The following is a 72,089-nucleotide window of genomic DNA, read 5'->3' as shown; positions in this document are numbered from 1 at the left end:
TTTGTGGTCCTCAAACAAGAAATTGGTGGTATCTCGCTCTAGCACTGAATCAGAATATAAAGTTTTAGCTCATGTGGCAGTCGAGATCTCATGAATACAAGCTTTACTAAATGAGTTCAAGTTCCCAATACAGAGTACTCCAATAAGTTGGTGTAATAATATGGGAGCAAGTGCGTCAATCGAGTCTATTATGACAGCGATCTCTTTACCAATTTCTATGAAAGGCGCTGAATCATTAAGAGTTTTTCAAACAGTCGCTTACCCACAAGCAAATGAGAAAAGTTGTCTACCAAACTCTTATAGATACACTTAAGAAGCTCCCGGACCAAGCTAAAGAGAACTGGCCTAAAGAACTACCTGAAGTAATGTGGTCTAACCGCACAACTGAAACACAGCATTTGGCCATACTCCTTTTTTGGCCTATGGGTATGAAGTCATGTGATACCCGTAAAGCTCACACCGCCGTCACACCGGAGACTCAACTGTGATCAACAAGCCAATTAATCACTAATTGTTGGCTAAGTCTCTGGACGAGATTGAAGAAATTAGAGAGAAATCTCACTACAAGAAATGTAACTTTTACCAATGTATTTGGCTAAATGTGCTGGCAAAATTCATCGGCATTAAGTGGCTCAAACAACGCCAATAATTTTTAGTGGACACTTTTGCCAGAGCACTATTGTACCGGTAAAAGTTACCTATACCGGCACAATTCACGAATCACGTCGGCAAAAGTGTTGGAATTATGGCGCAAATCATTTCCAATGGTTCATGAACCTTTTGTTGACGCAATTATGCACTAGCAAAAGGTCTGAAACAATTTAAAGAGAATTTTTTCGCATAAAAAATATGTAGGGAGAGATATTTGCTAGTGCATATTTGTGTTGAAAACATGTTAAATTTTTTAGAATGGAAATTATACTTTTATTATTAGCGTAAAGTTACAAGTGATAATAAATTGTAACTATTCTCCAATTTACAATACATAAGTTACAAAGTGTAAGTTAAATACATATGCGTGTTATACAATTTATTTACTCTATACTTAAATGTATATTATTTATATAATAATATATATATTATCACATTTTAATTACACATATTATATTATCAAATGATATAATAATTGTTTGTAAATTTATTTAATTATTTTTTTAAAAGTATATGTTCTATTTATATAAATGTATATTAACTATATATAGGGTCGGCGAAATGGGTCAGACACGATGACACGACTCGAAACCTGCACGAGAGTTGGCGGGTTTGGGTTTGCCTTAAATGGGTTCAGATCGTGTTCGGGTTGACTCGTCTAACTCGTTTAATAAACGGGTCGTGTTCGGGTTGACACGGCTAACACGAAATTAACCCGTTAATGACTTATTTAAAGTTATTTTAGTTCTTTAACGTGTCATAAATGGGTTACAAATGTCTTTAATACTTCATAAACGTGTTATTGATTGACATGTTTAAACAAAATATACTTATAAGGGTAATGCGGGTTGTGTTCGGGTTTCATTTTTTTTGATACGATTATTAAACGGGTCGTGTTCGGGTCGAGCATGTACCTGTTATACATGGGTCTCGACACAACACGAACACGACCCGCGAACACGAATTACCACCCCTAACTATATATTTAAATTTTGTTTTCTAGAAAAAGGAAAACAAGATTGCAAAATCAAATAGAACGCGGATGTAACCAGTTGGCATCATTTTTCAACAATAATATACATTTCACCAAACTATGTTGAAAATCGATTGTGGAAGTTCAAATTGAAAATATATAAATATAAATATATAAAATTAAATATCAAACTCTATGCACCGACTAATTATGTTTTGAAACTTTCTCTTTTCCACGTATGGTTTATTCATTATTATAACTTAGACCATCTTTCCCATGCTCATGATTATTAATTGATTAGCAATTTTCGTCATTTCTTAGATACTTTATTACTTAGTACGTAACTAAAAAATAGTTTTTATATATGTAATATAATTATGATGATATGACACTTGTAATAGATAGAAATATACATATTAATTTTACTAATGGTACCACTTGTATTAATATGGTATACTCTAACGCTTGACTTGACAACATTATTATAACTTAAAAATATTATTTAGAATACATAAGATCATATATAATAGAAATTAGTTATTATTACAAGTTGAATTTTCAGTACGTATATGAAAAAAAAAAAAAGAAGTGAAGACAACATGAAAAGAAAATAAATAAATGAAAAATATAAAGTAATAGTGGGGAAGCTTCATTCTCTTTGTAGCTCATGTCCATGTTGGCATGTTTGAATGATTAATAGAGTTTAGTAGCAGATGGTAGGCACGTGAAGAGAACATATAGTATTGTTATTAATATTGACTTTTTTTTTTATGGAGAATTTAATGTTATTGACTTATTATTATTTAGTAAAGGAATATGTGACCCTCTTTGACATTTGGTAGATCTAAGCATAAAACACGGAACATGTTTAGTTATATACTAAGATATATACACACTACTTTTCTTCATCATCATTCAAGCATATGTACACATGGAAATTTTTACCTATAAATTTTGTTTTTAATCTATTTTTAGCGTGTATGATTATATATTTTATGAAACTAAAAACAAAGTTAGAGAATAAGGGTTTGACATTGTATCTTTATATATTAAAAGTGTCTATCTAACGGTATTTCTTGGTTTAACAGAATATACTTAAAAATAAAAGAATATTCTGTTAAATTTAACGATTAGGTTTGATCTCCCGTTAACAAATAAACCCAATAATTAAACCAAAAAATTAAATAATCTTTTAAATATTAATAATCTATTTTTAAATTAAAAAAATTATCTTAGCCACATATCTCTCTAACAAACCTATATAGGGAGAATATTAATTGCTTTATTAATTTCTTTTCTATTCTAATGTGAATAAATTTTTGGCAATAGAGAGTCATCAAATTAGTCTAAGTGTTTACACTCCATAATCTATATATCTATCTATAATATAGGTCATTACTTTTTTTTTAACCTATTAATTATACATGTATAATTATTAATTTTAATTGATGATAAAATTTAATTTTTCTATTTTTCTATCATATAAGGATAACTATTTTTTTTTATTGTTATTATTTTTTTCACTATGATGTTTGTAGATATTTTTTTTTACTAAATAATTATTAAATATTAAATAGATTAATTAAAAATATGTAAATCATATACCATTTAAATTTAAATTTGATTAGATTTAATTTTGTATCTACTTTCTCATTATTTGTAATTGTTCTAAATCTGATCGTGCAAACTCATATATTAAACACAATACTCCACCTTGAAACCGTTCTCTGTTTTTTTTTTCTTTCTTATTGGTTGGTATTAATTCGCCCCGATGATTCAAGTGTCATGGTTTAGCAGAAATACCATTTCTATCTTTAATTTTTTCAAATATAAAGATATTTACAATACATAAAGATATTTCAAATATAAATATTTAATTTTTTCAAGAAAAAAATTTGTAATCTTTAAAAATAAAATATATTTAAAATCTTAAAAAGACTAAAATCTTAAATGAAATTAGCAATACGTGGCTCGACACGTACATTCACCTAGTATCTTTAAATATGTCCATTTAATTATTTTTTATTGGTTTGAAAATATTAAAATATTCCGTTAAAAATTTAACCGTGTTATAGCATAGGATTAGTTTTATAAATATTAATATTATTTTAAAATGTAAAAATAATAAAAAAAAATCCTTATAATTATAGTTTTTTTTGTAAGAAATTATAATTATAGTTAGAAACACGCTAATTTGTAATTTTCTTTTCAATAATTTATATATTAAAATTAAAGATCAAACACTTTGTTCTATCATTAGAAAAAAAAAAAACAAATTCTTGTTCCAAGCATACCTTAAAACATACTGTTTAAATCTTACAACACATAAAAAAATTAAAATTAAAATTTCTTCTCTGTTGCAATAAGAAAGACAACATGTAATTTAATTAATTTCTGTTTGCAAGCACAAAAACAAGTTGTAACATTTTACATTTTTTTTTTTTGAATGTTTTAAAATTATGCTTTTATACAATGGTGGAGCAGAAAAATGAATTTGATAATTAAAACGGTGTAATTCTTGAGTAATAATACATATTCTTGGGTAATAATACATATTTTTTGTATATGTATAAACAATCTATATATTTATATAAAATATATATTTAAAAAAAAATCCACAAATAAACACAAAAGTGAGATTTATTGTATATGAGTTTGTATATATTTTAGATAATAAGAATGAATGTCTTAATTTTGAAAAAAAAAAAAAAGACTTGTACATATATATTAATAAAAAAACTTTCTATAATAACTGTATAAATATTATAAATATAATAATGAAAAAATTTGAAATTTTTATATTATCTGTATATTACATTATACATTGTAATACTTCACTACTTTTTTTTTTTTTTTTTTTGACAAAGTGATTAGAATCACTCATGAATTTACAACGCAGACGTCCGCCACCGGCGCTGGAACCTCCTCGAACCAGGATAGCTCATCGTCTAACCGTAGAGCTGTTAGGCTATTTTTAGCCTATGTTTTGGATCCAATTTATGTACGTTTTTAGCTGTGTTGGGACGGAATTACGCTTGTTTTCTATGTTTTCAGGTTCTTTGGAATAAAAGAGGTCTCGGGTGCAGAAATTCGTTAAAAGACGTGCTGAGTCGAAGAAAACACAATTTTTGAGTAATTGTGCATATCTGGCCGCGGCTAAACACAACTTGGCCGCGGCTAGATCTCGAAGTTTTACAAGGCTTCAGTCGCCGCGGCGATGAAGAGGCTCGCCGCGGCCATTTAAGAGTTACAGAGAGCACCCTTATTTTCAATTATCTCGCCGCGGCGAGAGGAAGCTTGGCCGCGGCGAGATCCCGTACGGACCAGGGGCATTTTCGTCCATCGAACCCTAAATTTCAATTATAAATAGAAAACTGCGATTGGAAGTCTGGGAGAGCGATCAGAAACCCTAAAATACAGCTGAGAGCGGCAGGAAGAGCATAGAGATTCAAGTGAAGATCCAGAATTCATCCTCCAACAGTTCTTTTCTTTATTCCTCTTTAATTTATTTATGTTGAATAGTGCTATAGGAATGGTTATGGATTTATTTCTGAACTAAATTTCCCATTTAGGGAGGATGATGATTGTTGTTTAATGTTTTGCCTAGTTAATGTTTAATTACCATTCCTCAATTCTTGTGTGTGAAATTATCTTAATTTGTTCTTAATTTCATGTTTAAGATTGATCACCTTGTGCATGCTTTATGATCTCAATTCAAAATCTGAAAAGTGAGAATTGAGAATGCTAAAATTAAGATAATCGATGTTCTATGTGAAACGAAAGTATTTGCATGACTTATGTGACAAGTAGATTATTACTTAATGCTGATTTCATGTTAGTTTAATTAAGGAATTAATTAGATAACATGTGATTTAGAATCTAGAAGATCTGAAAGGAGCTAGGTTATTTCATAATCTGTCATTCACTTCAAGAATAGGATAGTAATTAATCATTAACGATTTGGGTAAACAACAACAGGATTCTCCTCCCTATTGTATCATCTTGCTCAACTTTAAATTGTGTTATTTAGTTTTCTGAATTTCTTTCATATTTTACTGTTTTTAAATCATATTTGCTTTCGATTTGCCGAATAGAATCATAAGTATAATTTAGTGGTACTTAATCCAATTCCCTGTGGGATCGACCTCACCTGTGTGAGATTTACTACTTGATTGCGTATACTTGCGTAGTGTTTAAAATTATAGCAAGTAGTTTTTGGCGCCGTTGCCGGGAAATTGTTAAAGATTAATATTACATAAAATTATACTAACTTCTAATTTGGTATATTTTTCTCTTGCTGATTTTTCTAACCTTTTTCTTGCAATATTTTCTTGATTTATTTCAGGAATCCTAAGTGCATGCGCCGTCAAGGACAAACAGTCATATTACCAGTTGATCCTGAAATTGAGAAAACTTGCAGGAGGAATCGAAAGAACAAGAGGCAAGAAAGAGTTTCAGCAACTGCTGAAACATCAGAGATCATGGCTGCGAATGTGAACAATAATGCTGGAAACAATGGGGGTAATAACGGTAATAATGGAGGTGCCGTGGAAGATCAAGCTAATGGCCGTAGCTTGAGAGATTACATTCTCCCTACTCTGACGGGAGTGCAGTCATGTATCAGGCCACCGGCAGTGGATGCAAACAATTTCGAGATTAAGCCTGCCATCCTTCAAATGGTGCAGTCTTCGCCCGCTTGGTGGTCTCCCTTCTGAAGATCCTAATTTGCATCTCTCTAACTTCATGGAACTTTGTGAAACTTTTAAGGTTAATGGAGTTAGCGATGATGCCATTCGACTGAGGTTGTTTCCATTCTCGCTCAGAGAACGAGCCAAGAGTTGGTTGAATTCTTTGCCACCTAATTCTATTGCTACATGGAATGATCTGGCAACAAAATTCTTGTCAAAGTTCTTTCCTCCAGCTAAGTCTGCAAAGCTGAGAGGAGAAATCAATAATTTCTGCCAACAAGATAATGAATCTCTCCATGAGGCTTGGGAGAGGTTTAAAGATCTGATCAGGAGGTGTCCTCATCATGGTATAGAGAAGTGGATGCTGGTTCACAACTTTTATAACGGGCTGGTTGGTAATACTAGAACTTTAATAGATGCAGCAGCGGGCGGAGCTTTTATGAGAAAGAGTGCTAATGAAGCGTATGATCTATTGGAGGAGATGGCTCTAAACAATCAGCAGTGGCCAACTGAAAGGAGTCAATCTAAGAAGGTAGCTGGTGTGTTAGAAGTTGATGCCATCACAAAGTTAACAGCTCAGGTTGAGGCATTGACTAAAATCATTGCAGGGCAAGCTAAACAAGCCCAAATTGTTTGTGAGTTATGTGGAGGAAGTCATCACTTTTCGGAGTGTCAAGCAGATGTGGATGATTTGCCAATGGATGAAGCTAAAGCCATTGGGAATTTTTCACAGAACAACAACAACAACAATTATGGGTTCAACCAGGGTAACAACCGAAGAAATAGTGGGTTCTATCAACAAAGAAATCAGAACCAACAGTTTAATCAGCAACAAGCCTCTGGTGGAAGTTCTAGTTTGCAGACAGATTTACTGCTCCAATTTATGACTGAAACTAGATCTTCAATTAAAGACCTGCAGACTCAGATGGGCCAGCTAGCAACTCAGGTAGCAACCCGCCCTCAAGGGAATTTGCCTAGCACAACTGAAGTCAATCCCAAAGAAAATTGCAAGGCAATTACCCTGAGGAGCGGTAAGAAGTATGATGGGCCCGAGTTACCACAACCAATTGAGGTAGACGAAGAAATAAATGCTCAACCAGTGCAAACACCAACACCAACAGCAGAGAAGGCTACTGACAGCCCAGCAGCACCACCACAGTCTCCACCAATTAGTATTGATCATCATGTAAAAATACCCTATCCTCAGAGGCTCAGAAAGTCAAGCTTAGACAAGCAGTTCACCAAGTTTCTAGAAGTCTTCAAAAGACTTCACATTAACATTCCTTTTGCTGAAGCTCTAGAGCAGATGCCAAGTTATGTGAAGTTTATGAAGGAAATTTTGTCAAAGAAGAGGAAGATGGAAGACTATGAGACAGTGGCTCTAACTGAAGAGTGTAGCGCTATTCTACAGAAGAAACTCCCTCCAAAACTCAGAGATCCAGGGAGCTTCACTATTCCTTGTACTATTGGTAAAATTGAAGGAATAAATGCACTATGTGATTTGGGAGCCAGTATAAACTTAATGCCTTTGTCAGTGTTTAAAAGATTGCAGCTAGGTGAAGCAAAGCCAACTACTGTAACTCTTCAATTGGCAGATCGATCGCTAGCTCACCCTAGAGGAGTCATTGAGGATGTGTTAGTAAAGGTGGACAAGTTCATCTTTCCAGCTGATTTCATTGTTCTGGATATGGAAGAAGATAGTAATGTTCCTATCATCCTGGGGAGACCTTTCTTGGCAACAGGGAAAGCACTAATTGATGTTCAGAAAGGAGAGTTAAAGCTAAGGGTACAAGGAGATGAAGTTGTATTTAATGTGCTCAAAGCAATGACCTATCCTACGGCTAGTGACAACTGTTTTGCAATTGATGTGGTGGACCAGTTGGTGGAGACAAAGACACATGCTGAAGATCCTCTTAATCTGACTTTGGTACAAGAAGAGGTGGTGGAACAAGACGGTAAGGAAGCTTATGAGTATGCTTTGTGGCTCGATTCTTATGGACCACTGAATAGAAAATATTATGAAGAGTTAGGAGTCATACCAACAAGGCCTACCCCATCTACTGAAAAGCCTCCTCAACTAGAGTTAAAAGTCCTACCAGAGCATCTCAGGTATGAATATTTGGGAGAAAATAAGACACTTCCTGTTATTGTGGCTTCTTCCCTATCTTCTGTAGAGACAGATAAGCTATTACGGGTTCTAAGGAAGCATACAAAAGCCATTGGATGGACTTTAGCAGATATTAAAGGGATCAGCCCTTCAACTGTAATGCATAGAATCTTAATGGAGGAAGGAGTGAAGCCAACCATTGATGCACAACGTAGATTAAATCCACCAATGAAGGAGGTTGTCAGAAAAGAAGTCTTGAAGTGGTTAGATGCCGGGGTAGCGTATCCTATTTCAGACAGTAAATGGGTGAGCCCAGTCCAAGTTGTTCCAAAGAAAGGAGGGATGACGGTAGTAAAGAATGAGAAGAATGAACTCATCCCAACCAGAACCGTCACGGGATGGAGAATTTGCATTGACTACCGAAAACTCAACAAGGCCACAAGAAAAGATCACTTTCCACTCCCATTCATTGATCAGATGTTAGACAAGTTGGCAGGACAAGAGTACTATTGTTTCCTTGATGGGTACTCAGGGTATCACCAAATAGCTATAGCACCGGAGGATCAAGAGAAAACAACATTCACATGTCCATATGGTACTTTTGCTTTTCGACGAATGCCATTTGGGCTGTGCAATGCTCCAAAGAACATTTCGTAGGTGTATGATGGCTATATTTTCAGATTTAATAGAAAAGTGCATCGAGGTGTTCATGGATGATTTTTCAGTGTTTGGCTCATCGTTTGACCAATGTCTGAGCAACTTGGAATTGGTTTTAGCAAGATGTGAAGACTCTAATTTGGTGCTGAACTGGGAAAAGTGCCATTTCATGGTTACAGAAGGAATAGTGCTGGGACATAAAATCTCAAAAGAAGGTATTGAGGTTGACAGAGCCAAAGTATCTACAATTGAGAACTTGCCTCCTCCAGTTTCAGTGAAGGGAGTTCGAAGCTTCTTGGGTCATGCTGGGTTTTATAGAAGATTTATCAAAGATTTCTCCAAGGTGGCCAAACCGCTATCCAATCTTCTTGCTAGTGGAGTACCTTTTGAATTTGGGAAAGATTGTCTTGAAGCATTCCAAATTCTCAAGGAGAAGTTAATCTCAGCACCGATCGTGACTACACCAAACTGGGAATTACCTTTTGAAATCATGTGCGATGCAAGTGATTATGCTATTGGAGCAGTTTTGGGACAACGGGTTGACAAGGTATTCAGAACCATTTACTATGCAAGCAAAACCTTGAATGATGCCCAACTAAACTACGCTACTACAGAAAAAGAAATGCTGGCTATAGTGTTTGCATGTGACAAATTTCGACCCTACTTGATTGGCAATAAAGTGATAGTGTATACAGATCATTCAGCAATCAAATACTTGATGACTAAGAAGGATGCCAAACCACGACTGATTCGATGGGTTCTTCTTTTGCAAGAATTTGATCTAGACATAAAAGACAAGAAGGGTACTGAGAACTTGGTGGCAGATCACTTGTCAAGACTAGAACTGGAAGAAAGTCAGAATATGAAAGAGGTACAAATAAATGAACAATTTCCCGATGAACAACTCTTTAGTGTGAGGGAAAGTCTTATGGTACCATGGTATGCTGATTATGTTAACTACTTAGCTGCTAATATCACTCCTCCTGAGCTATCTCGCCAACAATTAAAGAAATTCTTTTCCGAGGTAAAACATTACTATTGGTAAGAGCCAATCCTCTACAAGCACTGTGCAGATCAGATAATAAGAAGGTGTGTGCCTGAAGAGGAGATGTACTCTATTCTTAATCACTGTCATGCTTTACCATGTGGGGGACACTTCAGTGGAACTAGAACAGCTGCCAAAGTGTTGCAAAGCGGGTTCTTTTGGCCAACGCTTTTCAAAGATGCTAGTACTTTTGTGAAGGCATGTGATCGTTGTCAGCGTACAGGAAACATCTCAAGGAGAAACGAAATGCCTTTGACAGGAATCTTGGAAGTAGAGTTGTTTGATGTATGGGGGATAGACTTTATGGGTCCTTTTCCTTCATCGTTTAGCAATCTATACATTTTACTAGCTGTGGATTACGTATCAAAATGGGTAGAAGCTGCAGCAACACCAGCTAATGATGGAAAAACAGTTCTTCGGTTCCTTCAGAAGAATATATTCACACGGTTTGGTACTCCCCGAGCGATCATAAGCGATGAAGGGAGTCATTTCTGCAACAAACAGTTCGAAGCACTCCTTTCAAAGTATGGTGTTCGTCATCGAACTGCCCTCCCCTATCATCCGCAAAGTAATGGCCAAGCTGAGATTTCTAACCGGGAAATAAAGATGATTCTGGAGAAAACGGTGCAGAGATCAAGGAAAGATTGGTCAAGAAAGTTGGATGACGCATTGTGGGCTTACAGAACAGCGTTCAAAACGCCAATAGGGATGTCACCATATCGGTTGGTGTTTGGAAAGGCGTGTCATTTACCGGTGGAGTTAGAACACAAAGCTTATTGGGCAATGAGAACTCTAAACATGGACTTAAAAGCTGCTGGGCAGAAAAGACTACTACAGTTGGATGAGTTGGAAGAATTTCGAAATGAAGCTTATGAAAACGCCAAGATTTACAAGGAAAGAACTAAGAGATGGCATGACCGAAATCTAGTCAGAAAGGAGTTTCAACCTGGTCAACAAGTTCTACTCTTCAACTCAAGACTAAAGTTGTTTCCTGGTAAATTAAAGTCAAGGTGGTCAGGGCCATTTACGGTGATCAAAGTGTTTCCCTACGGAGCAGTGGAACTAAAAGGTGAAAGTCCTAATACTTTCAAAGTGAATGGACAGCGATTAAAGCTCTACTTGGGAGGTCAATTTGATCAAACCAAGTCCGCCGTGATTCTGGCGCCACTTTGAAGATCTCGATCAACGTCTAGCTGAGCGACGATAAAGTTAGCGCTAATTGGGAGGCAACCCAAGTGTTCTTTTGATTTAGTTGAACTCTTTTTAAGTTTACTGTTATTTTTCTTGTTGTTCATTCTTTTTCGTTACTGAAAAAAAAAAAAAAAAATTTGTCAGTGGCCGCGGCCATGGGATGTATGGCCGCGGCTAGAATGGCCTTACAGAAAGGGTGTTAATTTCACGATTTCTAGCCGCGGCGAGGGTATACACCGCCGAGGCCAGATTGGCCTTACAGAGAGCATGTTAAATTCACGAAATCTCGCCGCGGCGAGGATACATGTGGCCGCGGCGAGAATGGTCAGAATTGGTTTAAAAACCCCAAATCCCTAACATTTCAAAACTCACAACCCACATTCAACCCCTACCTTCTCCAGCCGAAAACCATCCTCCTCAACCTAATTTCTTCATCTAACCCCATTCAAACCAATTTTCCTCAAATTTATCCATAAACTTTCATCCTAAATCATCATAATCCCTTATTTCTCTCATCTAACACTCTTTTCCTCTAAAAATCCACTCCAAAATCCCTATATTTCACCCAAATTTCAGAAAATCACTATTCACCTTCTTCTTCCCTAAAGCTTCAAGGTTCTCATCAATGGAGGTTGCCTAAAGAGTGATTTTCATTGAGGTAACAAATTTTAATTTCTCTACACAAGTTTGATTGGATTATTTGTGGATTGCTAGAGAGTATTAGACTTTGTGTTGAAATTTTTTGGAATTGTTGCTCATACATTGTTGAATATTATTGTGGTGAGTGCAATTGAGTGTGATTGTGAAAGGGTTAAATCCCGGGAAGTCGATTTTTAAGGGGAGGTGCTGTCGAAATTTTAAAAAATCTTGAGAGTTAGAAAAAAATTTGGGTGCTATGGGTCCAAAGAGGTCAAGAGTTAATGAGGAGGGAGCTTCATCATCCAACCCACCTAGGGGACGCTCTAATCTTGATAGAGTTAGGTTTACCAACATGGATGCTCAAGAGCGGTTTTTGAAATTGAAAGATAGGGCATTCATTGAAGATAGAGGGATAGACATTGTGAACCTAAGCCAAACTGCCAACATTCCCCCTGCTTTTGCATCTATTAGGGATCAAATCCTACATAGGCAGTGGACTAAGTTCGTAGATGTTTTAAAATTATGCTTTTATACAATGGTGGAGCAGAAAAATGAATTTGATAATTAAAACGGTGTAATTCTTGGGTAATAATACATATTCTTGGGTAATAATACATATTTTTTGTATATGTATAAGCAATCTATATATTTATATAAAATATATATTTAAAAAAAAAATCCACAAATAAACACAAAAGTGAGATTTATTGTATATGAGTTTGTATATATTTTAGATAATAAGAATGAATGTCTTAATTTTGAAAAAAAAAAAAAAGACTTGTACATATATATTAATAAAAAAACTTTCTATAATAACTGTATAAATATTATAAATATAATAATGAAAAAATTTGAAATTTTTATATTATCTGTATATTACATTATACATTGTAATACTTCACTACTTTTTTTTTTCTTTTTTTTTTTTGACAAAGTGATTAGAATCACTCATGAATTTACAACGCAGACGTCCGCCACCGGCGCTGGAACCTCCTCGAACCAGGATAGCTCATCGTCTAACCGTAGAGCTGTTAGGCTATTTTTAGCCTATGTTTTGGATCCAATTTATGTGCGTTTTTAGCTGTGTTGGGACGGAATTACGCTTGTTTTCTATGTTTTCAGGTTCTTTGGAATAAAAGAGGTCTCGGGTGCAGAAATTCGTTAAAAGACGTGCTGAGCCGAAGAAAACACAATTTTTGAGTAATTGTGCATATCTGGCCGCGGCTAAACACAACTTGGCCGCGGCTAGATCTCGAAGTTTTACAAGGCTTCAGTCGCCGCGGCGATGAAGAGGCTCGCCGCGGCCATTTAAGAGTTACAGAGAGCACCCTTATTTTCAATTATCTCGCCGCGGCGAGAGGAAGCTTGGCCGCGGCGAGATCCCGTACGGACCAGGGGCATTTTCGTCCATCGAACCCTAAATTTCAATTATAAATAGAAAACTGCGATTGGAAGTCTGGGAGAGCGATCAGAAACCCTAAAATACAGCTGAGAGCGGCAGGAAGAGCATAGAGATTCAAGTGAAGATCCAGAATTCATCCTCCAACAGTTCTTTTCTTTATTCCTCTTTAATTTATTTATGTTGAATATTGCTATAGGAATGGTTATGGATTTATTTCTGAACTAAATTTCCCATTTAGGGAGGATGATGATTGTTGTTTAATGTTTTGCCTAGTTAATGTTTAATTACCATTCCTCAATTCTTGTGTGTGAAATTATCTTAATTTGTTCTTAATTTCATGTTTAAGATTGATCACCTTGTGCATGCTTTATGATCTCAATTCAAAATCTGAAAAGTGAGAATTGAGAATGCTAAAATTAAGATAATCGATGTTCTATGTGAAACGAAAGTATTTGCATGACTTATGTGACAAGTAGATTATTACTTAATGCTGATTTCATGTTAGTTTAATTAAGGAATTAATTAGATAACATGTGATTTAGAATCTAGAAGATCTGAAAGGAGCTAGGTTATTTCATAATCTGTCATTCACTTCAAGAATAGGATAGTAATTAATCATTAACGATTTGGGTAAACAACAACAGGATTCTCCTCCCTATTGTCTCATCTTGCTCAACTTTAAATTGTGTTATTTAGTTTTCTGAATTTCTTTCATATTTTACTGTTTTTAAATCATATTTGCTTTCGATTTACCGAATAGAATCATAAGTATAATTTAGTGGTACTTAATCCAATTCCCTGTGGGATCGACCTCACCTGTGTGAGATTTACTACTTGATTGCGTATACTTGCGTAGTGTTTAAAATTATAGCAACAAGAGCATGCTTTGCCAAACCATGAGCCGCTAAATATCCAAAGCGAGCCACATAGGACAAAACTGCTCCCGAAAATTTAGACAATAAGGCTATAACATCTTCAAACACCGCTCCTAGCTCATTGAAATACACCTGAAAAAAGCACAAAACCAGAATAAAACTTTTATTAGAAAATTATCAAATTGACCAGAATTTATCAAACAACAAGAATTAAGAAACCAGAACCCCACTAAAAATTATTAGAACTAGCCAAAGGGATTACCTTTGGCTATTAGCAACTGAATTATAGCACTCTACTTCATAACCTTCTTAAAGTCACCATCCTTTACTAAGATCATATCATCTAAAATAAATTTTAGTATGTAATTTAGTAAAAATAATAAACCTAAATCCTACTATATATATAATGAAACTATAATTTGATCCATTTCTATTTATATCAATTATAAAAGTTGACTGCCATATTTGAAAAAGATCTTCCAAAAACAACCTTGGAAAATCTAAGCTTTTTGATTGACATTTCCAGGATAAAATTATTATTTGACTCTATTGGAATTAACTACTTTTTAAATAAATTATAATATACTACTAGTAGTATTAAGATAGATAGATGTCAATGAAAAAATAATGTATATCTAATACTTTCCTAATACTATATATAGCTATTTTTTATTATTATCTTTCAATACAATAAAATAAAACTCAAACTTATTAAGCTTAATTGTCCATTTATTTCAGCATCTTATAGGATAAAACAAAATTTTTCAATTCATTATTAATGTCCCCTCTCTCTTATTGATGACGAAATCCCCACATTTATAATTTATACAATAAAATTATATTATTTTATATATCTATTTATGGTAAAAATCATATTTATAGACAATATAAACAAATTAAAATTAACTAATATAATCACAAATCAATTCAGGTTAATTATTCTTATTTATTATCTATAAAGATGGGTTGGAATACCACCATCATAAACAATACTAAACCTTCTAATTATTTTAGCCATTCAATTTACTAGAAATTATTTATATTCGTATCAATCTGAACAACAAAAAATAATAAAAGCAATACTCATTAACCTTTACTATCCATTTATTTTAATATCTTCCTAATAATAGAATAAAATCAAAAATATCTCCAATTCATTTTTAATGTCTCCACCTCCCATTGATTATAAAATCTCCATATTTATAATTTTTACACCAAAAAATTATGTTATATATAGTGAACCTTATATTTATTGTCAATATAAATTCCCATAAAATGAATTAAAATGAACTAATTAATATTCACAATCCAATTTGAGTATTATGACTTAATATTTCCTTATTTAAATTTTTAACATATTTTAAAATTCATGAAATACTGATATTTTAACCAAATTACCCTAAATAATTAGGGGCCAGCCATATAATAGGCGCAAAAGCCTTGAAAGGCACCAAAACCATTATCAATGGCGCAACTCAACTATCAAACTGGCACTGAATTAAGTAATAATAATCTGCTAAATATAAATTTATAAACTGTCAATAGGGTAGAAATACAATAGTTTAAATCAAGAAAAATAAATTAAAAGAAAAAAAATATTTATTTAATTATTTAAAATATTAAAATAAAAAAATTCCTAAAGATATTAAAATAAAATAAATACCACAAATTAAGAATAATAATAAAATTTATTAAAATAAAATATTAAAGAAAGAAATTTAGAAATTTCTGATTCAATAAATGAAAAGAAGCAAACTTTACTACTAAACATATAAAAGGAAAAAATCAAGAAAAGATACTATTAATAACAAAAGTCAAAATTATATAAATAAAATAATAAATGTAATAACTATATATGAAAATAATAAATGTAATAAATATAATATATAAATTACCATAAAAAGTAATAAAGCTTAAACCAAAACAACCCAAATCATATCTCTGGTTATTCCGCCACCACCCTCGTCATCGGAAAATGAAACTCTTTTAACTTTTTTCCGGTAACGACTTTGCAGAACATCATCTGTTCCTAGAAATTCAGTCACAGAGAATTAGAAACTAATAATAATTTAAATATAAGAAAAGAAAAACTCCCTTTGAAGACTAACAGAGAGACAACGGTAGAATGAGCGCCTTGACTGCCGAAGAAATATAGAAACAAATTTTGATTCGAAAAGGAAAACTTATGAACTATTAGAGACTTATGAAATATAGAAACAAATGTAATAATTATATATATATATTATGTGTATAAAAATAGTCCAAAGACTATCAGAGTTCACACGGACTGGGAGCCAAAAGAATAATAATAATGAAAAGAAATACCCCGATCAAGGTTTGAGAGTAATTCGTAAACAGTATATTCAGATCAGGCACCGGAAACATATGAAGTCTGAAGCCTTACATGGACTAGAATAAGTTATTATATATACAAAGGCATGAGACACGAAATATCAATACTTCACTACTTTTAACAAACCATTATTATTATTTTATACTATCTAGCTAAGACATCTACGTGGAAAATTAATTTAACCACATTTTCATGTAATAAGAAGAACTAAACGCCACGTTGATCGTTGATTGAAGATCATATAATATTAAACGACAACCTGTTTGCAGAAACGACAACGCAAACAACTTTACATTTTACATTTCAAAGTTTTATTTGCACCCATAATTTTAATAAATAAAATGCATATTTTTAATTATATATATTATTTTTTTATAATTTTTTCATTCATTTCATATTCTTAAAAAAATATATCTATTACACCAGCTGAAGTTGATAGTGCCCTCAAGACAATGAGTTCGGACAAAAGCCCAGGAATTGACGGAATGTCTGCCATGTTTTATCAACAAAATTGGTCAATTGTTGGTAATCTTGTATCAAATGCCGTCCTTGACATACTCAACAATGGGGCTGACCCTTCTAGCCTCAATCACACCTTAATTACACTCATCCCCAAGATTAAAAAGCCTCATCATATGAAGGATTTTCGGCCTATTAGTCTTTGCAACGTCATCTCCAAGCTTGTAACCAAAATGATAGTTGCTCGGTTCAAAGAAGTCCTTCCTTTGGTTATTTCCGAAACTCAAAGTGCATTCTTGGCTAATCGATTGATAACTGACAACATTCTGGTGGCTTTTGAACTGGTACATGCAATTAAAAACAAGACTATTGGTAAACATGGCATCGCTTCTCTCAAACTTGACATGAGTAAAGCTTTTGATAGGGTGGAATGGAAATTCATTGAAGAAGTTATGAAGAAAATGGGATTTGCTAATGGTTGGGTCTCGCTTATAATGAGCTGTCTCACTACCAATCGATTCTCTTTCCTTATTAATGGTGAAGTTAAGGGCTCTTTGACTCCAACACGAGGATTGCGACAAGGTTGTCCGCTATCCCCCTATCTTTTCTTGATATGTGCTGAAGGCTTATCAAGATTGCTACAACGTGAACAAGATTTGGGGAACTTGCATGGTTTTAAACTCACTAGGCGGGCTCCCATGATCTCTCACTTGCTCTTCGCTGATGATAGTCTCCTTTTCTGTCAAGCTGATGAGAGCTCCTGCCTATCCATCAAAAGGGTTTTGGATATTTATCATCGAGCGTCAGGCCAATTAATCAATCGAGATAAATCTGTGATGTCCTTCTCCCCAAATACCACCTTGGCTGCCCAAATGTTCTTTCATCGGCACCTTTCCATGCCAATCAGCGAGTGCCATGAACGATACCTAGGCCTACCATCTTATTCAGGTAGGGACAAAAAGGAGCTTTTTAGTAACATAAAGGAGAGGATTTGGAAACTCATGCAATCTTGGAATGAAAAACTCTTCTCCGCTGGGGGTCGGGAAGTCCTCCTTAAAGCGGTAGTCCAATCGATCCCAACCTATGCCATGAGTTGTTTCCGCTTGCCAGTTTATTTTTGCAACCAACTTGAGAGTATGATGTCAAACTTCTGGTGGGGCATGAATGAAAATGGTTCTAAGATTCATTGGCGTTCTTGGAATTTGCTTTGTAAAAAGAAAGGAGAAGGTGGAATGGGGTTTCGCTCTTTCATCCAATTTAATCAAGCTCTTCTAGCCAAACAAGCTTGGCGGCTAGTTGAAAACCCCACCTCTCTCCTTGCTACACTTCTCAAGAGTAGGTATTTTCCTAACAACTCTTTCTTGGAAGCAAGTATGGGCCACTCCCCTTCCTTGACATGGCAAGGAATTCGTTGGGGACGTGAGTTCTTGATAAAAGGCTTAAGATGGAAAATTGGTGAAGGAAGACTAATCCGAAGTGGTTTTGACCCGTGGATTCCTGGGCATACATCCTTTCTACCTGTGACATACTCGGGTCCTTCCAATGGTGTTGTGGCTAATCTTATCACTGATGATAGACAATGGAATGTTACCTTGCTGCAACAATACTTCAGCCCTATTGATATTGATAAGATTCTTACTCTTCCACTAAGTTATTTTCCTTCTAGAGATAAGTTGATATGGCACCCTCACTCTTCAGGGAACTTTACGGTTCAAAGTGCTTATCACTTAGCAACTTCCTTAGAAGAAGAAGATCTTAGTTCCACTTCGACTTCAGCTGTGGCTTGGTGGAAACTTTTTTGGTCTCTCCAAGTCCCTCAAAAAGTGAAAATCTTTGCTTGGCGCGCCATACATGATGCTCTACCTGTTGCCATTTCGCTTGTTCGAAGGAAAATCATCACAGATTCCACTTGCTCCATTTGTCAACAAGCATGGGAGTCAACGGGACATGCTCTATTCAGTTGTAAGTATGCCAAGGCTGTATGGCGATCTTTGGGTTTGAGTTTTAATTGGACAGCGGCTGCCTCTATGAAAAATGGTGATTATGTGACACACCTCTCCTCCATCTATAACAAAACTGAAATGGAACAACTCCTATGTACAATGTGGGCTATTTGGACTGAAAGAAACAATGTCATTCATGGGAAAAAAGCAAGACGTGCTCAAAATCTTGCTGCTTTTGCTTCGGTCTTTCTCCAAAATTATAGAGCAGCCCAACAGAGGTCTACTGCTGCCATACCAGCCCCTGCACCAGCACCATCAACTCATCCAAATCAGTTTCCCAGTCGGCCATCTGCTCCAATTCTTTGGCGTCCACCAGCAGCTGGTGCCTTCAAGCTCAACACTGATGCGGCTGTTGACGTTTCTACATACACAACAGGTATAGGTGCAATACTTCGTGATGTGAATGGCCATGTTAAAGCTGCCCTCTCCATGCCTATACTCGGCAATCTTAAATCACATGAGATGGAAGCCAAAGCGCTTTTCTATGGTCTCAATTGGGCTCTTCAACATCACTTACCTATTGATCACATTGAGATGGATGCACTTATGGTTGTCAATGCTTTAACAGCTCCCTTCAATTCAAATTCTGAGTTTTCAGATTTAATTATGGATGTTCTTAGTCTTTTATCTTTTTTCCCAAATGTAAAGGTTTCTCATGTCAATCGTGTTGCTAACTCAGCTGCACATGGACTTGCTAAATTTGCATTAGGGGTAGATGAGACTTGTTCTTGGTTGGAGATTATTCCTCCACCTATTTACTCTATTATTGTAAACGAATCCTTATTTGTTTAATAATAATATAGTATTTTCCCTCAAAAAAAAATATATCTATTAAACAAAAATAAATTATATTTTAAACATTATAACAAAAAAATTATGTTAAATTTTATTAGAAAAAAAAAAAAACAAAAATTATACAAATAAATATTAAAATTAACTCAAAATAATATAAGAAGAATTTTTTTTTAAAAAAAATACTAAAATTATTTAAGCTTAATTCTTTCTAAATATTATATTGTACTAAAATTTCATCAGTTTAATTTTTCCCATCCATAACTGCCTTATTTACACCCAAAGCATTCTCACAAAGCCAACGAAACACTTCATTCTTCCCACTCAACTCACACTCATGTCCAGAAAGTGCAGCATCACATGATTTTGAGTTTGTGATGGCAGCATTGAGCCCAGCATTAACGTCAGTATGAGCTTTGGACTTAGCCGAGGCCACGGAATCATTAATCTTATCGGCGGTTTCGAGGTACAACTGGAGGCATTTGGCGGCGCCTTCCTTGAGATTGGGATCGTTTGATAATGTCTTAGCGTACTCGGCGATATCAGAGGCGTTTGACGCGGCTTGCTTGAGAGCTATAAGCCCTAAGCCGGGTAAGTCGGCGTTGTTGGAGTTGGGATCGGATTCAAGCATTGCATTGCAGAAACCTTTTTTCTCTACATTCTGGCACGCCGTCGGGATAAGGCTCTCGCCGGCTGCTCTGGTGGGTTGTGGCGGATTTGAGATTAGAATTGTGACCAAGAAGACCATAAAGAATGTGTTCACGTAGTTCTCCATTTTTATTTATTTATTTTTTGTGGGGAGGGGGTTGTTAGTTTTTCTTTCTTGTGTTGTTTTGATATTGATGAAAAGTTTGTTGTTGATTTATTTTTTCAATATAAAGGGTTAGTATGGGAGTGTAGGGTTTTGTTTGAATGGATTGGCACATAATTTGGCTGTTTTTAAGGAGATGGTACTATTTTTATACATACTTATAATAGCTTTCATTAGTGGCCATATTGTTAGTGTCAATTATAATGATTTAACAAGTGGCTAAGAGCATCGATCTACAATTAATGGAATCAACATATCTCTTGTTAAAAAAAATAGTGTCTTATAGTGTGTTAAATTAATTTAAATTTAACATGTGAACTAACTTAATTTATATTATTAAATATAATAACTACTTAATTAATTATATATATATTGTTAAATTATAACTACTCACTTTATGCCTAACATATCACTTCGCTTTATAATAAAAAAATTAAAAAAAAATTGCTGCAATAAACCAAAAGAGTGTTAAAAATATTTGGTACATGCTAAAAATTACTTGAATTGTATTAAAAATATAAGCAATACATGGATTGATGAATTTTCATGAATTAGCATTTTAAATGATGTGACAATATATTTATTATAAAAAATAATCCGAAAAAGTAAACATAAGTATATATAATAAAAATTTAGGCAGCCGATTTTGTGCCCAAATGTGCAAAACACGGAATGGAATCCGTGTACGGCAGGTAGGTCCCACGTTAGAATAGTTATAATTTTTAATTATTTATTTAAGTTGGCAACCGGTTATTCTAGGTTAGGTAACCGGTTGTAAATTTGTATTTTTAATTAAAAAATAAAAAGGTACAATTTAATTACTGTTCACGTCAGTTAAAGTAAAAAAAAGTACAACAGCTTTACTGTTCGTGGCAGTTAATTGTACAAATATACTGTAGGCAGTGGGTCCATGTTGTCGGAGTGGGGTTATTTTGGTATTTTACATCATGTATGTAATTTTGGAATTGTAGTTGAGTACATAATATCACGTACCGAGTACATTAATTGTTTATGCATGCTGTTTAGTAAAATTAGTGTACAAAATATCACGTACCGAGTACAAAATATCACGTACAGAGTACATTCATATTTGTTTCGTAGTACATTGTTAAGAATAATTTGTTATAAATTATGAAATTATGTGTTGGTATATATTGAGTTTTAAGTTGGTGTATTATTTTTATTTTTATTATTGTGTATAAAAAAATACAATTACTATGGAAATTTTTGACCTTATAAGATTGAATTTTCTTGGGTAAAATAATTTATTTGTTCATTAATTATAAATTTGAGATTTGTTGAGATAAATACCTTAAACACGGCAAACATAACATGAAGTATATAAATGTAGAGTTTTTGAAGCAATAACTAGAGTCATAAACCTTAAAACATCAACGGTTAAAAATAGCTAGTTATATATATGAATGACCATAGTATGATTCTTGTGTGGTGGAAGGCGGTTCAGGGAAATACGCGTTGGAGTGTTCATTGAATGAGTCAGTTGTTGGTTGATTGTGTGCTGACTGTTGCCCCTGAGATCCAGTATTCTGTTGACGGTTTGGGCACCGCCGATAATCATGGCCTGATGAGCGACAAATGCGACAATGTCTTGAGTTTCTTGGGATCTGCTCCCCGTTCGGTCCTTCCCTTGGATTTCCCGTACCCTTTGTTCTCACAACTTCAGGGTCTTTAATAATGTTGGGGTTGTTACGATATCTTCCAGGTTGTGGCGTCTGTCCTTCTGGATTGGAACTCATCTCAAATTCTTCCTTCAACATTAGAGTTAGCCGTTCAATCTCTTCCTTTGCACGCGTGTACGAATCCTCTGTTTTTGCTGCATAGAAAGTCAAGTTATAAGTTAATGAGGTGAGAGATCCAAACCTAGCCATCTCATAAATGTGTTGTTGTTCTTGGGCCGGGGAGTTAAAATGTAGGTGGAGATTTGTCTTCGCGGATTTGCTCCATCGCTTCATGAGAAGAGTATTAGGTATTCTTCTGATGTTTAATCTTTTCATTGTAGCCCATAAATGTCTACAAGGGTACCCCTGACTTTCATATAGCATGCAGCTACACAGTGTAGTGCTCGTTGGCCTTCACAGTAATGAACTCGGTATCGGACTTCCGGATGCTGAAACTTTCCAATGGTGTATATCTGCCACTCTCCTTCTTGCTCCTCACTTATGACAAAATAATTATTCTCTAAATCAAGCTGCTCAGCAACCTTGTGGTACATAGTTCTTGTGTAGAATTCAGCACATTGGTTGTAGTACGTGGTCAAGCATGTAGGATTAGGTGGGTGAGGTCGAGTGCATCTGCTTTTGAAGTCATTTGCAGTCTCGTTGTGTCTGAGCTTTGAGACTGTCATATCTATGGTTGTTACGAACTCGCGCAAGCAATAATTCTTCTCTAAAAATTTTTTTAGGGCTGAGTTGATCGATTCGCAACGTTGTGTGGTTCTCATTCCTGCAACGAATGAACCCCTTAAATAAGTTTCTGCCCACTGTTTTCTTGTGTCGAATGTTGTTTGGCACCATTCATTATCTGTTAGTTGTTGGGTTTCGACGACGTCTAACCATCTTGCTTCGAAATCCTCCTCCTCGTAGTAGTTGTACATTAGATCTTTAAACATTTTCAAGAAGATCGGATCTTTAACCTTTTTGGAAGCATTTGTATTGAGATGCCAAGCACATAGACGGTGTGTCACATCAGGCATGTGTTCCATGATGGCCTGTTTCATGGCCACATCTTGGTCAGTAACTACAACATTTGGCTTCTTATCTCCATGGCATTCGAGAAATTTTTGAAGTAGCCAACGATAGGATGGAAGCTTCTCGTGGAGGAGTAGAGCGAACCCGAAGATGCATGTGTTGAAATGGTGGTTTACGCCAATGAGAACAGTGAGAGGCTTATTGTACTCATTTGTCATGTAGGTGGTATCAAACCCTAGTACATCCCCAAAAGCCACATAGTCGACACGTGAGTTTCCATCTGCCCAAAATAAGTTAGCCAATCGATTCTCCTCGTCCACCTGATATACAACGAAGAAATTTGGATCCCTCTCTGCGAGACAATCAAGAAATCCCAACGCTCCTTCCGAGTCCGTCTCTATCTTTTCTTCTCGCTTGGCACCAGCAACCCTGTTGTAGACATCTCGAAGTTGACATGGCATTCTCTCGTAACCTCCACTTTGCAAAGCAACATGAGACATTATGTTGGCAGTTTTAATTCCAACTGAGTTCATCGACCTAACTTGGGCAAGCAAGCCATCGGACACTACTCGGTATGATCTCAAAATTGTACCTCACTTGATGAAGCGAGGTCGTGATTGTGTATTGTCCGAACTCTTTGCATTTCCAAGTGTTAGATGGTTGTGTGAGTAAAATACGTAATGCTGCCTGACATCCGGTTCTAGTGACATCATGAGGTCTCTTTTTTCTTTGTGTTTCCGTTATTGTGATTCTTTTGTAACCCTCGGAACAACAAACCCACCTGCGCATTACGATGACTCCGTGAGAACGTCGTACATCATCTTTTCTTGTGCCGAAACCCATCCGTTTCGCATACATTTCGTAGAATGCTTCCCATTTTCCCAGTTTGTCGAGACTCTTGCCTAGGACGTCACATATTTGAATCTCATTCACTGGTTTTGTGATGTTTAGCTCTGTTGTTATGCTTTCCCATTCGTAGGTTTGTTCCTCATTCATGTTCTCTGCCTGAGACTCGGCCTCCATATTGTATCTGTTTGAATTAACAAATTAAATGATAAAGTTAATAGGTAAGGAATGGTTTTCGAGAAAGATAAAAAAAAAGGACTTACTGATAAGTAACCAATTGTTCCTTCGACGTTAATGTACTGGAGTGGAGTTACAGTGTTCGATTGTTATTGATATCGAAGAATTAGAGATGAAGACTAAGGGAAAGATAGTGGTGAGTCGATTTAAATTAGATTTTATGAGATTGAATGCCTCAGATTGTAGAGTAATATGGGTTGGTGATCACATTTAAGTGTGTTGGGCTGATATTAATGGGCCTCTCAAATATTGGAAACTCTATTCCACTCTCTTCGTACGTTTGAACAGTAAAATAGTACAATTACATTTACTTTTGAATAAATTAATTGGAAAATAATGTTATTGTATGATTTTTGGGTTTAGATATTTTGTTGAGTTGTATGGGTTGGTGGTAACATTTAAAATTGTTGGGCTTATATGAATGGGCCTTTACCAACCTTTTTTAATGAATTAAACCACTTCGTACGTCAGGATAAAAGTAATAGTACATTTTTGTATTTCTGGACAATAAAGATTGAAAAGTAAGGATGTTTTTTTTTTGTATGAATTGATGACATTTTTTAGTAGAATGGGTAGTTTCTCCCATTTATATATGTTGGGCTGATATTAATGGGCCATTGACCTACATCTTCTTATGAATTAAACCGTCGTTGTACGTTAGAACAGTACCGTAGTACATTAGGTTTTCTGGGAAAACGGGATTGATGAATAATGTTGACATTTGACCATACTACGTACGCCTACACGTGTATTTAACTGTGTAATTCAGAAATTTAACCACCCCTCTTTTGACACATCAGATGTGCCCAATGGAGTACATCCCAGTTGAGTACAGCTAACTAAAAAACGTACTGTAGGGTTATTCTCCACGACTTATATAACACACTTGAGACGTTTTCCAATCCAAATTTCAAGTTTATAGAGAAATTAACTTGTAATTTAGTTATTAGCATGACATATATCAAGTATGAGTTCGTGTCCACACTGGGTTATTTTCAATGGACCAAATGAAGGTATCTATAGTAGGTACGAAGACGCTGTAAGCAAAAACACTAATTCTGATGCGTCCATAAAAATAATTCGTTATGAATCTTTCATAGAAGCTTTCTCTGCTTTATGTCTACATGGAGAGACGGGACAATGCTTCAATGGGCGACAAGTTAGACAACTTTGCTTCGTGTTAATGAGTTTCCCGCATGTGGGATTCGATGATGATAATGATGAAGAGGCTATCCCGAATTCTGTTTCCTCACTTTGTTTGATGAGGGTGAATGCTCGGTGCAAATAAATCACCCGAACAGACAACATGAATGATTCGACTGACAAAGGTGAGGACCGAAATGGAGATGATGTAGAAGTTGGGGACAAAGAAGGAGTGGATACTTCTCCAAAAAACAGTAAATGATGCTTTGTGTTAGTGTCCAAGTTATGTTATTTTATATTTTGATGCTATAATGTACTATCGCATTTGTTATGAAATCTGTACTTCGGTTTATTTTGCAGTATTAATGTCACTTTCCTCATTAATTAATTGTGGAATTAAAAGTGAAGTGAATCATTGTGAAATCACAACTGCAAACAGAAAGAAAATAGACTTAAAATAATATAGTAGAGTTACACACAACTATATATATAATGGAGGTAAGTTCTTCAATCTCATTAAATGGCATAACAAAAAGTTGATAGAACGGCCATATGAGATGAGTTGTAACAAAAGTACACTACATATATATAAAATACCACGATTGAAACCGAACGGATGTTCAATCAAGTTCTATAACTTGAGGGAACTTCCGTTGAGACGGAGGGCTATTGTCTCGAACGGGGACTTTGGTCGTGAAGGAGTTTCTCTTGGAGTAGTGATTGGTGATTCTTGTTTTACATGAAGTGGGTAGTGGGGTATGGACACCTCGGTGTAGTCGAGAATGTCATCCATGATACCCTCTAATTTTTGTCTTGAAGTGTTGGCTTCTTGCATGAAGTGGGCTGTATGGTACAGGTGTTCCGCCAGTTTGTACGACTCCTGCTTGGCCTCCGTGGCTCGTGAATGAGCCTTCCTTGTCAGCTTTTCGTGTTCGTGGAGAACAGACTCCAGCCTTGCACAGTTTGGACATCCCGACATGGAGGCTGAACGGAGTCTTGGACTCCGTGACGGTGTACCTACGGGTCTTGTGGAAGAGAAAGGATGCGGTGGGGATTTTGGAGGACTTGTTTCAAAAGGGTTGAAGTTTTGGTAAGGGTCCATTTGATTTAGGAAATAGTAAAACGGGGTTTCAAAATAAATGCTTAGTTTGTAAAACCTAACCTTTACTTATATAGTGGTTTGGTGGGTTGATGTACACGTAATTCGGTTCATGTAATTTAATAATGGATTTTTTTTTCCCAATTAAACCATTTAATAGTTAATAAATTTTGACAATGGTAATATCCACTTACGACAATCTAAAAATCCCAATTTACCCATTTAGATAACCAATGTTAATAGAGTGAATCAAATCCAAACAAAATCTAAGTAATATAAAAAAAGTACTATGTGATGTGACATTTTTCTATTAAAAAGAATAGTACGTACGGTTTTTTGATTTAAATAATAATTTCCAGATTTGAAGTAAAAAAAAAATGTCACATCACCATCTTGAAATAATAAGTACATGGTTTAAATGGTGAAATAAAAAATGTGATATGACATCCACTCATTTCAGTAGTCAATAATTTATTAACATTTCACTTGTCCAAATTTTAATAACAAAAATGTGATATTAGTATATTACAGCCCAACAAATATTAAATCTCCTTAAGTAATATACCTAGGTTTCGTGTTTGCATATAGTATCTTAATTAACTCAAATCAGGGAATCCCATGAGATCTGCATGTACTGAATTTGATTTGACGTTACACTGTGACATCTCTGACGTACGTTATTTAAAGCATATGAAATATTCCATTTAACGTCAGTGAGTACACTGTAGGACGTAGACAGAAAATTAAATATTGATAAGACAGCAATTGGTTTTTTTAGTGAGTATGCAGAAATTAAAATTAGAGGAAATTAATAGTCCATACTTGGGTAAGAAGATTACAATATTTGGACAATTTTGAAATAATTCCCAACAATATAAGAATGTGGACTATTAAGAATGGGTAGTAGTCCAAATTTAGTACAACTCGTAAATAGGAAATGGTTGAAACCGTATTAAAATAAGTATTTTACGAATAAATATGTACGAAATTATAGTTTACATTTGACAACAACTTCTAATTATCTCATTAAATTCAAATATTGAGTAAACATAATTGCACCATACTGTATTTACGGTGTGACGTACTGTGCACAGATATTGATGTACTTTATTTTCAAACTTGAACTTATTGAGATATGGGAGATCCATCTTCTGCCGTACATTGAAATACGTCACAAATATATTTGCTAATTAATTTTTGGGAACCACATTACAATTTTTCACATATTTATTTAAACATTACAAATTTCCAATATTAAAAGTGAACACCCAACTACCATTACCATTAAGATGTTATGAATCCGTGTTGGTAAAATTAATATTAAATATTTTCATTTAAAACCTGATTTGACTAGACTGTACACCCTATCAATCAAGATGACTTTGTCAATGCATTGGAAAAAGACATTTGGAAAATCCAACCCAAATTGTGAAGTGAGTTCAAATTTCAAATTAAATAATATTTAAAAATAATAATTAATAATTTCAAAGGTATTACTAATTACTTGATAGTAATTATATGTCATTATTTCACTAATTTTGTACCATTAATCCGTATAAGGTCACAACATTAGGGTGTACCATCTACTTTGAAAACCCTAGCTCATCCACTTATTTTATTTTGGAATTATTTTTTAAAATCTGACATTGCAAGTGTTGTTCGTAACTTATTGGAAATAGTGAAACTCAATGGCACATATTGAGTGAACATATTTCCATTCCAAATAAAATTTAAGTTTACAGTTACAAAGACATACACAATAGAACAGAATTTGTACATAACTTAGTTGTATCCCAAAATAAATTAATTAGGATGTTTTTTACACTGAAAAATGTAGGTTGTATTGAGATATACTATAATATCAGTACTATTATCACATGATGCTTTATCTGACTCAAGACTTTAGTTTTCCACCCCGCGTGTCGATTTTCGTCCAGTGTTTGGCGCACCGACGGCTGTGTCAAATATGATTACACTCATCCGCCGATGGCCTTGTGGACTACGGGAGGTTGGGTAGGTTCGGTTGGGTGGGAGATTTGGCGGCGTCTCAAGTAGTTCCCTCCAGCCTAATCCACCGGTCCGAACACTTCGTCAACATTACCCGAATATACATGTAGCGAGTAAATAAAATTTCTAAGAATCAATTTGTAATAATATAATATTGAAAAAAGTAGACAAAAATAGTTGAGTTATTACCCGCATTTATTATGAGATGATTGATTGAATTGCTTTGAAATTTCCTTAATGCATATACAACACACGGTTGTATTGCATACCAATCCTTCTGTTTACACATCTTCACTTCGGTGCAACAACAATACATAATTTATTTTTTTCATATATTATCCCTACACATATGTGTACAGGAAGGGAGTGAGTTCTCTAGGAAAGAGAACAATACTAAATTGAGGTGTGAAGGAGTAAGGACATTGTAGAGGGGTATATATAGTACTTGTGGATGTGATTGTGTTGTGTAGTCTTTTCAAAAATTAAAAAATAATAATTAATAGAAACTAGTACGGCTAAAGATGGGGTGATATGACACCAATACAAACCTGATTTTGTCAATGCATTGAAAACCGTTACTTCAACATACCCAACCAACTAATAAATTTTCCTTAGAAGACGTAATTTGAACCAACCTATTGACCGGTTTTGTTATGGTTTGGTTCAGTTTGTACGTGTAAGAAATTAGTACAATTTGTGAGAGAAAAAGTTGTTATTAGTTTGTATTTGAATTCTAATGTCCAATAATCAGTTGACATGTGTAGGATGTATTACCTTCTTTAATAAAATAAAAAATAGTTATTTAAATATACAAACCTTTGAAGTCAATATGAATGAAAATAATGTGTGTCATTTAAATATACATTTTGAATTTTCACTCGGGTTAATATCAAAGAAACTTAATGTTAATAGAATCTCAAACAAGACATACGATGTGACATATAACTATGTAAAACTCAGCTAAGTACGTTTTTACAATAAAATAATAATTTCAACACTTAAAGTAAACAACAAATCCTTCAAAACCCTAAAAAACAATTTTAAATAAATGAGGAAGACCTTTTTTGTATTTTAAAATAATAAACATTTTAATAATATTTTCCCATCAATCCATATACGGTCAAATCAGTAGGTTGTACATGAGGAAGCAATTTGACCTAAGACTGTAAAAAACGCTGACATTCGCCTCCCGCATATCTTTTCTTCAAGAGTCTGGCGCACCGTTGTGTCAAATATAATAACACTCATTCCTCGGTCGCCTTGTGCACTCGGGAGGTTAAGGTTCGGTAGGATGACATATTTGGGTGGCCGTTTTGGAAGTAGTTCCCGCCACCCTAGTCCACCCATCCCAAACCTTCGTCAACATTTCCTGAATACACATGTACCACATACATAAAATTTTTAAGAAACAATTTGTAATAATATAATATTGAAATAAATAGACATAAAGAGTTGAGTTATTACCAAAATTTGTTATGAGATGATTTATTGAATTGCTGAAATTCCCTTGATGCACCTACAACACACGGTTGCAGTGCATACCAATCCTTCTGTTTGCACATCTTCACTTTGGTGCAACAACAATACATAATTTATTTTTTTAATATATTATACACACGTCTACATATAGGGAGTGAGTTCTGTAGGGTAGAAAACACTACGAAATTGTGAAGGAGTAAGGAGAGGGAGAGGGGTATATATAGTACTTGTGGATGTGATTGTTGAGTGTAGTCTTCACAAAAATTTAAAAATAATAATTAATAATATAACCCTAGGTACGGCTACAAATAACCTAAAGCTATTTATTTGACTTTTTCAATCCCTTGAAAAACGTAGTATCAACAAACCCAACCCCTACTAACTTTTCCTTGGAAGACGTAATTGGAACCAATATGCATGCTCGGTGACAACATTGAATTGGTTCACTGTGCTAAACAAAAATTATGTATTTAAATAAGGTAAATGTTGCTCCCATTGTTATCACATGTAGCAACAAATATCCTAATATTATGTCCAATTAAACATGTGTGGCCAAATGAATAAGAAATTAAATTAGGATGTTTACTAATAATGAAAACTCAATATTTATTTAAATACGATTTTAATATTTCATTAAAATATTATTCGTTGGAGTAAATATTGCAATATTTTTTGTAAGATTACATTAACGTATCAATCGTTGGAATCAAGATTACAATCAGTGGCGGAACCAGCCCTTAGTCTTAGGAGGGGCCTAAGTATGTTGATTTTTTTTAGCATAAGGATAAAGATTTTTTGTTCTTTTGTAGGACAAATATGAAGAATTTAGTACATTGAGAGCATAGGGTAAATTTATAGTATACCCCTTAAGGGGTTGTATTTGTTTTAGCATTCAGGACAACTTTTAGTGAACTATTTTTCCATAATTGCGTACATTACAATTATTGAAAATTTTTAGAAAATTTCGAATAGTATATAGTGTAAAAAATAAGGTTTAAATATTTAGTTGAATATACGACTGTTTTTTCTTATACGTGTGGTAAATAACTATTTGAGCTTTATTTTCGGTACTGTAAACTATTAAAAATTTTTTGAAAATTTTATATATGGTCCTAAATAAGTACATCGTATGCGATTATGAAAAAAAAAAAAGACCAAAAATTTTTGGGTGATTCTACAATGCACCCCCTTAAAAGGGGTGCAGTAATGCACCCTTACCTATTTCGACATTGAGAATAAATTTGAAGTGTAATTTTTTTTCATATTCATATTCGTTTACGTTATAGTTAATTAAGATATTCTATAAAATTGTGACAAATTCGGAATAATTTACAATATAGAAAGTAGTGTTCAAACAATCTATTTCACACGCTTATAAAATAAAATAGTCACGTGTGCAACACACTTTTTGAATCCTATTTTTCGGCGTGTTAAAATTTTTCAAATTTCTTAAAATTTTACAGGATATCTTAAATAGAAATAACGTACACGACCATAAGAAAAAATTTGACTAGAAAATTATTTAGATTCTAAAACAAATATGGTGCATCAATATATTCATTTAAAAAGGAGTGGTGTATTGTAAAATTTTCCAAAACTTTTTTAGATGCCGAAATAGATAGCACGTCTACCAGAACGATATTGATACAATTCTAAACAAAATTGTTTTAGTATAAAAGCATAAATAATCATTGGCCCATTTATGAGCTTTTGAGTTTTGAAATAGTCAATTTTCTATCAAGAAATATATATTTAAAAAAAAAGCAATTAATATAGATATACATTTAAAAATCAAAATGTGAGGAGGGGCCATGGTCCCAGCAACATAGTACCGCCATTGATTACAATAATTTTTTGAATACTATATAAATATAGATATTTAATAACAAAACTGTATAATGTTATGAATACAATAGTACTTTAAGACAAGAAGTGACTCTAGTTGTTGACCGAGGTTTTCGGCAACTAATAAAATATGAATATAATAATGAGCTATAAGAAAGCGAGATGAAGACTTTTTACGTGGTTGGGGCGTTAATGAGCCTTAGTCCACGAGCCACTGATATTTATGGATGTTTTAATACAGCTCTTACACTTGGGAGAATGTTTCTCTCTTTAATACAAAGAATGTTCTTGGTGAGTTTTTTCTCTGTTTGCTCTTAAGCAGCCAAGATTCTCCGACCCCATTAAATGAGCTTTGAGGGGGTATTTATAGTGTTTGAGTGGGGCAATCCCTAGAGTTGTACTTACACATGTGTCTGTAAGTATCCATAAAGTTGGGCATTTCCGATGAATATACCATGGGTGATGCATGGTGAAATCCCTAGGTGCTGTAGGGTTTTTATGGAGAATGTCCTTTTTTTCTTATGATTGACGTGACTCTTCGCAGAGTAGCCGTCGCTAGACTTAAATGATCATTACTGTAGAATAGTGAATCCGGTACGCTTCATGATGAACTGAGTACACACCCCAGTAACAGTGTGAGTGCTACGAAAGGTTGACTGCCGCTCATTACAACCCTAGCCCGAGAGGACGTTCAGTGAGTTGATCCTGAGGATAGTGACTCTGCTACGCAAATGCTAACCTGAGTACTTACTGTGACTCGCATTAACCAGAAAACACCGCCTGTAACAGTGTGAGTGATGTGAAAGGTTGACTGCCGCTCGTTAGAACCCTAGCCCGAGAGGACGTTCAGTGAGTTGATCCTGAGGATAGTGACTCTGCTACACCAATGCTAACCTGAGTACTTACTGTGACTCGCATTAACCAGAAAACACCCCAGTAACAGTGTGAGTGCTACGAAAGGTTGACTGCCGCTCGTTAGAACCCTAGCCCGAGAGGACGTTCAGTGAGTTGATCCTGAGGATAGTGACTCTGCTACACCAATGCTAACCTGAGTACTTACTGTGACTCGCATTAACCAGAAAACACCCCAGTAACAGTGTGAGTGCTACGAAAGGTTGACTGCCGCTCGTTAGAACCCTAGCCCGAGAGGACGTTCAGTGAGTTGATCCTGAGGATAGTGACTCTGCTACACCAATGCTAACCTGAGTACTTACTGTGACTCGCATTAACCAGAAAACACCCCAGTAACAGTGTGAGTGCTACGAAAGGTTGACTGCCGCTCGTTAGAACCCTAGCCCGAGAGGACGTTCAGTGAGTTGATCCTGAGGATAGTGACTCTGCTACACCAATGCTAACCTGAGTACTTACTGTGACTCGCATTAACCAAAAACACCGCCCGTAGCAGTGTGAGTGCTGTGAAAGGTTGACTGCCGCTCATTAGAACCCTAGCCCGAGAGGACGTTCAGTGAGTTGATCCTGAGGATAGTGACTCTGCTACACCAATGCTAACCTGAGTACTTACTGTGACTCGCATTAACCTGTGTGTCAGAGATACTGATAGTAACAGGATGTTCATTGTTACCATAACGAACCCCCCGTGAAGAATTGTAAATTTGTAAAAAATATTCCAACATGTAATTTTCGGCTTCATGACAGAGATACTGATAGTAACAGGATGTTCACTGTAGACAACATTATTTTTTTTTATATATAATATTAAAAAAAACTACATAATTATAAAGAAATATTAATCAAGACTTTTATAAATGTATTTGTTTGTATTTTTATATCATTAAGTGTGGTAATAATATATTCGGGTGTTTGCAGTGTCGGTAGTGTAGTTTTTGACCCTTTTTTTTTTAACCAATCCATACATGCGGTTTTTCCAATTTCTCAAACCGCGGTCGCACCGCGAAACTAAAAATCGCGTAACTCGCACTGCGGAAAATGGTGCGATGCGGTACTGTTTTTTCCATTTGGACTATTACCAATAATTAAACTATCACAAATACAACAAAACTTGAGTAACAATTGTGAAAAATTAAATTTCAATCAACGTAAATTAAAATATTTAATGTTTACTAATATTGGCATCCCTACTAATATTATTTAATGGATTTAACAAATATTTAGTAATGTAATATGGGACGTACACTGTTCAATTGATGGACCTTGTCAATTCACACAACACTAAAATATTATTTTAAAAGAAAGGACCGGTTGAGACATGACATGATACGCTTCCCAACGAAACAATCAGCCATGCCCTATTATGTTGTACGAATTAGGTTTTGAAATTGGGGTTTATTTTGGCACCAAGATTGATAATGTTAGAAAACTTTTTAAAAAAATTCATTTTCCCACCACTAACTCATTTGGAACAGCCTATATATAAACAGGTCCCCCCTTTACTTGTGAGTGACACACATTATCTCCACCATAGTTAGAAAAAAAAAAAAATTTGTACACCTCACTCAGAAATTATAGTACATCGCACATGGTGGCTGGTGGTGGAGAAGACTCATGCGGGTTCGATGGGGGTGGTCCGCCTTGGAGAAATTCACTTCAGGGACACCCCCATTGCTACTGTGGTGATCTAGCTTATGTTTGGACTTCTAGTAGTAGAGCAAATCCTGGTCGTCGATTCTTCGGATGTCCACACTATGTAAGAGTTTTGTCTTTTTAGATTCAAAAGTACTTCTCATTTATGTTTTCTGTACTTAGGCAGCCATGATAAACTAATAGGGTTATTTTCAACTCAGGAGAACGATGAAAGTCGAGGATGTGATTACTTTTGTTGGATCGATAAATCACATGGTAAGAGAAGTACAGATGCTACACCTGGATTGCGAAACCAAATCAAGATTTTCGAAGAAGATAAGAAACGCAATGAGAATGTTATTAGAAAATTAATTTTTATCATTTTTATTTGCCTTCTCATCATTGTCCAACTTATATTGCGTTGAAGATATGGGTTGTCCCAAAATGCAAATGTTTTGTATGTCTTATGTTCTCAAAACTTGTTTAACTTAATTGTGTAGATCTTAATAGAACCGTGTGGATGATGACGAAAATTTCATTTGGTATGAAGTACCCACAACGTTCTCAAAATTTTATGTTTTCTACATTTCTAATTTCTGTAGCAAATTTCGTCAATGGGTTCAATGTGAAGTTGCAAAATTGTATATTATTCACATCTTCGTATTTGTTATGTGAAGTAGCGCAATGAGAATGTTCTATATTCCATATTTTTCCTCATTACTATGTTATGAAAAACCATATTTAAGGGGGCTATTGTTTATTTACATTTGGTTAGAGTAATGGTACATTTGGTTAGAGTAATGGGAGTTGATATGGTATGGTTTCAATCTTTTTTTTTTAAATGTTCTCAAAACTCAGTTTAAAGTTGAATGACTACAAAGATTTGGTAACTAACATCAAACAATTAACAAGTGACCTTTGTCGTTATTTGTAATGTCATAGTACATGTGTTTTGAAAATACGGTTTAAGGAAAAATCGGTTTAAAGTTTAATGACTACAAAGATTTGGTAAGATTAGGCAAGTAACATGATTTCCTTCAAATAATTAAGAAGAAGTCACCTCTTCACCAAAAAAACAAATAAAGAAAATTAAGAAGTCACCTTTGTTTTCTGGTTAAATAATTTCTGTGAAGTACAGTCAACTACTTTCAAGTATGGGTACATTGTAAGAGTTGTTATGGTATGAGTACAAAGATTTGCTAAGTATGGTTTAATATATTGTCAAAACTAAAATAAACACAAGTCTGTCAACATAATAACCAGTTCCAAACGTGAACTAATAAAAACAGATGTCTAAATCCAAATGCTCCGAAATCCAAACTAAACAACACACAAATAACACAACCTATGCTCCCAAATCCAAACTACACAACACACTAATCACACGACCTATTAATAACACAACCTATTAATAACACAAGTGTTTTTCACACACTATTCACCATATGAAATCTTAGTCTTGGTAGGCGAAGCCTAGGGGAGGCTCTTGACGGGGGAAACATGTTTGCATTGCGAGACTTCGCTGTACTGAACCGAGGATCGCGTGGAGACTTTGACGGACTACGCAAAGGGGCCGAGGACGATGCAAATGAGCTGCCTTGTGCAGCCCTACGATCTTCAACCACTTTGGTACGAATTTCATTTTGTTCATCAGTTATGATCCTCGCAGCGATTTCCAAACGTGCCTCAACCGGGTGAAACTGTGCCACAATACAGAAACAAAAACAAAAACTTAGAAAATGTAATTAACTCTAATCAACTTCACAGTAAAACACCGAATAAAATTTAAATTACACAACGTTAATCTCAATCAAACTTGCGTAGTACATTCTGAAATATTTAAAAAGTGGTATACCTCATCAACTACTTCTTCCTCATTGGCCACAGCGTCCATGTACTTCATGACGTATACTCCGCAATCTCGGTCATTGTCTTGTTGAGGAAGCCCGCGATCTTTCCTGTCAATTCTGAAATCCACGAAAGTCACATTCTTCGACCTATTCTCCTCAAACAAAAGGTCCAACGTCGACAACTGCAAAGGTATACAATTAGTTAGAGTCAAGTACACAATGAGTTATTCACATCAAACAATGAAACTTTGCAAGTTGACCATTTCTTTCGTAGCCTCCACACGATACTTCTCATTCATTGCGGTGTGTAGGGAGTCCATAAATGAGACAACCTTCGACTTCATATTTACTTCGGCACCAAACCAATGTGGTGCACCTTCTAGAGTCAACACCGGCACAAACATCTACAATTGAATAGAGGAACAATAAAGTCAAAAATAAATTGAAATTACACACCATATAGATATTCGACACTACAATGACCAATATGCATCGCTAACATATCTCACTTTTCAAAATTACAATTAAGAACGACCATGTGTATATGATGAAGTACCTTGACGCATTTTTCGAAGTTGTCTTCGTAAAACAGTTTTGACCACTCCCGGTCTTTCGCAATCCTCTTCACATTAAACGAACCGAGAGTTTTTTGCTGCAAAAGCATTGTTCATCTTCTCAAGTAACAGAAATTACAACCAAACTGAATTACAAAATTTAAAATAAGGCGTACAAAGAAAGCAATTACCGAGATGCGAGTGGGCATGTACCAAACACGAGGTTGGTCAGGTAATCGACTATCACGTTCGTACTTGTTCATTAGTATAGAAAAACGATCAATGATCTGCAACAAAATGAAATATGATTTACACATGTACAATAAATGATACATATTTAGTTAATACTTTGACACTTACGGATCCCTCAACTTCTCGCAACGGTCGCAACGATGCCATGCACCTCCTATCCACTTCAAACTTTCGAAATTTCGCAAGCACATATACGATTCAATTGTAATCAATGTAATCGTTATTAAACATTTCTACAAGTATATCATAATGAGAAATACGAAAATAACATTTACTTACCCCGGATCTAACGTGTTGCTAAAAATAAACTTGTAAAACCCATATTGGTTACGGGGGATCGCTTCCTTCGTCTTGAATGGCCCGACAACGGTTACGCCCGACTCAATGAATTGCTCGTACGCCTTATCGTTGAAGTCATCCTCAATTAAAGGCACATTCTCCGACCGTGACTTCTTTGATTTGACGGGGCTTTGCCTTTATTCCGTAAAGATGCCACTTCGAGTATATCAAAGTCCTCATCGTCGAAGGTCTTATGTGCGGCACCTTCATCTTCAACGGATTTTGTAACGGATAGTGAAGGCGTACTTACGTAATCCACCACATTTTCGTCGGATAGACCAACAACATTAGTCTTCGAACGGACGGGGGACTTCAACGGGGACTCCTCCACGGCCCAGCTGCACTCCGCCTTCTTCCCCGTTTCCGCGGCATCCTCCTCCAACTCTCGGTCAATACCACCTACACCTTCTCCTTTGTCCATAAATTTCAAAGAAAATGATCTCAACCGAGACTTTAACTCATTCGAGATGTACTCCTTCAACTCGTTGATAGAGCCGACAAAGTGGTCACCGCTCTTTCTTCCTTCCGAGTCCGAGTAGTAGTTGGGCGGTATTACGGGATTCGAAGTGAGCGTTATCTGTTAAACATAACAAATTTAATTTTTCAAACCCAAAATAATTAATATCAACTGAAATCACTTTACCACATTGTAACCAAAATTCGATGTACCTTGTCGCTGTTGGGACCCCCATTGTCTTTCACAAATTTGTAAGCGGACTTACATTGTTTACTACCCCAAAATCAACGGGGAGCCGTTCGGTCGACATATCCAAAGTTCCACTCCACGTGAGTCAAGTACACCAACTGTCACAAACAAACAATGTATTGGTAATACATTCGACTAATAAATGACAATATTATATTATAAACTGAATAAACACATTTACATAATTGAAAGATAACAAAATCAATGTACCCGGAGGAATAAGGTGCGGCCGGATACATTCTTCGTCGCCTTATTTCGGAATCTGAAAATTGAGTTCATCAGATACCTGAACCCCGCAGTCGCCCAGTGCTTGTGGCGAATGTCCCCGGTAACCCTAAGGGAGTGCAAGTACCCCGAAGTGATATCGACCCCGTTTTCGGCGCAAGGACCGTCCCTATGACCACCAAAGAAAATTTAATGAGAAATAGGCCGTCCGCCTCAACGCACTCCAACAAAGATTTCTCCAACATTGTCAAGGACACGGTGTACTCGACAACGTTCAATATCTCCTCCGGATATCGAGTGTCACTATCACCCTCGGTGACTACGGGATCCCCTCCGTCGTCCACCCCCATAACATCTCCGAACATCGCGGCAGATAAGTGAATTTTCCTCCCATACAAATCCAGTATGCTAGTGGTTGGGTCAACATGTTTGATTAACCAACTCACTAGTCGGGTGTCAACGTATGGTGCATCCTCTCTGATGAATGATCCAAATCCAGCATTTTGGATCACATCTTTCTGCTCCCGGTTCAGGGTCTTGCAAATCCTCATTAAACGGTTGAAGGAGCATCGACCGTACACAGATGCTTCTTCACTATCAGGAGCACCCTCTTCCTCATCCACCTCCACTTTCTTCCCCTTGGCATCAGCTGCCTTTGGTTTCCTCCCCTTGTTTGCACAGCCTTCTTAGCGGGATTAGGGTTAGGGTCATAGCTTCTCCACTCAGACTTCTCCTCGTCGGTGAAACCTTTATATTGCACTTTTAATTTGTCGGTAGCCTGTAATATGAGGCAAACTTACATCAACTACGAGTACATGGAAAGAATCGTAAAGTACGTCAAACAACCCTACGTCAATTACGGACAATTGATATAAAAAAATTAAGTAACGATCGACATCAAACCTCTTTCTCGGTTAATCCCTTCTCGAGTGCTCGAAGGGCTTTGTAGTTCGCATTGCTACATATGGACATAATTTCAATCAAATATATAATAAAATAAATGTCAACCATCAATCACACGAGTAAACAACTATCCATCATTCAAAACTTACAAGAAATTTCTCCAACCAACCGCATTATCGTTCGGCTCGGGGGTGACATCCTTCTTTACGGGTTCATTTCCCCCTTTCCTTTTGCGTTTCCCGGCCATGTATGATGAACCTAACCAAATTAAAGATAAACAAATTTAAACAATAAGGACTACATATTTCAACAAATACACTATATAAAAAAAAAATTGACCAAAACAAAATGAAAATCGTGCATTGTAATCACCCAAAATCACAAAGAAATCAACTTAACCATTCGGCATTGGAAAAATTCAGATTTCAAACACACATTTCATGCTTCTTGCATGTTACACATTAAAGTACATTAAAATGATGTGAAACTCTTTTCAACTAAATGATTTCCAATACTCAAAATTTATACGACAACACTTCCACAACCAAAACAATGAACAAAACAACACTTAACTACTAACTCTCATAACCAAAAAGTGGTACAAACGAGTTGGTACAATTCGTGAGAACCAACAACATAAAGCACACACATGAATAGACAAAATTCCCCAAACTTAACCAATCTAGGTACCTTGTACCTCTTAATTCATGATGAACAGAGTACAAAGCCATTTGGAAAACATTTAATATCAGAATTAACAAAACAATGCTTCACTACTAACTGTCATAACCATTTCAATAACTTTTCCAATAATTGATATACACAACAAAACACAACTGCCATAGTTTTTATCAATAGTGTATCTCATTAACTCATGAATCTTCTCGTCTAAACCATCCAATTTTTCAAAATAAATTCATAACAATAGGAAAATACAAACTACAACTTCTAATTAAAGTACAAAAATCACTCACTACCCAACACATGACAGCCATCACCATTTCATTGTTTTCCTTTCTTTCAATTTTTTTTTGGTCAATAAAATTGATTTCCGAAAACAATTATTTTTCAAAGCAACCGTACATACCAATGTTTACATTGTTTTTCTTTCTTTCATTACATTCTTTCATTAAAATTGTTTCACTGCAAGGGTATAAATTAATCCAACACACTTTCACAATAAATCAACAAACAAAAAGGGTAAACACATGAATCGAATCAAAACTACTTCCTAGTACTTGTGTAAAATTGGGGAACATAAAATGTACCTTCAATTTTCGCAACCCGTGAATCAAAACTTCTTGAATAAGCGAGATTTAAGGCACCGTAAAACGGATTAAAACTACTCAATAAACCAAAAATGGAACAGAAAAAATAAATACGCAATGCAAATACACGGATTGAACACCACATCACAATTTTGACAAATACTTTACTATCCAACTTAACCCAAACTGAGAAACAAATTAAGTTTTCTTTTTCCATGAATGACAAATGCATTACTATCCAACTTAACCCAAACTGAGAAACAAATTAAGTTTTCTTGTTCTATCTGCATAACTTTGAAATTTCCACTTTTTTGACTATATATTTTACAACAAAAATTCCATTTTAATAAAAAAAATAACAATAATATGTAAAATATAACGAAGGAGAACACATACAACGTTTTACTGTAACAACAACTTTTTTTTTTCTGAAAACAGATTAACACCAACAAATTTCTATATAATTTTTTAGTACTTTATTGATTGAAAAATAAAAAATCACGAGGAATGGCAGTCAGGACCTCCTTCCTAACTAGTATCTAACATTATCTAAAGTAAATATCAAACAATATGCAAAAGAATGAGAAAATTACTTGTACAAACCCACCTCGTTCGGAGAAGGAGCCAGAGACAAACAAAACCAAGTGCACCAACTCTGAAAGTACTACAGTTTCCTCTCCCAAAGAAAATGTGAAGAACAAAAAAAAAATGGGAAGAAGAAGAAGAAAATTCGAAGAACAAGAAGAAAATGAGAAGAAGAAGAAGAAAATTTGAAGAAGAAAAAGAAAATAACAACTGCCCTAAAATAAACCTAACTCTTTATACCCACGAAGAAGAAGAAGGAAAGACTAATGTATTTTCAAAAATTGGTAACTGTCACGTACATCAAACGTCAATCGGTGTCAGTTTTTTTAAAAATTAATTAATTTAAAATACAAAAAACCAACCGGTTACCATTTTTCCCCCCCTAACTACCCCTACTTTAACCCCAGCCCTTAGATCAACCCCCAATTCAATCCAACGGCTACAGTACAATCAGGGATTGTATTCCCTATTTTGGCATAACGGGACCAAATCATGTCCCTAAAAATTTATAGCATGCCATGTCATTTATGATGAATTGTTATGATAAATTTTCATGATATATAACATTTTCTTAAAAATATTTGGTACATAATTTTATCATAAATATTGCAACTTTTAAAGTTTCTTTATACATTGTTATTATTTTTTTTATTTATATCTTCAGCTATTAAGTGATGTTTGATTGGAATAAATGAAAAACATAAGAATGAGAATATGAATATAAATGGAATAAAAAAATTATTAAATTTTTTATCATCATGTAATGAAATAGACTTTCTTTCCATTTCAAAATAAAGTAGTCATTTTACTAAAATAGTGGAAAGGTCATTCCACCAAAATAGTGAAAAGGTCATTCCATTAAAATGATATTCTAATACTTTAATATGAAATGAGTATTGCGGCAAAATCCCTCAAACTATCAATTTTTTAGTGACCTGTCATTGCCACGTGAGCAAAATTAGGACTTAACGAGGCTGGACAGACGACACCTTAAAAATGTAAACGGAAGAGTACTTTTGGAAGGGTTTTCCCACCAAAATATGAGATTAGATGGTTTTTTGCAAGTAAATTAAGAGTTGGGGGGTTTTGCCGCAAATTACTCATATGAAATCAAACAAAAGAATAGAATGAAAAATCTTTCCTAATTTCCATTCCATTCTATTTCATTACCTCCAACCAAACGCCACCTAAATGCTAAAGTTTTCACTTTATTATTTTTAAAGCTTTTCTTTTTTTTTTCCTTTTCTATTTTGGCTTAATACTATTCAAAATAAATATTTATTCAATCATAATGAGAAATAAACATATATACTATTTGCTAATTTCAAAAATAGAATTTATATAAAGTTTTTTATTTACAAGAGTACAGTGGAGACAAAACCTACTCGCAAAAGGAGAAAGTGAAATACCCAAGTGGACTATGCAGGCGAGTGAGAACACGTAAGTAGGAGATAAAACCATCAAAGTTGACTGATGCGCACAGGATTACAGCGTCAGACCGCAACAATGGCTGCCATGTATTTTTTTTTTATTATTTTTCATGAGTTATTGCCCCTTATTTTTGGTCCAACATAAATATCTCTTATATAATCATACTTTCAAATAGAATTGTTGTATGCCAAGTCTTTTTGTTATGTTTAAGGCTTAAATAACCTTACAAGAATACTCATATATTTTAAATAGAGAATCTTCAAAATATTTAAAGAATTAAATTAAAAATACACTATATCAGAAACTCTAAACTCTTTTTCTATTTTAAGGCTTATTTAAAATTTATTATATATGTTCTACATTTATAACTAAACATATTTTATTAATTGGTTAAGATTTTAATTTTACTTTTTATATAGAAATATGTGTAAATATTAATGTTATGTTTGAAATGAATAAATCACTACAAAAAATGTCACTTTTACCAGCATAGTTCGCTACTGCACTGGTAAAAGTAACTTTTACCAGCGCATTTCGCAAACTACACTGGCAAAGAGATCAAAGTTTTACCAGCATACATTTGCAGTGGCTAAAATCTAACTTTTATCAGCACATTTACGCGCTGAGAAAAGTTTTTTGCCAGTGCTTTTCATTTTATGCTAGCAAAAGTTCTAATACCAACATTGATTTGTCAAATCTCCTTTTACCAACACATTATAGGTAAATTTTATTTTACCAGCGCAATACCAATTTTTGCCAGCACAAAAATGTACTGACAAAAGTGACATTTCTTATAGTGAATTAATATATAATATTTGAAAAAGTAGATTTTAGTGATGTATTTTAAAGAAACTTTATGTATGGTGTAATATTAAAGGTTGAGGTAAAATAAAAATAATGAGATTTTAGTGATATATTTTGCAAAATAGAATAAAAAAATTAATGAAAGTGCTCTAATTACTAGATCTCTCATTGAAAAAAAAAAAAAAAGAAAACCATAGAAGAAAATATATAATATTAAAAATGTACATGTTTATCTATATTAGACATGCCGTGATTTCGTTGAATTAATATTGTATAATCGGTATCCAGATCAAACACTATCAATACATCAACCAACCAAACACAATAATTTAGCCAATTTTCAATGAAAGAGCTGATTAATCACTACGTTAATTGTTGATCAAAGATCATATTTAAACGACAACCCGTTTGACCAAACGACAACGAACACACATCAATCAATATTATTGTTCAATTTTTCTCATCGACCAACACTTTATTAACAGCCAAAGCATTCTCACACAACCAACGAAACACTTGGCTCTTCCCACCCAGCACGGACTCATGTCCCACAAGTGCAACGTCACATGATTTCGAGTCGGTGATGGCAACGTCGACCCAAGCGTTAACGTCCTTATAACCTTTGGACATCAACGCCGCGGCTGAATCATCAAGCTGTTCAGCCGCGTCGAGGTACATTTCTAGACACTCCGACGCGCCATCCTGGACTTCAGGGTCCAGGCTGGAATCATTTAACAAATTCTTAAAGTACTCAGCGATATCAGAAGCATTAGAGGCCGCTTGTCTGAGAGCGATGAGCCCTAAGCCGGGTAAGTCGGCATCTTTGGAGTTGGGATCGGCTTCGAGCATTGCATTGCAGAAACCTTTTTTCACGGCATACCGGCACGCGGTAGGGATTAGGGTGGCGCCTTTGATGCCAGTTTTGTGTTGGTTTGGATCGGCTGCGGTTGTTGGATGTGGCGCAATGGAGAAAAGAATAATGGTGACCAAGAAGAGAAGAAACAAAGTAGTAACGTTGTGGTACTCCATTTTTGTTTTCTTAATTTTCTGGTTAATTAATTCTTTCTTTAGCTAGTGATTAAAATTACGTTTACGTGGTGATTATTGTTTTAGTGTAATGGTTTATATTGGAGAATGCATTTTGGTTTGAACGGATAGGCACGTTATTCGGCAGTTTGTAAGGAGTGTATTATTGGAATATAACACTTAACTGTGTTTAATTAGCGCAAAAACTTGGTTTATTATTGTATTTTATTAGATATATAATTTAGACTGGAATGCTAACTACAAACTCTATCTCAAATTTTGCCTCCAAAAACACATGCCAAAAATATTTTTCTAATTTTGTTCAGGTAGGTGTCATACAAACTTACAATATCACCAATGTAAATTTTAACTGTAAATTATTTAAAAAGAAGAAAACACATTTTTTTAGTATTTTTAACTTTTTTTAATTAATAGACTTAATTATTATTAAATAAAATACAAAGTGCGATTTATTTTCTAATTTTAAATAATTTAATGTATCAAAAATAAATTTAAGATCTTTTAACACGCTTAATAAATTAGAATATTAAAATTTTATTCAAAATTTTACAAAAATTTATAAATTCAACGTTGTAGCTATAATAAACATCTTCATGAAAGAAAAATATTTTCGACATTTTATTTTTTGAATATGAAAGTTTTATTTTTTGAATTGAATATAATAATTTTATTAGATAATTGTTTCAGTTACCAAACAAGTAACAAATCAGTAGGAATAGACTCTAAACTGAAGCTACAATATAGAGGCTTTAACAAAGTTGTGAACCACTATATTAGCTAGTCGTCTTACAAAATAAATAGTAACATTTTTTAAATCATTAAGCATAGTCTCACATACATTAACCCATTTAACCAAACATGGAAATCATAACAATAAAACTACGTAAGGCTTTGAACAACCAAGAGACGATCGGTTTCAAGTATAACGTGTGACCATTTTCGTACCTTGATCCAACTTAGTGCTTCTCGAATCCCCATGACTTCGGCTGTTGTAGGAGAAAACTATCCATGAAACATCTTCGTGCAGCCTTCAATCAACAAACTCTGTGCGTCACGAGTCACCAAAGAAATCCCAACTTGACGGGTTTCACTGAACAATGATGCGTCAACATTAACATTAACACTACTGTCTTGTGGAGCCACCCAATGCTCAGCTGTCCTCAGGTGGAAAACCAGAAAATGAAGCCTTGAAACCAGCTTTTTGAGCATTTATCCATCGGTTAAGGAATTCTTTTGTTGACGAAACTATGCTATCCACAGCAACAGTTTTATTTTGCCAAACCCTGTCATTTCTCGCATTCTTAACAGACCAACAAATTTCCACCAGCAGCTTCTTTCTTTCCCGATTGAGCATTTGAAATTTTCCAACACACCAGGACAAAAAGCTTGCCTCTTGCTGCACTTCGGCTCCAATACCAACGCGATCTCAGCATAATTTAGCAGCTGGACATGTTACCAATGCGTGCAAAATGGATTCATCCTCTACAAAGCAAACTGGACAAAGTGATGCAACTCCAACATGCTAAGAGCGAAGCTGAAGCATCGTGGGGAGACAACCACTCCCAGCTCTCCAAACCAGGTTCTTCATTTTAGGGGAAAACTTAAGGCTCCAAAAGTTCTTCCAAAATTTATTCAACAAAATCTCCTCCGAATTGGCATCTCCTTTAATCTCCTAGATTAGTTAGTAGGCACTCTTAACAGTATACAATCCAGACAACTCTTTGAATCAAAAAAGACAGTTTTGAGTTAACGAAGGAATTTGAAGGATTAAACTCACGATATCCCTTGGTTCAAACAGATCATTCAGCACTTCCATGTCACAATCCAAACTATCCATTTTCAACAGATTTGCAGCTTTGGCTTTTACAAGACTCGGGCGTAAAGAGCAGGGTCGGCCCTGAAACAAAGTGGGCCACAGGAAAAAAAAAAATGGGGCTTTATGTTAGAAAAAATGTGGTATTTTTCAAAATCAGTAAAAAAAATATATAATTTTGAAACAGGAAAAAAAATTTTGAGTTCCTGGGCTAGGTGGGCCCTAAGTACAGGCCTAGCCCGCCTATGCCCAGGGTCGGGCCTGGTAAAGAGGTTACCATTGGGTTTGTTTTATCAGGTAACCAAGGCTCACACATTTTAGGGGTGTAATACGAGAATTTTTTAGGAGGTCACACATCTTAGTACTATTTTCGCTCAAGCACGCTTAATTATAGAGTTCTGATAAAATCTGGTACAATGCTGGTATGATTTTTCAATAAATTGATAACTCTTTGATGATTTCAATTTTTTTTAACGTAAGGTGATTTTAAATTAAATAAGCCACGTCCACACTTTTATAATTATTTAACAAATTAAACACAAGCAACACAAGGTGAAATTAATATTTTCGTTATTTTTTGAAACAAAGATTACAACTTTCATTAAAGCAAATCAGCTAACAAAATAGCTTCCAAACCAGAAGGGACAGACCCCCTACTGGAAATACGATCAGGACATGAACCAGAAGAACGAGCTAACCAGTTAGCCGCTTGGTTCCCAGATCGTTTAACAAACTGAACTGAAATATCAAAACTAGAGAAGGATTGTATAAGAGAAATACAATCTGAAACAATAAGACCAAGAGGAGACAGAATATGGCTCTTGCTATTAATAGCATTAACCAACACAAGACAATCTGACTCCAATAAAACCGCTGTAGGATACAAGCCCTCAACAGTCCTGCTATTTTCCCAACAGGACTTAATCCAACTCAAAGCCTCCTTCATGGACAACGCCTCAGCAACAACAGGATCAATATCTCCTCGGTGTTTGACAGCAGCCGCAGCAACACACAGACCAGCATGATCCCTGATAATCCAACCCAAACCATGACTCCTTTCTCCAGAAAACAGAGCAGCATCACAATTAACCTTCAACTCTCCCAAAGATGGTTTAATCCAGTGCTCAATACCAGCACGAAGCTGACTAGAAGAAGACGAAGCTCCTCCATTACTATTTTGAGCAGATTTCCAAAGATCAAGGTAAGTAATTGCAGATGAAACAACTCTTTCCACAGACACTACAAGAAAAGGCATTTTTACCGGCGCAGTTCGTCAAATGCGCCGGTAAAGGTTGTCGAGATAAAACAAAATCTGAAATCCCACTTCCGTTTAGGCTTTACTTTTGCCGGCGCATTATTGCGCCGGTAAAAGTCTGGTTTTACCGGCGCAATACTGAATATGCGCCGGTAAAAGTTACCAAATGAAGCGCCAACAGGCGCGAGAAGTTTGCCGCCTTTCATTTCATTTATTGTGGCGCTTGTTTACTTTTACCGGCGCATAATTGCGCCGGTAAAAGTCTCAAAAAAAGAGAGGGAAACTTCCCGCGTGGATTTCCTTGGTAGGTGGGAATACTTTTACCGGCGCACCATTGCGCCGGTAAAAGTGTTAAAGAAAACGTGTGGATTTTGATGTGATAAGTGAGAATACTTTTAGCGGCGCAATTGTGCGCCGGTAAAAGTATTTATTGCGCCGGTAAAAGTATTTACTTAAACGCTCGTTTTTGGCTACTTAGGTCAGATTTTAAAAACACTTTTACCGGCGCAATTGGATGCGCCGGTAAAAGTATATATATGAATCAGGAGCACGAAGCCCCCTTCTTCTCCTCCATTTTCATTTTTTTCCCTAGGTTTTCTCTGAAACCTCTCAGCCCCCCTCTCTCAATCTCTCTTTGATTCTCTCTCATTCTCTATCAATCTCTCTCAATTTCTAACCCCCCCTCTCAATCCCTCTCAATCCCTCTCTTTTTCTCTTCAAAAAAACCACCACCACCACCTCCAACACCACCACCACCGTCGGCCACCACCACCATCGACGGCGGCCGAGCTACGCCAGCCACCACCGCAGACCACCAAGCCCCACCTCCTCCAATTTATTTAAGGTATTTTTAATTTTTTTAATTTTAATTTTTTTTTAATGTTTATATGTATAAATTTGTGTATGTATGTGTGTATTAGTATATGTATGTGTATATGTATGTATTTCTGTATGTATGTGTATGTATATTTATGTGGGTATAAATGTATGTGTGTGTATAAATACATGTATGTATGTATATGTATGTGTATGTGAGATTATGTATATATATATGTGTATGTATGTGTATGTGGGTGTGTATATATATGTGTATATGTATGTATGTATGTATGTGTGTATGTATTTATGTGTATGTGTATGTGTATGTGGGTGTGGGTGTGTATATATAAGTATGCATGTATTTGTATGTGTATATTGGTGTATGTATATATATATGTATGTATGTAAATAAGTATGCATATATATGTGTGTGTATGTATGTATATATGTATGTAAATATATATGTATATGTGTGTGTATAAGTGTATGTGAGTGTGTGTGAGTGTATGTGTATGTGTATGTGTATGTGTATGTGTATGTGTATGTGTATGTGTATGTGTATGTGTATGTGTGTGTATGTGTAAGTTAGTGTAGGGTAATGGATATGTGATAAAAATTTTAAATTTTTATAGGTATTAAATTTTTAATTTGGTTTTACTTTTTCATGGAATTAGGTCCGTGTTCGACCGCTCGGGATTACCGCTAGCTGCCTGCAGTTGTCATTTTTGCACTCGATTCAGGTATGTTTTTTTGCTTTCGCTTAGTATATGTAGCAGTGTTTGTTATTAGTTAATATGTATATGTATGTTAGAGAAGTAGGTTCTGTGATAAAATTGACTGCTGTTGGATGGGTGGATTATTTGTTTGTGTATATATTGTATGGAAATATTTGTTTGTGTTATTTATAGGTATTAAAAATTTTGGGTTTACACTTTTTAAGCCGTTATGCTGCCGAAATTTTAGTAGAAAAAATGTAAAATTAATTGAATGTTGAAATTGAAATTGAAAATATGTAATTAAAAAGTTAGTAAAATAATAATTTTTTTAGGTATTAAAAAAAATATTTTCAATTTAAATAATAAATAATTAGGAAAATATTTAATTATGAAATGTAATATATAATTTTAAATATAATAAAATGATATTATTAGTTTTAATAAGTTAGTAATTTTAATTTAAATAAAAAATGATTAAAAATTAATAAATGATTGAAAAAAAAAATTAAAGAATGTAATATATAATTTAAAATGTAATAAAGTGGTATTAAATTTTTTAAAAAAGTTAGTAATTTTAATTTAAATAAAAAATGATTTAAAAAATAATAAAAGTGAAAAATGTAATATATAATTTAAAATATGATAAAGTGATATTATAAATTTGAAAAAGTTAGTAATTTTAATTTAATAATAAATTATTAAAAAAATAATAAAAGTAAAAAATGTAATATATAATTTAAAATATAATAAAGTGATATTATAAATTTTAGGAAGTTTGTAATTATAATTTAAATAATATATAGGATTAAACAAATAATAAAAGTGAAAAATGTAATATATAATTTAAAATATAATAAAGTGATATTATAAATTTAAAAAAGTTTGTAATTTTAATTTGAATAATAAAAGTGAAAATGTAATAAAATGATGTTATAATAAGTATAAATGAGCATAAGATATTGTAAAGTATATGATAAGATATTGTAAAATAGCATAAAATTAAATTTGTATTATCTTTTCTTGATCTCTTTGGTTATACACCAAAGATAGGATTTAACAAATGTATTTGTATTATCACATAGTGATAATTTTTTTAAAAAATTTTACACATGCACGAAATACCTTAGACCCGTTTAGAGAGGCGGAGTCAGTAAGGACTCTTAAATACGCTTCTCCAAATTATAATAAAGTGTTGTATATGTAGTATGTCTACACCAGGTGGCAGCAGTTCGAAAAAGAAAGGGGTCAGAGGTAAATACAAAGGCAAGAATGTTGAGGAGGAGCTCTCCAAAACACAATCTGCCAAGTTACAGATTGAGCTGCACGCAGAGACTGGCACCCCCGTCGGCAAAAACGGAAAAAAATTCAACAATATGGCGAAATGGATGACTCGGATGTCTATCCCCATTAATAAATTCAAATGGGAAGATGTCAGTAGAGCTGACATCAATGCCCTCTGGGATAGACTTGAGGTATGTCTTAATAATTTTTTTAATTTCTAAATTACTATACTCTTATTAAATTGTAATTAATGTATTAATGTGTAACTTTTTGCAGACCAAGTTTGTCCTCCCACGAGATAACCCTACATTCGTAGACTACGGTGAGTACGAGATGTCAAAGGGTTTACGTGACTGGAGGGCAGACTGCAAGAAAAAGTGGATACAAAATATTGAGGAGCTTGGACAGGAGAGGGCCGACATGTCACCTCCTGAGGGAGTAACTCAAGAGGTGTGGAGTGACTGCATCGCTTATTGGAGCACAGACAAACAAAAGGTACATTTTTTTTTTAAAATTTCTAATTTTAGTAATGTTTAATTTATATAGTCAATAATAAATAATTAATTGTTAGAAAAATTATTAATTTCAGGCGAGAGCAGCGAAAAATAAAGAAAGTCGGGGTAAGATGAAATTTCTAGGAGACTGGGGCTCCAAGCCTATTGTTTCACATGTTGTCGAGGGGGTAAGTTTATATTTAACTATCATTCATATAAATTTTTCTAGTAAAATAACAATACTAATATATTTTCTCTTGAAATAGGCTAACCCCGACACAGGAGAACTGCCAACTGCGGTGGAAACTTTTCAAAAGTTTCACCATAAAGGCAACAATTGGCGCAACGAGTACGCACAACAAGCTTACGTAAGTTTACATTTTAATTCAATTTTTATTTATTTCTTTCAATTTATTTTGTATTAAAATTAACCATTTAACTTTTTTTTTGTTAATAATTAACCATTTAACTTATTTGTTTTTTTTAGGAGCAAATGGTTGAAATAGCGGCAACTCAACCAGCGCCCACTGAAGATGAGCCCGATGAGCCTGCTGTCGATCCTACACAGTTCCCCCGAGACTTACCTGTTATGACGCAAGTACTCGGGGAACGATCTCGACATCTTAGAGGCTTTGGCCATCTCCCCAGACTGAAGGGAGTTGGGGCCAAAAGAGCACCTGCCACGCATCCTTCAGCCCCACCGACTGTTACAATGGAACAGTACGAGGCTTTACAGAAAAAAGTGGAGGAAGCGGAGCGAACAACTCAACATACGAGGCGGCGGTATGAGACACAACAACTCTACCTCGGACGATTCCAAGATCGGTTTGAGTATCTTTCTCGAGCCGTGCCGGTTTCAACTTGCCTCCCATGGATCTTCCACCATTGCCCACTCCAGTGCCGGATCATCGGCCTGCTCACAGTGCTGGATCGTCATCGCAGCCTCCCGAGACTCAGAGAAACAACGATGACGACATTACCCGCCTATAGAACTGTATTTTTTTTTATTATCCGGTTCAAACATTTAACATTTTGTTTATATACTGATTTTAGTAGAACATAATATAATTAATGTTCGTTTATTTTTTAATGTAAATTATGTTGGTTTTTTTGTTAATATAATATTATAATTATTTAAAAAAATTAATTAATTATATTTAATTAATTAATATTATAATTAATTAAATATAATTAATTAATTTTTTTTAAAAATAAAAATTAATACTTTTGCCGGCGCATTCGCGCCGTAAAAGTAGCCAAAAACTATTGGCGCCAACTGTCAGATTGGCGCCAATAGTTTTGCCGCGCACTATTGCGCCGGCAAAACTTTATCAAAGCAGGTTCATAGCGGATAAGGGCATTTTTTAACACCGGCGCTTATTTTTTACCGGCGTGATTTCTCACCGGTAAAAGGAAGTTTTACTGGCGCATTTACTCTACGCGCCGGTAAAAAGTCTTTTACCGACCAAGCTTCCCAGATAAGCTTTGCCGGCGCACAACTGCGCCGGCAAAGCTTTGCCGGCGCAGTTAGTATACTTTTGCCGGCGCAAAAATGCGCCGGCAAAAGTTGGTTTTCTTGTAGTGAGAAATAGCCTTATCATTCCAGACTAGATCATTACGGGCCCCCCAAACACTCCAAAGAATCATTGCCAACTTCTCAATACTCTCAGTCAAATGAGAATGACAGAAATCTTCAAACCAGGCACCAAAATCTTCCTCCCCATTATTAATAACCAGTCCCAACCCGCGCTCCACACAAGCTTTGGTAAAAGAACAGCCGACCATGAGATGGAAAGTGGTTTCAGGTTCAAAATTACACAAAGAACAAACACTATAAACATGGACCCGCTTAGTTTGAAGTGAGACTAGAGATGGAAGACAATCAGTAAGAGCTCTCCAAAGCAAATTCTTAACTTTAGGAGGAAGTTTCAAATACCAAAACTTTCGCCAAAAGCCAGAATTATCCTGTGCATTCCATCTTCCATTTCGCACTTGCAAAGCACGATAAGCACTTCTTACCGAATAGCCACCGAATTTCTCAAACGACCAATACCAAGTATCAGTTTCTGGCAATGCAGGCAGAGGAATTTTACAAATGAGCTCCACATCTCTGGAATCAAATAGGTCCTCTAAGAGCTCCATATCCCAACACATCCGATCAGGCTGAAGAAGATTAGAGACAGAACAACTCTGAAGAGCCTCATGAGAAGAGATCACATAAGGATTATCCTCAGAAGGGAGCCACGGCTGGTGAAGCACAGAAATTGAGGCACCCGAACCCACTCGCCATCTAGCACCCATTTTGACCACATCCTGAGCTTCAAGTAAACTTCGCCACGCATAACTTGGATTAGCTCCCAATTCAGCATCAAGGAAAGAACCATGGGGATAGTATCTAGCTTGAAAAACACGTGCCACCAGCGAAGTCGGGTTGGTTAATAGCCGCCAACCTTGTTTACCCAACATGGATAAGTTAAAATCCCTCAGATTCCGAAAGCCCAAACCACCTTTATGCTTATGAAGACACATCTTATCCTAGCTTTTCCAATGAATACCACCTCCTTGAGAAGCTTTAGAGTGCCACCAGAATCTTCCCATGAGGCGATCAATGTCTTTACAAATTTCAAGAGGGACTAAAAAGACACTCATGGCGTAGGAAGGTAAGGATTGGATCACTGACTTCAATAAAACCTCTTTTCCCGCTCTTGACAGAAGTTTACTATCCCAATTCTGAATACGCTTCCTAACCTTCTCTTTCAAAAAACCAAAAGCCGCATTCTTATTCCGACCAACCATACTTGGCAGACCCAAGTAAAAACTGTTCTCATCAGCAGCATGCATATGAAGGGTGGACAAAATACCAGAGCGAACACTATCAAGTGTGTTGGAGCTAAAAAATACAGAAAACTTATTAAGATTTACCTTCTGACCCGAAGCCTCCTCAAACTTTTGCAACAACTCCAAGACCCGGTGAGCCTCATCTATAGTGGCCGAGCAATAAAGAAAACTATCATCAGCAAATAACATATGAGTGACATAAGGGGCTCGACGAGCCACACGGCAACCATGGATCCACTTCTTTTCTTCATAAAGCCGAATTAGTGCTGAGAGACCCTCTGCGCAGATGATGAAAAGATATGGAGAAATAGGATCCCCCTGACGAATCCCTCTAGTTGGAACAATCGGCCCAAGAACTTCTCCCCCATGGACGATGTTGTAAGAAATAGTATGCAGACATTCCATTATCATCGAAACCCAGCCAGTGGAGAAACCCATACGAAGCAAGATAGAATGCAAAAAAGACCACTCCATTCTATCGTAAGCCTTGCTCATATCCAACTTAAGAGCCATACAACCGTGTTTACCTTGCTGTTTACGTCTCAAGTAGTGGAGGATCTCAAATGAGACCAAAACATTGTCCGAGATGAGACGACCCGGAATGAAAGCACTCTGAAACTCCGAAATCACCTTAGAGACAATAAACTCTTGAGACGGTTAGCCAAAACTTTAGAAATCACCTTGTACAACACATTACACAGAGCAATAGGTCTCAAATCTCCCATAACTACAGGCGTTTTCTTCTTAGGAATAAGCACAAGATTGGTAGCATTAAGATCTTTAGGCATAACCTTATTCCGGAAAAAATTCTGAACTAACCGAACCACATCATGACCCACAATATGCCAGCACTTCTGATAAAACGCAGGAGTCATCCCATCAGGACCCAGAGACTTATCAGGGTGCATCTGAAAAATCGCAGAGCGAACTTCCTCTTCCAAGACCGGTTGAAGCAACATAGCATTATCGTCATCACTTATCGAAGGCTGAATCTTATCTAACACATCACTCCCATGAGACCCTAAAGAATGGAAAATATCAGTGAAATAATTAACCATTACCTGAGGTAAGCCAGACTCCCACTTAACTCAATCGCCCGCCTCATTCTGCAGTTGATGAATGAAATATCAGTGAAATATTTTCGTTATTAATAACGCGTTCGTCAATGAAATATTCTTAATTAAAACATATATACTATCTTAAATCATTTTTCTAGCTAGGTAGAATAGAAAGTACTATAACCAATTTTGTTTCTTTGTAACAGTAGTATATATGCAAATATAAAATGTGAAATTATTACGTATATGTGAAAGCAAAGGTAGCATTGCAATTATACATCTTATTAAAGCTCAGTAAATAATTTACGTGCAATTAATGGCTTTATAATATGTCCTTGTTAACGCACTAACTACCTATATAACTAAGAAATGTAGTCATTAATCATTATATGTTTTTGTTAAAATAATATACCACCGAACTCCACTTAAAATTACCTTTTATATTATTATATAAATATAAATTTAATTAGAATGAAGGGTCTCGTATCCTTTTTAATTAATTCGTAGTGCCGTCGTGTTGACTTAATTGAATAATTCCAAATACTTACTGTCAAAAGGATTAAGAAAAATTAATGTAGTCAAAATCCACCGTCACATACATATCAATATCCAACTATATAAATAATATATATAGATCCCTTCTCCAAACATTAATTTAATCATATTTGCATATCTTAAATATTTCTTAATTTGCATACATCAAAAGTTTATAGTGAAAGTCCAACATTTAAGCAAATGGTATATAATTATAACCAAAAAAAAAAAAAATTAACATGTAATTTTGAAAAGGAAAAAGGCATATTATCACCGACTGATTCCATTTTCATGCAAATATTGAATACGTCCAATTGGTCAGTCTTCTTCTAATTATAGATTTCAGTGTGGGCATAGTATTAGGACAGTTCGTGTCAATAAATGATGATCAACGACTAAAGTAGCTGTATGCCACTACTTAATTGACCGTACGTGGTAAAGAAAATATGTAGCAAAAACATGATCAACCACTACAAGTAGGTAGCTGTATTCTCCTATTTTAGGGTCATTTTTCATTCAAAAATATTAAGGTGCAAATTAGGTGATCATAATTATTAAATGTTATTAGTGGATTTTAATATTAAATTTCAGTATTTTTATTTAATAAATAATATAAAAATATTTAACTAATTATAATATATATATATGTGTGTGTGGTATCACACATTAAGAAATTAAATAAAAATATATTTTTTTATTTTATTTTTAACCCTCATAGATTAATTATATTTATTTTTACATATAATATATATATGATGTGTTGTATATAATATATTTTAGTTATAACAAATATTTTACTTATTTTTAAAAAAGTTATATAAATAATTTATAGTATTAAAAATAAAATTTAAAATAATTTGTTAAATAATAAAAAAAATAAGTGGATGTACAAATAATTCAGAATTATATTTTTTACATGTTAACTTATTTAGAAATTTTTAAAAATAAACATAATATCTACTATAATTATAATGAATGTTATTGTATTAAATAAAATTGTAATAATTTTCCTGTATAATTACCAAAAACAAAAACTACCGAAAGTAAAAAGAAAAAAAAAAAGTAATGTGAGTGATTTTTCATTTGGGTTTTTCTATATAAACCAAAGTAAAAAGTGCTCTTTTAACTAGTTCATTTTGTAAAAGGTATTTTACTTTCTTGGGTTTACTTCAATGCTAAGCAAAAATTGACGTTGAAAGTGTCCTAAAATTCTAAGTAAAAAGGTTCCTCCTTTCATGTAGCGGTATAATTAACACAACATTTTTCTTAAAAAAAAAAACGTTAATTTCTACTATGCACTTCTTATCTATTTTCGTAACAGTGTTTAAACAGTTTACTGCACGTGTAATTCTTTTATTTTATAAGCGTGTGAAATTGAGTATTTAAATTATATTTTTAGTGTATTAAATTTTTTTTTAATTTTTTAAAATTTTACAAGATATCTTAAATAACTATATTATAGAGGACCATATAAAATATTAAACTAAAAAATTCTATCAAATATCGAAATAAATAAAAATGCATTAATAGATTCTTTTTAAGAGGTGAATTGTAAAAAAAATTCATTAGTATATTATTCAGATAAAAAAAAAACTATTACATTAATTAGCCCCTTAAATAAAGTGTTATGTGCTTTTCTTGAGATAGTGTCCTACTCCGTCCCTGACCCTGCCCATAACGCAGGTACTATATTTTATGACATATCTATACATCTGCATACATTCATTAAGCAGTAATGATCTTATTAACTATTTGACCATATTTTTTAATACATCTTGATCGTTAATTTATCTTAATATTTTCCATGCATTTATAATGTGAGCTAGCCAGTGAATAACGCCGTGATAGCGAAGTTGAATATCACATATGTGATCGTTTTATCTAATTAATAAAATTAGGCCTAAAAATGATTCCATCTTATAAGAAAAGTGACGTCTACTAAAATAAAGAGAAATGTTGAATATACTTTACACTACATGCACTTCTTCTTCTTGTTTTTTTTTTTAACTATCTTAATGACATTAACATATGTATTTGCTTAATAACAAGTTGCCTATTTTTGCGATCTAACATCGATCCCTCTCAGTATTATTATTATTTTTTTAAACAACTTCCGTCAGTATTATTAACGGTAACAAAATATGGGGTCTTTTCTTTTCTTTTACTATGTACTCAAAACTACGTATAAATACACTTAACATATCCCCACCTTGAATCGACGCGCTTTTGTACAGTCTTTGAAAAAGTTGACTTTGACGAAATACATATAATACCTATACTAAATTCTCTCTGTCCCCAACCCCAACAACTACATTACCATTATTCATTAATGCTATACTTTGCCAATATTACTCATCCCTATAAATTAGCCCAAACTTTCAATAACTAATCCCACTCAATATCCTCTCCAACTCAAGTGCTCTCCTATTTTACCACTATTAACCATGACTTCAAAGCTACTCTCCATTTTAGCTACATCATTTCTCATACTCTTTTATATCTCAGCTATTAATTCAATCTCAACTTCAGCAGAAACCTCTCCTAACACAACTACAACTCCCAAAAACCTATGCAAAACGACACCGGATCCTTCCTACTGCAAATCTGTACTTCCAACCCACACTCACGGGAATGTCTACGACTACGGCCGGTTCTCCGTTCGAAAATCACTGTCACAAGCAAGAAAATTCTTATCCTTAATAGAAAAGTATTTACGCCGACGCTCAACCTTATCGGTTGCAGCGGTTCGAGCTCTAGAGGACTGTCGTTCTCTAGCGATTCTCAACATGGAATTCTTGTCAAGCTCATTCCAAACGGTTAACAAAACGAGTCGAGTTCTTTCGACCTTAAAAGCCGAAGATATCCAGACTTTTCTCAGTGCCATCTTAACTAACCAGCAAACTTGTTTGGATGGAATACAAGGAACGGCGTCGTCTTGGAATGTAAAGAACGGTATATCAATCCCTCTTGCCAACGACACTAAGCTATATAGCGTCTCTCTAGCTCTGGTTACGAGAGGTTGGGTGCCTAAGAAGAAGAAAGTGACTACTTGGACCCCTAAAGGAGAACAACTTAAGGGGTTTAGAAAAGGACACATGAAGATGAAGATGTCGAGTCAAAACAGAGTGGTGTATGAGACTGTAAGCCGTAGAAACCTCGCCGATCAGGAGGTTGCGGATGCAGAGGTTTTGGTTAGGGACATCGTGACGGTGAGTCAAGACGGAAGTGGTAACTTTACTACCATTAACGATGCAATTAATGCGACTCCGAACAAAACGGATTCGAGTGAAGGGTACTCTTTGATTTATGTCACTGCTGGTGTTTATGAAGAGTATGTGGTTGTTGCTAAGAATAAATGGAATCTAATGATCATTGGAGATGGAATCAATCAGACGGTGATTACTGGAAACCGCAGCGTTGTAGATGGTTGGACAACGTTTAATTCTGCCACATTTGGTAAGCCCTCGATCTACTATACCAATTAAATATATATGTGTTTATCTACATTGGTTGTTGTGGGGTAGTGCTACAATAATGATGCATCGTTTTCATTTACTGTATATAAAAATAGACTAGCATCGTTTTAATAATGATGTGTATTAATTAATGCTACCACTTATTTAGGTGTGTAATGTTAAGTCTCATATAAATTAATTAAGTAAAATTATTGTTAATCAATTATAAAATGCATCTATGTGGTGCTAAGGATCTAACAAGTAAATTTAAATTATACTTAAGTATATAGTTTGATTTTTTTTTTCTTGATTTATTTACAATAGCCTTTAATATCTTATTGGTAAGTCAAACTAATATATATAGGAGTACATTTTATTTTGAGAATTGCTAAGTCTCTTCTGATTATACCGTTATTAGTGTAATTAATAGTATAAAACACTATAGAACTTAAAAAATAGTTTTTAAAAAATATAGCTAACTAATCCTAAAGCACTACTTTTAAATAGTATTGGATAAGTATTCAATAGCAATACTCTTTCATTTTACATCCTAGTTGTCGCATGCTCATGTGAGATTGCCACGTAAAATTATTATAAAAAATGTGCAACTAAACTATTTTTATTAGAGCATTGCTATTGGGTATCACCTAGTTATATTGCTTAAAAATTATTTATTTAAGTTGTATGAGACTCGTTAATTGATTACACAAATAGCGATATGACACTAAAAAAGTTATTAAGACACTATTGGTGCTTTTAGCAATTCTCCTTTTATATTAATATTATTTTTTTTTGTTTATGTTTTCAGTGGTAGGGGCGCCGGGATTCGTAGCTGTGAACATAACATTCCGGAACACAGCCGGCGCAATCAAGCACCAGGCGGTAGCGGTTCGAAACAGCGCCGATTTATCGACTTTCTACAGCTGCAGTTTCGAAGGGTACCAAGACACTCTCTACACTCATTCTCTCCGCCAATTCTATCGCGATTGTGATATCTACGGCACAGTAGATTTCATTTTCGGAAACGCAGCTGTCGTTTTCCAGAACTGTCACATATATCCAAGGCTTGCAATGGCGAACCAGTTCAACGCAATCACGGCTCAAGGGCGCACTGATCCGAATCAGAACACTGGGTTTTCTATCCATAACTGTACAATTATGGCTGCGGATGACTTGGCTGCGGCTAGAAATATGTCGATGATGAATAATAATAGTACGATTAGTGTTACGAAGACTTATTTGGGGAGACCGTGGAAGGAGTATTCGAGGACGGTTTATATGCAATCTTATTTTGATAGTTCAATCGAGGCCGTTGGTTGGCGTGAGTGGAATGGAGATTTTGCTCTCTCCACGTTGTATTATGGAGAGTTTAATAATACGGGACCAGGCTCGGACACAGCCAACAGAGTCACGTGGCCAGGATATCACGTGATTGGGAATTCTTCTGACGTGGCCAATTTTACTGTTTTTAATTTCTTACTTGGAGATGATTGGTTGCCTCAAACTGGTGTGCCTTTCAATAGTGGATTGTTATAGTTTTTTTCTTTTTTATTTAAAAAATATTATTTATTATTATTTTAAATGATTAATAAATGTTCAATTGTCGAGATAACTTGTCGTTTCTTTTAGATATATATACATATTTTATCAATACACTACAGCAAAAGTGTGTATTCTCTTATATGATTATGAATGCTAAAAATGCAATTTTTTTAAATTCTATATTTTTTAATTGAAATATGTTCATCTATGTAGCTAGCTCTTTTAGATTGGTCCTGCATGAAAATTCAATAATTGAAAAATTAATGTAATCTATAACAACGAGGATATTATAGAATATTGTTTAGGTGCAATTATATATGTTACACTTTTGTGTATAACTCTATAAATATATATAACGAGTTATTATAATTTATAAAACCGTTACATATAGTAATCGTATTACATATATGTGCAGACTTTATTTGGTTCGTCGGCGAGTGCAGATTTGATTAGAATTAATTAGATTATTTAATAAATTCATATAACAATATATATGTATATATAGATGTATTTTCCAATAAAGATGACGAAATATACAAGATTATTCTATTGAAAATATTTATATTTTTGCGCAGTAGATCTAATTTGTCTATACTGATCTTCTGACATAAAAATTGTCTTTACTATAAGCTGGTTCTTAATTATATATATGTATATATACATTGTCCAGGATTTCGATTAATTTATCTTTAAAAATTAGAGCGGGCTTGGCTTATATGATACATACGTACAGTAACTCCATTAGTTTGGCAAACATCTATATACGGTCAAAAAAATTCTTTACGTTTAAACAATTTAATCGAGGGAACATAAAAAATATTATGAGTAATTATTTTTTGATCGGTGAAAATTATAAGCAGGCCGGTTGGTGGTAAATATAGGGAATGGAATGGAATTAAAAAGAAAAATCATTCCATTTCTTTATAAAGTATTAGAAAGGTATTTTAATGAAATAATAATTTTTTCAGTATTATTGATTTGACTTCTTACATCAAAAATACTAAGTAAATTAATGATGCTACAATGTAATTTTTTTAACTCATATGTTAATCAACTTTAATTCTACGATATGTTCCTATTATCTTTCCCATTCTCATTCTCTATAACTCCCAATCAAACACGCCGAAGAGATAAGAAATTGGCCATGATAACCTTCCTCAATAATTAAATAAACATGGCAAGGCATATATAATTGATCGTAGTAGCTTATAAGAAAATACAACATGTAGTGTTTGTGTCCCAAGGAATATCACGGGGTTGGGAGATATGTTTTAATTATATAGGTACATTCATTGTACTAATTATCAATGGTGGCATGATATAAAGACTTGCATTCATACGAGTTGTTGATATTCATGTATTATTGAATATTTCATGTATTGTTGCCATCAACACATTTTTTTAACAATGAACATTTTCATCAACGATAATTAAAGTTGAGTACATCAAATGGTAGACAAAGTAACAAAATTAGTTCATTATCTACCATGAGTGCATGCACAACGTATTTGTATCTTCATTATGGATGAAAATAAGAGAAATACCCAGAAAAATTCTCTAGAAAGATGTGATGAAGTGCCCGAGGTCAAATACGTCAACCCGAGTTCCCATAGTGGCATGCAGGTATGCACTAGGCACCCAAGTGGGGAGAAACATCTCTAAAATTTGTCTCGTTTATGTTTAATCTTTTTTTTTTTTGGGTGAAAAGTACTCCACAAATTTTAGTTTTGTTTAATTTTTATGGGCATTACTTGGTGAAACAAAATCATTGCCTATGGTTAGGTGTCAACCTGGGCACCCATAGTTGTAAATGGGCTCCTTCAAGATGTCGTTGATGAAATATCACGTCCTAGCATTGCTCCTTGATAGATTTGAGGAATCGGGGTCCAAAGAAGTCCCGACATTAATAAATCCTATCTATAGTGCGCCTCAATCGACTGAATGTCGACTTCGGTACCCATTAGGGTGCTCGAGTGTCATTTCTTGTAGTCTTATCTCCAAAGTTCAAAACATGGCTGGGGCTTTTCTCTCATGTATCCTAGGAAAATGGTTGAGCAGATTGTCCATAAGAAGTTGTTAGGAACCAAAACTGATGTGAGACATTGCATAGGTGTGTCAACCTAGCTCCCAGAACACGTGACGTCGATAACTTCATTGTTCATCACTTTAGGGTCACTAGGACCTACTCGCTTGAACTTTTTCAAAGGATAGCACCTAAAAACGACTTTGCTGGACCTTAGTGCCCTAGGCAACCATTGATATCAACTAAGGCACCTGCACAGTTTCCAATGCCCAAATTGACCACCCTAGTCTTGGTAAATAAGGCCCTAGAGTTGTTTTCTTCTTGCCATGTGTCAAAAGTGGTGTACATGTCCATGTCATCTGGTCATTTTACTTTTAACAAATAGAAGCTATATATGTCCATACCTATATCTATGATTAAAACTTCCACTCAATTATACTACTGAGTTCCCAAAATTTTAGTATTAGCTAGACCATAAAGTACGCTTATAATGAAAAAAATTAAAGAACTCAAATAGCAAAATTAGCTTAAAGCTTAATCTCAAGTATAACTGCATAATAAGACAAGAAAAATTAGCAAATAATTAATTAATATTATATATATTAAATTATGGAATAATATGTGATTGTAGAAATAAAAAATTATTATTAAAAAATTGACAGATGTTGTATTATTACTCAACTATAGAGATCTTATTGAATTAAGCTTCTGTCACACTACAAGAAATGTCACTTTTACCAGCACAGTTCGCTACTGCAACTTTTACCAGCGCATTTCAAACTGCGCTGGCAAAGAGGTCAAAGTTTTACCAGCGTACATTTGCAGTGGCTAAAATCTAACTTTCACTAGCGCTTTTCCTTTTATGCTGACAAAAGTTCTAATACAACCATTGATTTGCCAACACATCACAAGTAAATTCTATTTTACCAGCGCAATACCAACTTTTGCCAGCACAAAAATGTGTTGGCAAAAGAGATATTTCTTGTAGTGTCGTATGCTTATGATATGTATTTAGTATGTTTATAATCAACAACAGTGGTGACTGGTTGATTGGTAACAATGTCCCAATGGTAGAGATAAGTATTTTAGAGGTATCGAAAATTTTTATGGACAATTAAAAATAATGGGATTATGTGAGTTATTAGATAAATGATCCTTTTATATGTTTAAAGACATTTATGTTTATGTGAAGGGCATTTTGGTAATTGTGAATTGTTATTAGATAAACATATTAGTTTATTTATAAAGATGAATTTATGTAGAGAATAAAGAAAATAAAATCAGTATCTGAAAAAACACTCTCACTACAAGAAATGTCACTTTTACCAGCGCATTTCGCAAACTGCGCTGGCAATGAGGTGAAAGTTTTACCAGCGTACATTTGCAGTGGCTAAAATCTAACATTTACCAGCACATTTACGTGCTGGGAAAAGTTATTTTTGCCAGAGCTTTTCATTTTATGCTGGTAAAAGTTCTAATACCAACATTGACTTGCCAACTCCTTTTTGCCAACACATCACAAGTAAATTCTATTTTACCAGCGCAATACCAACTTTTTCCAGCACGAAAATGTGCTGGCAAAAGTGACATTTCTTGTAGTTCTCTCCTAAACTCTCTCATGGCCAAACCCCCTTCAAGAAAATCCAACTTAAATATGTGTTTTTTCTTTCTAAATTTGAGTTTAGGCAAGTGATCTAGAAGCCATTTATCATTGAAGAGTTGAGTTAGTAGAAGAGAAACAAGTTTTAAGTGAAAAAAAATATTTATTAAATAAATTTTAATTTCTTTGATTTCTTGCTAATTGTAATTCTACTGAGAGTGGATTGTTGTGATGTCAGGAACAACTTTTGGCCATAATACCATTGATTGTTTGGCATGAAATTACTGTCCTAGTATTTGTTGGAAATGAATTTAAGCTTTAGGTTAAAAGCTTAGAGCTTTAATAGTGAAATTTGAGTATTAAGTTAAAGCATGTTTTGAGCTATGAGATATGTTATGTTGGTATTTTAAACTATTCTATGAAGTTTGAAATGATTTGGAGAAGGTTAGAGAAGTTAGAACTCGAAATTTTTTGAGTGGTAGGTTTCTGCAAAGATTTGGGCACCTGAATGGTAGAATTGGGCTTCCGATGCTCTGGCAGTGCCCAGAATATTCGAGCACTAGGTTGTAAATCCAGTTGCCCGATTCAGGATTCCCGGGGTACCTCAATTTTTATATTTTTAGGGTATTTAAGGTATTTTCACCTTATTTATAGATAGAAACACTTCAGATAATGAATTTTAGACCTCGAAAGTATTATAGTGAGACACTTACAAGTTTACCAATAGGGCCTCCGATCGTCGAGCAGATTTTCACTAAGGTTGACTGGCAAACCTGAATCAAGAATTAAGATTAGAAAAGTATTCAAATACACATATACACATGTTTATTATACATGTATTATATTGTTATGTAGCTACCAAATTAGAGATAATGGTATGGGTGTTTATAGAGTTGCACTAAGATACCAAAATTTAATATATTGGGTAATATTGAATAGTATAAATTAATTCTACCAATCCCAGTATGATAAGAGTACTAAGATTAGGGTTGTATTATGGATAATCATACTATACGTATGAACGTTTGGATATCTGTTTATACATATTTGTTGCGGTTAGCAAACTTATGGTATTTGAGTGTATGAGAGCTTAATTACAAATCAGATATATGTTGTATTTTTAAAATTTTTCTTATAGTGTTTGTCGACTCATAGATAGGCTTCCATGTCTAGGTAAAGGCAAAGTCAATGTTTAACCACGCTGAGAGCAAAGCTTGGTGAAAATTTTACATATCCAGCCGTCTAGGCTTGGTGAGTTGCAATCTTTGAGACACCATTAATTGGTAGAAACAAAAGGCAGATGTTTGAGGGGATCTGTGAGAAGGTCAGGAAGCGTGTTCGAGGGTGGAAGCAAAGTTTCTTTTCTACTTGTGGAAGAGAGGTACTTATCAAATCTACTCTTTAAGCTATTCCAACTTAAATTATGAGTGTCCTTAAGCTTCCTTTGGCAACGTGTAAAAAATTGAAGTCCATTTTATGAAAATTATGGTGGGGATGAATGGTGATCAAAGGAAGATTCTTTAGGTGAAATGAGAAATGGTGTGTCAGCCTAAGGCGATAGGCGAGCTTGTGTTTTAGGATTTTAAACTTTTTAATCAAGCTCTTTTGGCTAAATAAGTGTGGAGATTACTTCTATACCCAGAGTTATTGCCTACCCAAATTCTGAAACATAAAATATTTTCCAAATTGCTCTATCGTAGAAGCCACTGAAAAAGATGGTTCATCTTATCTTTGGTCGAGTTTGATTTGGGGTTTGGGTTTGCTCAAATGTGGTCTTTAGAGATCCATTGGAGATGGAACACAAGTTTGGGCATTCAAAGACCCATGGCTCCTGCATCGAGATCTTAGCCAATCAAGAGGTGAATTAATGATGATTATTGGTTGAGTGAATTTATCCTTCCATTTGGTACATGGGTAGTGGGGAAGCTTCAACAGGTTTTTTGCCCATAGATGTAGATATAATTCGGTCTATTCCATTAGCGAGGCGAAAGACAAAGGATGGTCAGTGCTGTCACTAAGATCGAGATGGAGTTTATAATGTTAAAAGTGGCTACTCGCTGGCGTGGTCGCTTTAAGTTAATGAGGGAGTAGCAGACTCATCCCAATTGATTAAATGGTGGAATGGAGTACGGAATCTTGCTATGCCACCAAAGGTGAAAGTTTTTGTTTGGCGTATGTTCCATCTGGTGTTACCAATAGCTACACATCTTATCTCTCAAAAAGTTCAGGTACCTCTTTGTTGCTCACAGTGTAGAGAAGAATCTGAATTTTCCTACTCTTGTTAGATTCCAATGGTAGGTGCTCTGTCAATGTGTATATGGACCAATGCCAAAAATTCTTCTCTTTCTCTTTGAAAAGTTATCTCATGAGGCTTTTGAATTAATGATGATTACCTTATGGCTGCTTTGATATAATCGAACTCAGTATTGTTTGCTACTAATAAGCAGTCAAGATTAGATGTTGCTTCAGATTTAGCCCATAATCACCTGTCGAAATTCAAAGAGCATATTCGGCGGGGTCTTCATTTGGGATTGTGCTTTGCAAGCCCAGGTGAAAAACGACCTACTCGGCAGGTGCCACCTCCTCCTTATTCCTTTGCTCTTGCGATTGATGCTTCAGTGGTTTCTAAGAGAGGCTTTGTCAGATTGGGGGAATGGTATGGGATGCTGAGGGTGTGGTGTGGTTGGTTTGGTCGTCTGGTGTGTTGGGTGAATTTTCTATTAATGTAGCGGAACTGCTTGCAATTAGACTGGACATAACTCCTACGCACCAATTTAGTTTTAGTATCTCCATTATTAATAATGATTTTATTGTGGCAATCGCTTGGATTATTAATTTTCACTCAAATTTTAGTTTTCGGTCTATTTTATTAAATATTAATTCTTTATTAGCTGCTATTAGTAGTGGTTCTTGCAATACCATATTACGATTAGCAAATGGTTGCCCACACATTGGCAACATCTGTTAATACGGATGCTTGTCCATAATATCAGATTTATCTTAATAAATTATATTTTTTATTAAAAAACAAAAAAAAAAGCATCATCTCATGTTTTCGAAATTCAACACACATCCATTAATTATCAAACAAACCCATAAAATTTAAAATATAATTATATATTTATATTAGATAGCTCGTGATGATCATATCGTTGCAAGTTGAGAAGATCACCATAAAATAGTGTCAAATCACACACTCAACATATAAATTCAACTACCCAAACACAAATTAGCCTCTTATTAACATATGGGTGCTAAAATGTCATACACATGGGATCGCTGAAAAAATATATATAATTATATATTAAATAAAAACGACAACTCATTCGCACAAACGACATAAACTCAATGTTTCTTTTTATTGACCAACATCTTATTAATGGTCAAAGCAGTTTCACAAAGCCAACGAAACACTTGACTCTTGTTTCCCAACACAGAATCGTAACCAGTAAGTGCGACGTCACACGATTTCGAGTCACTGACGGCAACATTGACCCAAGTTTCAACGTCTTTATAGGCTTTGGATATCTGCGCCGACACCGAATCCTCGAGCTGCTCGGCCGCGTCGATGTAGAATTCGAGGCAATCCGAGGCGCCATCCTGAACTTCAGGATCGACATTGGGATCATTTAACTTGGTCTTAATGAACTCCGAAATATCAGAAGCGTTAGTGGCCGCTTGTTTCAGAGCAATAAGACCTAATCCTCGTAGGTTGGCATTGTGGGTGTTGGGATCGGATAGAAGCATTGAACTACAGAAAGCTTTTTGGGTAACATTCTGGCAAACCTTCGAGATAAGCTTGGCCCCTCTGTGGTGACCAGTTTTTTGTTTGTTGTTGATGTTGTTGTTGTTGTTTCCTTCTTCGGTTGTTGCTATGGCGGATTGTGGCGAATGAGAGAGAAAAAGAATGGTTAGTAAGGAGAGGAGGAAGAAAGTGTTAACGTAATACTCCATATTCTTTGAAGAAAATATAAAAAAGGTTTTTCTTTGTTAAGTCTTAATTACTTCTAATAATGATTAGAAGTATGTGGTGTTCATTAATTGAAGAATTAATATGAGAAGTGGTTTATGGTTTGGATGGATATGCACTCAATTCGGCTGTTTGTTAGGAAATGTTGTAAAAGTTAAAGCGTTTTGTTAAAGGCCGAACAACTTTATAACATTTTTTCTTTTCTTGATTCAACTGTATGTACATTTTGTTTTGCTTTCGTACGTTTTAACAGCTATATAGCCATTTGCATAGAATCGGAACCTCTTGTGCTGATTTTCTCTGTCCTATATTTCTTTCTTTAGCACTTAAATATACACGGATGAATTTTTAATGAATAATATTAAGAAAATTTAAGTTTTATGTTTAATTTTTGTATTTAATTAGAAAAATCTCTTATTTTTATATTAAGGGCTCGTTTGGTACGTATAAGGATCGTATTGTATTAAATAATAAATAACGTATATTACGACCAAATTTTTTAATACAATGTATGTTGTATTATTTAATACATAATAAATAGTCCGTATTAGTTTGTATTATAATATTTACAAAGGATTTGGGGTCAACACAAATCTCCGACCTGGACTCGGACCCGGGACCCAGACTCGGACCCGGACCAGGACCCGAACCCAGGACTCGGGACCCGGGACCCGAGATCCGGACCTGGACCCGAACCCCGACCCGGGACCCGGACCCGTGACCTGGACCCAGACCATAGTTGGTGTTGGGATCAAGTGTATCAAAAATATATTATAACTTTACACAATCAATTAATACAAGTCAATACTAAACATTGTATTGTATTAAATAGAGTTATTTGCGGCATAACCTCCTTAAGTGGCCAGGTTTTTGCAACTAACCCTCAACTCTAAAATTTTGGTGGTAAAACCTCTTAAACCCAAGTTCTGTTAGCACTTAGCCATTTCCATATATTTTTGGCTGTTAACTGCCATGGTGGAATGTCTACATGTACACAGTGTACATGTGGCACAATTTTATTGGTCCACGTAAATAAATATTTAAAAAAAAACAAAAAATATTAATTATTTTAAAAATAAAAAATAAAAAATATTTTTCTTTAAAATTAAAAATTAAAAAAATAATTTTTAAAAAATAAAAATTAAAAAAAAACCCTAATTTTCTAATTCACTCTTTCTCTTCCGCCCTTCTTCTTCTTCTTCTTCTTCTTCTTCTTCTTCTTCTTCTTCTTCTTCTTCTTCTTCTTCTTCTTCTTCTTCTTCTCTATAATCAGCTATTCCATGCTCCATTTCTTTATCAACCAAAGAGAAAACAAACAAAAACAACACATTTATACATCATTCCATGCGATTTTCTTAGAAGAGAAACAAAAACACAAAAGAAACAAAACAAAAAAAAAAAAGCAAAACTCACATGGAGAATTTCGAACTGGTCCTCGAGGTTCTCAAGTGCAGTTTGAATGGCATTGAGGCTCTTGGCTTCCCGAATGGCGAAATCGGCATCGTGGTGGAGACGGAAGTCCTTGACGAAAACAAAACCTCCGTGACCGAGAAGGGCATCGTTGCCGGAGGCAGCAGAGGATTTCTTCTTGTCGGAGTTTCTGTGAGTTTGAATGGAGTTGAGGAAGTGAGTTTAAGAGATGGAGTGAATGGCGTCGCTAACCTCTCTCTCTTACCGGACCCCAACCTCGAAACCCCGACTGCTCCTCTACCACCGTCGAAACTTAAAGATTATGTAACCACTGGAGCAGCTCCGTCGGCTTCGGTTCCGAGCTTAACAAAGACTTTGGGTTCGGCTTCCATTGTGGTGTTGAGTTTTTTTCTTTTTCTTTTTTTTCAAAATCCCAGAAATGCTTTGATTTTTAGAAGTTTTCTCTTTCTGGTTTTGGATTTATGAGAAAAAGTTCTCTTCTTTAAGAGGCATAACAAAAATAAATCTGGCCCTTTTCCTTACTTTGCTGGATTTTTAGGTTTTGTTTCATTCTTTTGAGTTTTCACATTGGTATAGGATTTTCCCGAGAAACAAACAAGAAGAAGGAGGAGGAGAGAGAGAGAGAGAGAGAGAGAGAGAGAGAGAGAGAGAGAGAGAGAGAGAGAGAAGAGAAAGAGGAATTGGGTTTTTGTTAATTTTTATTTTTATTTTTTTTAATTTTTAATTTTTTGATTTTCTAAAAAAAGAAATTTTTTTTTTTATTTTTAAAATAATTAATTTTTTTAAATATTTATTTACATGGACCAATAAAATTGTGCCACATGTACACTGTGTACACGTGGACATTCCACCATGGCAGTTAACAGCCAAAAATGGATGGAAAGGGTTAAGTGCTAACAGAACTTGGGTTTAGGAGGTTTTACCACCAAAATTTTAGAATTGGGGGTTAGTTGCAAAAACCTAACCACTTAAGGAGGTTATTATGCCGCAAATAACTCTATTAAACTAATATAATACAATACAATACAACACAATACATTACAATACGGCGTACCAAACGAGCCCTAAAAGAACTGATACAACTAGTCACTAACTTAGTTTTAGTCACAATAAATATTGTGACTAAAAATACATTTAATCACAAAAAATTGTAATTTTTATGACTAATGCTTTTAGTCACAGATCTTTTAGTCATAACATATGAATAATAATTTATAGTTAGTCACAATTTTTTTACATTATGACAAATTTTGCTGGGACTAAAATAAGATTTTTTTTTTGGTAATGATATATATGGGTAATTGGTTATATATTTATTGTAATCGTGATGATTACATTTATTTTAACCTCTAATAGAAGGTTACCAGTAGGTAAAATTTTTTGAATTAAATTAATTATAATTAACTATTTTCTTAAAATAATTAATTTTAAATTTAAATATTAAACAAAACTCTTTTTAGAATTAATATTATTTATAAATATTTTTATTATTATATTTAAATCCCTATTATAATTTTTTTAACAATCAAACCAATTTTTTTATATAATATTTACAATTTTTTTTTTCACAAATATTAGGCTTCCACTCATTCTAAAATAAATTTTTGAATAATTAATTAGTTTGTAAAAATAACATTTAACTATTTTTTTCAGAAGCATTAAGGCATAGAATTCTCTCTCTCATACTTCTCACCTGCAACATGTACACATTCTCATTGTAATACTTGAAAGCTAGAAAATTCCAAGGCTTCAGCCTATCATCTAATTGGTATTATTTCAAGAATGAATATAACTGAAAGGAGAGTAGGTCATTACCTAAACAAAGGGGCCGAACCTTTATAAATCTTTGTGTCTTTATATTTATTATCATCCTACATGTGACAGTCGTATAAGAATAATCTGATCCTAGTCAAACTCTGCGTCGATTGGCTAAATCCACACTCAACACAACGATTATCTTGTCTAGGGATAAGCGGTAATAAATAGATACATGTCTCGCGTTGTGCCATAATGACAACGACAATAATACACAGAAGTGTGAGGTGACGATATCCTTAGATCATCTAGGAAGCTAACAAGGATAACTCAAAAAAATACAAGAACTGAAGCTATATCGTTGGAAAATGGTAGATAACGAGTTCTTAAAAGAGCTTACAACTCATTGATCTACATACTCATGAGTATGTTAAAAGACTAAGGAAAATAAGTCAGGAGCGACCAATCTCGAAATTCTTAAAGATTAGTCGAAGAACTGCCATAAAAGGCAATAATGAGGATAAACATCTTAACTAACATCTCGTGGAACGCAACCAACTATTCTTGAAAACCATTGAAGAATGCGAGCAATATATAGTTGGAAGGAATATGTTACCTCGACAACATGAACTATTTCTTGAAAAGTAGTTATCAGCAGTTATTTCATTTTATTCACATGTTGTAAATATGAAACGTGGGGATTGTCCATGTTTCATGAATAGTTACCTAGATAAGATTGAAAGAGAATTAAATACAATGATCCTATTCATAAAAAAAAAAGATTGAAAGAGAATAACTGGCATTATTAAAATTCATATAAATAGGGATAGAACCTACATGGAAAATAATCATTTTGGGAGGAAAAACCCTACAAGATTGAGTAAATATCTAGGAAAATTCTCTTGTAATCCAAACACATTATAAAGAAATACTCAGAAATAAGATGGACATGGGGAGTATGTATATTTTAAACTACAAAACCATGTAAAA

The 72,089-nt window shown here is 34.5% G+C and overlaps 8 protein-coding genes, 2 long non-coding RNA genes and 1 other non-coding gene across 11 annotated transcripts; 3 read left to right on the top strand and 8 right to left on the bottom strand.

Moving 5' to 3' along the window:
- Nucleotides 1-6,556: 6,556 nt before the first annotated feature.
- LOC133032828 (small nucleolar RNA R71) lies at nt 6,557-6,663 on the bottom strand. Its single transcript, XR_009685415.1, has one exon. It is a non-coding gene; the product is annotated as a small nucleolar RNA R71 (small nucleolar RNA).
- A 13,231-nt stretch (nt 6,664-19,894) lies between these two features.
- On the bottom strand, nt 19,895-20,689 carry LOC115713822 (pectinesterase inhibitor-like). The gene has a single exon (XM_030642334.2). It carries the CDS (start codon nt 20,608-20,610, stop codon nt 20,080-20,082), a length of 531 nt encoding a protein of 176 aa, XP_030498194.2. The 5' UTR covers nt 20,611-20,689; the 3' UTR covers nt 19,895-20,079.
- A 1,968-nt stretch (nt 20,690-22,657) lies between these two features.
- Nucleotides 22,658-24,377, bottom strand: LOC133032085 (protein FAR-RED IMPAIRED RESPONSE 1-like). The gene is made up of 2 exons (XM_061105908.1): nt 24,136-24,377; nt 22,658-23,831 (listed from the first exon to the last, which is right to left on the bottom strand). Exons 1-2 carry the CDS (start codon nt 24,375-24,377, stop codon nt 22,658-22,660), a joined length of 1,416 nt encoding a protein of 471 aa, XP_060961891.1.
- Nucleotides 24,378-29,621: 5,244 nt separating this feature from the next.
- Nucleotides 29,622-30,543, bottom strand: LOC133031849 (uncharacterized). The gene is made up of 2 exons (XR_009684914.1): nt 30,151-30,543; nt 29,622-30,055 (listed from the first exon to the last, which is right to left on the bottom strand). It is a non-coding gene; the product is annotated as an uncharacterized LOC133031849 (long non-coding RNA).
- A 3,460-nt stretch (nt 30,544-34,003) lies between these two features.
- LOC133031779 (uncharacterized) lies at nt 34,004-35,268 on the top strand. Its single transcript, XR_009684848.1, has 2 exons — nt 34,004-34,675; nt 34,773-35,268. It is a non-coding gene; the product is annotated as an uncharacterized LOC133031779 (long non-coding RNA).
- Nucleotides 35,269-35,978: 710 nt separating this feature from the next.
- LOC133032084 (uncharacterized) lies at nt 35,979-37,360 on the bottom strand. Its single transcript, XM_061105907.1, has 5 exons — nt 37,147-37,360; nt 36,958-37,053; nt 36,662-36,805; nt 36,407-36,583; nt 35,979-36,251 (listed from the first exon to the last, which is right to left on the bottom strand). The coding sequence occupies exons 1-5, from the start codon at nt 37,288-37,290 to the stop codon at nt 35,979-35,981; spliced, it is 834 nt and encodes a 277-aa protein (XP_060961890.1). The 5' UTR covers nt 37,291-37,360.
- Nucleotides 37,361-43,676: 6,316 nt separating this feature from the next.
- Nucleotides 43,677-44,561, bottom strand: LOC115714917 (pectinesterase inhibitor-like). The gene has a single exon (XM_061105421.1). It carries the CDS (start codon nt 44,495-44,497, stop codon nt 43,919-43,921), a length of 579 nt encoding a protein of 192 aa, XP_060961404.1. The 5' UTR covers nt 44,498-44,561; the 3' UTR covers nt 43,677-43,918.
- A 2,368-nt stretch (nt 44,562-46,929) lies between these two features.
- On the bottom strand, nt 46,930-47,583 carry LOC133032083 (uncharacterized). The gene has a single exon (XM_061105906.1). It carries the CDS (start codon nt 47,581-47,583, stop codon nt 46,930-46,932), a length of 654 nt encoding a protein of 217 aa, XP_060961889.1.
- LOC133032599 (uncharacterized) lies at nt 47,572-51,029 on the top strand. The gene is made up of 4 exons (XM_061106612.1): nt 47,572-48,427; nt 49,077-49,142; nt 50,323-50,590; nt 50,676-51,029. The coding sequence occupies exons 3-4, from the start codon at nt 50,324-50,326 to the stop codon at nt 50,934-50,936; spliced, it is 528 nt and encodes a 175-aa protein (XP_060962595.1). The 5' UTR covers nt 47,572-48,427; nt 49,077-49,142; nt 50,323; the 3' UTR covers nt 50,937-51,029.
- Nucleotides 51,030-57,694: 6,665 nt separating this feature from the next.
- On the top strand, nt 57,695-60,387 carry LOC115703115 (probable pectinesterase/pectinesterase inhibitor 41). Its single transcript, XM_030630616.2, has 2 exons — nt 57,695-58,779; nt 59,587-60,387. Exons 1-2 carry the CDS (start codon nt 57,768-57,770, stop codon nt 60,312-60,314), a joined length of 1,740 nt encoding a protein of 579 aa, XP_030486476.2. The 5' UTR covers nt 57,695-57,767; the 3' UTR covers nt 60,315-60,387.
- Nucleotides 60,388-67,148: 6,761 nt separating this feature from the next.
- Nucleotides 67,149-68,119, bottom strand: LOC115714927 (putative invertase inhibitor). Its single transcript, XM_030643690.2, has one exon. The coding sequence runs from the start codon at nt 67,895-67,897 to the stop codon at nt 67,289-67,291; it is 609 nt and encodes a 202-aa protein (XP_030499550.2). The 5' UTR covers nt 67,898-68,119; the 3' UTR covers nt 67,149-67,288.
- Nucleotides 68,120-72,089: the final 3,970 nt, after the last annotated feature.

Source organism: Cannabis sativa, chromosome X (genome assembly GCF_029168945.1).
Source record: "Cannabis sativa cultivar Pink pepper isolate KNU-18-1 chromosome X, ASM2916894v1, whole genome shotgun sequence".
Taxonomy (NCBI): domain Eukaryota; kingdom Viridiplantae; phylum Streptophyta; class Magnoliopsida; order Rosales; family Cannabaceae; genus Cannabis; species Cannabis sativa.
The sequence above is the reverse complement of the archived record's forward strand: the minus strand, read 5'-3'. Positions and strand labels throughout refer to the sequence as shown.

Bases quoted from the DNA above. Each gene is read 5' to 3' on its own strand.
- LOC133032085 (XM_061105908.1), bottom strand. From the start codon at position 24,377: ATGGAGGCCGAGTCTCAGGCAGAGAACATGAATGAGGAACAAACCTAC. The intron at 23,832-24,135 runs GTGGGTTTGTTG...TGCTTTGCAAAG, and splicing joins GGAGTCATCGTAATGCGCAG to TGGAGGTTACGAGAGAATGC.
- LOC115713822 (XM_030642334.2), bottom strand. From the start codon at position 20,610: ATGGAGAACTACGTGAACACATTCTTTATGGTCTTCTTGGTCACAATT.
- LOC133032599 (XM_061106612.1), top strand. From the start codon at position 50,324: ATGTCTACACCAGGTGGCAGCAGTTCGAAAAAGAAAGGGGTCAGAGGT. The intron at 50,591-50,675 runs GTATGTCTTAAT...AACTTTTTGCAG, and splicing joins CCCTCTGGGATAGACTTGAG to ACCAAGTTTGTCCTCCCACG.
- LOC133032083 (XM_061105906.1), bottom strand. From the start codon at position 47,583: ATGCCTTTTCTTGTAGTGTCTGTGGAAAGAGTTGTTTCATCTGCAATT.
- LOC115714927 (XM_030643690.2), bottom strand. From the start codon at position 67,897: ATGGAGTATTACGTTAACACTTTCTTCCTCCTCTCCTTACTAACCATT.
- LOC115703115 (XM_030630616.2), top strand. From the start codon at position 57,768: ATGACTTCAAAGCTACTCTCCATTTTAGCTACATCATTTCTCATACTC. The intron at 58,780-59,586 runs GTAAGCCCTCGA...TTATGTTTTCAG, and splicing joins GTTTAATTCTGCCACATTTG to TGGTAGGGGCGCCGGGATTC.
- LOC133032084 (XM_061105907.1), bottom strand. From the start codon at position 37,290: ATGTATCATTTATTGTACATGTGTAAATCATATTTCATTTTGTTGCAG. The intron at 36,584-36,661 runs GTCAACTTGCAA...ATACCTTTGCAG, and splicing joins TGGAGGCTACGAAAGAAATG to TTGTCGACGTTGGACCTTTT. The intron at 36,252-36,406 runs GTATACCACTTT...ATTGTGGCACAG, and splicing joins AGGAAGAAGTAGTTGATGAG to TTTCACCCGGTTGAGGCACG.
- LOC115714917 (XM_061105421.1), bottom strand. From the start codon at position 44,497: ATGGAGTACCACAACGTTACTACTTTGTTTCTTCTCTTCTTGGTCACC.